Source organism: Euprymna scolopes, chromosome 14, assembly GCF_053919585.1.
Source record: "Euprymna scolopes isolate OS-2025 chromosome 14, ASM5391958v1, whole genome shotgun sequence".
In the NCBI taxonomy this organism is placed as follows: domain Eukaryota; kingdom Metazoa; phylum Mollusca; class Cephalopoda; order Sepiida; family Sepiolidae; genus Euprymna; species Euprymna scolopes.
In genome coordinates, this window is record NC_136495.1 from 17,282,013 (window position 1) to 17,351,839 (window position 69,827).

Consider the following 69,827-nt stretch of genomic DNA (forward strand, 5'->3'; position numbering starts at 1 on the left):
TTTTTATTATTTTTTTGTCCCACCTCCTCTATTGTTTTTTATTTTTTTTGTCCCACCTCCTTTATTTTTATTATTTTTATTTTTTGTCCACCTCCTCTATTTTTTCTGCAATTGCAGATACATTTTTTCTAAACAAAATTCATTGTAACAATTGTGAATCAAAGGTCATCCATAGAATAAATATTGTATTATGGTGAGATGTAAGTGATGGACAAATGGGGAATGAAATAAAACATTGGTTGCATGCGTTTTTGTTTCTTTACAGAGGAATCACCACTTATTAAGGTCCAGGGGCCACTCGAGGATAAGGGTTTAAGTGTGTACAGTGATCAAAAGGACAATATAATAGTAATCGTTAGAAGTGTAAATTTATGTAAATTGGATTACATGAAGGGAACAGCTCATCAAGAACTTGTTTACATTGGACTTGAAGACGGCCATATTGTAGTCAGCTGGAAAGCAGGTAAACGGAAGAGTTCCACAGGTGTGCAGTTCTAAGAAAGAAGCTTTGTTCATGGAATCTACGTTTAGGTTTAGGCATAGATAAAGAGCGGGGGAAATTATTGATAGTGTTTACAGCCAAACGAGTGTTTCTCGTGAATGTTTGATGAGGTGGGGGACCAAAGATTGGAGCTCAGACAAACACTTGCCATGAAAATAACGATAGAACAGCGACAGGCTTGCAATGTCTCTTCTGTGCGTTATGATTAGAAGATATGTGTTGGGACAATTAATTAGAATCAGGATCAGAAAAATCGGAACTTTTGGACATATCAGAATTGGTATTGGAATCAGAAAAATATACGCTGATTTTCCGATGCCAAAAATGATTTTTTTTTTAATAACCTTTTTCTATTTGATGATTTTGTTGAGAGCAATATCTTCCACTTCTTATAATAATGATAAAATAATCAATAGTTAATGATTTTCAACTACAAGTAATATTAAAATCTATAGATCATCCTCATAAATGTGTTTTTCTTTTATGTGTGAGAAAATATCTGCACAGTTAACATATGTTTTTTACGGTAATGGGAAAATTTACTAGTTTATAGTTATATATTTCGAAATCTATAAAAAATCAGAATCAGAATCAGTAATTGTATTGGAATTGGAATTTAGTACAGAATCGGTAATTGTATCGGAATCAGGAAAAATGTTGGAATCGTCCCATCATTAGTTATGACTGTGCCCAATTAAGTGTAGGATAGTCAGTGGAAGATCATGGTCACCCTCACACACACACACACACCTGGTCGCACACTTCAGATTGCCTTGTGCCTAATCTGTAAATATCACTTCTTTGCGAATAAATAATTCAAAGTGTATCCGATCTATGGTCATAGAAGGAGAAATCCTTTTTGACTTGGGCGATTTTTTATTTTTGCTCTATTATCCAGAGGGCCCTTTCTTCAGTTAGGGAGTGTGGCCTGGATTTTATCCACATTGAAAACTGTATCGACATGGGGTAGTAAGGCAAAATAAACAAGAACTTTCTCTGAATATTTTGGAATAATAGCAACCGTTGTATACTCAGTGTTATTCTTGTGTATACAACGACTACTTACATAATTGTCACTTAGTATTTATACTCACAAGGAGTTCTCACACAAGCCATCATCAGAGGTTCATCCTGTGGTGTTCCCTGGAGTTTGAGTCACAATAAATCTCTAGATTTTAAGTACTCTTTACCTTTGCGTTATCACAACAGCTGTTTACCATTGATTACTTGCTGGCAACGATCAGTTGTCTTCACTGGAATTTGGGTGGCAACAAGCGTCCTCAAGGTCCTCTTTGCACTAATTCATTGGATGGATGGTTAGTGCTTTCTCTCCTCGGTCTTTCCATCTTCCTTGACCTTTCACGATTATTTAGTGTGGCGCCTATCTCTGCCTACACCACAATTTCTTTTTTTTTTTTTTTTGGTGGAGGATTAGTTGATTTAAAATTTTACAGTTTCAGTTTCTTTGGTTTTATGTGGGATTCCTCAATCTTTTTGTTTTAATTCTATTGCAGTTTCTATATTATTATTATTATTATTATTATTATTATTATTGTTATTATTATTATTATTATTATTATTATTATTATTGTTATTGTTATTATTATTATCGTTATCATTATTATCATTATTATTATGCAGTGAAGTGAGAACAAGTGAGGATGGCAATGTAGAGGTATGGTGGGACAAAAGTGTCATAACGACCAAGCAATTGGAACATAATCGTCTGGATTTGGTCATCATTGACAAGGTCTCAAAAAACTGGCAGATTGTAGGCTTCTCAGTACCCTGGGACAGGAATGTGGGAGAGAAGGAGAATGAGAAGTGGAGCAATTATGCTCCATTGGCCTTGGAGATAAGGCGTATACACGGGGTTAAAACACAAATAATCCTGGTCGTAGTTGGTACACTAGGAGTAGTATCAAGTCGTCTGGAAAGACAATTGAAAAAACTATGAATTCCCAATGTTTTAGGCGGCCTTCAAACCTCTGCAATTATAGGTACCACCAACCCTTCATCTTTGAACCTCCTGGTTTGGAGCCGGGATTGAGGAAAATCGTCTCGAAATGAATCTCATCCCTTTCCAGGGAGACATTGATAAACGAAATCGAAATTATCATTATTATTATTGTTATTATTATTATTATTGTTATTATTATTATTATTATTATTATGATGATGATTATGATTATTACGATTATTATTATGATTATTATCATTATTATTATTATCATTATTATTATTATTATTGTTATTATTATTATTATTATTATTATTATGATTATGATTATTACGATTATTATTATGATTATTATCATTATTATCATTATTATTATTATTATTGTTATTATTATTATTATTATTGTTATTATGATTATTATCATTATTATTATTATCATTATTATTATTATTATTGTTATTATTATTATTATTATTATGATTATGATTATTACGATTATTATTATGATTATTATCATTATTATTATTATCATTATTATTATTATTATTGTTATTATTATTATTATTATGATTATGATTATTATCATTATTATTATCATCATCATCATTATTATTATTAGCATTAATATAATAATTATTATTATTATTATCAGCATTATTATTATCATTATTATTATTATTTTTATTATCATTATCATTAATATCATTATCGTTATCATTATTATTATTACTATTATTATTATTATTATTATTATTATTATTATTTTTATAATTATTATTATATTTATCATTATTCTTATAATTTATTTTATTATTATCATTATGATTATTATTGGCTCACAGGGAGCTTTCACACAGCTCATCAAAGATTTCTCCTTGAAAACAACCAGTGGTGTTCCTTGGAAGCTGAGTGATAACAAGTTTCCCGAGATTTCCAGTACTCTCTACCTCTTTTGATAACATTTGCAAATAAATTTATATTCCCGCAACAGCTGCTTACCACTGATTTCTTGCTGGCCTCGGCCATTGGTCTCTACTGGAATTTGAGTGGGAATAAGCCTCCCCAAAGCTAGCTCTGCATATTTGCTCTGTTTTACCTTTTCTTTGATATTCACCCTATGGTCAGCTGGGGCAGCAAAGTCTATAATTTGACAGACTTTTTCTTATTATTATTATTATTACTACTACTACTACTACTACTACTACTACTACTACTACTCACTAGGAGTTTTCACACAGGCCATCATAAAAGAATTCCTTTTGGGAACAAAATGTGGTTTTCCTTGAAGTTTGAGTGGCAACAAGTCTTCCCAGATTTCCAGTACTCATTACATTTTCCAATAAACTTTGTGAATTAGTTTGTGTTATCGTAATAGCTGTTTACCATTGATTTCTCATTGGTAGAAACCATTGGTTTTCACTGGAATTTGGGTGGCAATAAGCCTTCCTAAGATACCAGTCTTCTTCACACTCATTCAATGAAGATCTAGTTAGTGCTTTCTCCTATTTTTCCATCCTCTTTGACCTTCTCAATTATTTGGTGTGATGCCAGTTTATGCCAACACTACAATTTTATTGAAGTGGGGGCAATTTACACCACTCATTTTTTTAAACGGGGGGGGGGATGTACAATCATTTCTTTAAAACAGGGGGGGATTTAAAATCTTTGGTTTGAAGTGCAAGTAATTTACAATCATTTTTTAAGCGGGGGGGGGGGGTAATTTACAATCATTTTTTTGAAACTGGAGACGGAAGGGGTAATTTACAATAATTTTTTTGATGTGGGGATAATTTACAGTCATTTTTTTTAAGTGGGAGGTAATTTACAATCATTCTTTTGAACTGGGGGATAATTTAAAATCATTCTTTTGAAGTGGGGGCAATTTACAATCATTCTTTTGAACTGGGGGATAATTTACAATCATTCTTTTGAACTGGCGGTTATTTACAATCATTTTTTTGAAGTGGGGATAATTTACAGTCATTTTTTTGAAGTAGGGGTAATTTACAATCATTCTTTTGAACTGAGGGATAATTTACAATCATTCTTTTGAACTGGCGGGTAATTTACAATAATATTTTGGAAGTGGGGATAATTTAAAGTCATTTTTTTGAACTAGGGGATAATTTACAATCATTTTTTTGAAATGGGGATAATTTACGATCATTCTTTTGAAATGGGGATAATTTACAATCATTATTTGGAAGTGGGGGTAATTTACAATCAGTCTTTTGAAATAGGGGATAATTTACAACCATTCTTTTGAAAAGGGGGATAATTTACAATCATTCTTTTGAACTGGGGATAATTTACAATCATTCTTTTGAACTGGGGGGTAATTTACAATCATTATTTTTGAAGTGGGGATCATTTACAGTCATTTTTTTTAACTAGGGGATAATTTACAATCATTTTTTTTACATGGGGATAATTTACAATCATTTTTTTGAAATGGGGATAATTTACAATCATTCTTTTAAAATGGGGATAATTTACAATCATTCTTTTGAAATGGGGGTAATTTACAATCATTTTTTTGAACTGGGGGATAATTTACAATCATTTTTTTGAAATGGGGATAATTTACAACCATTCTTTTGAAATGGGGTAATTTACAATCATTCTTTAAAAATGGGGGTAATTTACAATCATTCTTTTGAAATGGGGATAATTTACCATCATTCTTTTGAAATGGGGGATAATTTACAATCATTCTTTTAAACTGGGGATAATTTACAATCATTTTTTTGAAGTGGGGATAATTTACAGTCATGTTTTTGAAGTGGGGATAATTTACAATCATTCTTTTGAAATGGGGGTAATTTACAATCACTTTTTGAAGTGGGGATAATTTACAATCATTTTTTGGAAGTGGGGGTAATTTACAATCATTCTTTTGAACTCGGGGATAATTTACATTAATTTTTTTAAGGGGGGTAATTTACAATCATTCTTTTGAACCGGGGTATAATTTACAATCATTCTTTTGAACTGGAGGGTAATTTACAATCATTTTTTTGAAGTGGGGATAATTTATAGTCATTTTTTTGAACTGGGGATAATTTACAATCATTTTTTTGAAGTGGGGATGATTTACAATCATTCTTTTGAAATGGGGTTAATTTACAATCATTCTTTTGAAATGGGGATAATTTACAATCATTCTTTTGAAATAGGGGATAATTTACAATCATTCTTTTGAACTAGGGGATAATTTACAATCATTTTTTTTTGAAATGGGGATAATTTACAATCATACTTTTGACATGGGGATAATTTACAATTATTCTTTTGACATGGAGATAATTTACAATCATTTTTTTGAAATGGGGGATAATTTACAATCATTCTTTTGAACTGGGGGATAATTTACAATCATTCTTTTGACATGGGGATAATTTACAATCATTCTTTTGACATGGGGATAATTTACAATCATTCTCTTGAACTGGGGGATAATTTACAATCATTTTTTTGACATGGGGATAATTTACAATCATTCCCTGTAAGTGGGGGAAATTTACAATCATTCTTTTGAACTGGGGGATAATTTACAATCATTCTTTTGAAGTGAGGGATAATTTACAATCATTCTTTTGAACTGGGGGATAATTTACAATCATTCTTTGAACTGGGGGATAATTTACAATCATTCTTTTGATATGGGCATAATTTACAATGATTCTTTTGAACTGGGGGATAATTTACAATCATTCTTTTGATATGGGCATAATTTACAATGATTCTTTTGAACTGGGGATAATTTACAATCATTTTTTTGAAGTGGGGGATAATTTACAATCATTTTTCTGAAGTGGGGATAATTTACAATCATTCTTTTGAACTGGGGGATAATTTACAATCATTCTTTGAACTGGGGGATAATTTACAATCATTCTTTTGATATGGGCATAATTTACAATGATTCTTTTGAACTGGGGGATAATTTACAATCATTCTTTTGACATGGGGAAAATTTACAATCATTCTTTTGAAGTGGGGGATAATTTACAGTCATTTTTTTGAAGTGGGGATAATTTACAATCATTATTTTGACATTGGGATAATTTACAATCATTCTTTGGAACATGTGGATAATATACAATCATTTTTTTGAACTAGGGGATAATTTACAGTCATTTTTTTTAAGTGGGGGTAATTTACAATCATTCTTTTGAACTGGGGGATAATTTAAAATAATTTCTTTGAAATGGGGGATAATTTACAATCATTCTTTTGACATGGGGATAATTTACAATCATTCTTTTGAACTGGGGGATAATTTACATTCTTTCTTTTGAACTGGGGATAATTTACAATCATTTTTTTGAAATGGGGATAATTTACAGTCATTCTTTTGAAGTGGGGGGTAATTTACAATCAGTCATTTGAACTGGGGGATAATTTACAATCATTCTTTTGAACTGGGTGATAATTTACAATGATTTTTTTTAAATGGGGGATAATTTACAATCATTTTTTTTTAATGGGGATAATTTACAATCATTCTTTTGAAATGAGGATAATTTACAATCATTCTTTTGAACTGGGTGATAATTTGCGATTATTCTTTTGAACTGGGGGTTAATTTACAATCATTTTCTTTAAATGGGGATAATTTACAATCATTCTTTTGAAATGGGTATAATTTACAATCATTCTTTTTAACTGGGGGATAATTTACAATCATTCTTTTGTACTGGGGGATCATTTACAATCATTCTTTTGAACTGGGGAATAATTTACAATCATTCGTTTGACATGGGGATAATTTACAATCATTCTTTTGAACTGGGGGATAATTTACAATCATTCTTTTGAAATGGGGATAATTTACAATCATTTTTTTTAAATGGGGATAATTTACAATCATTCTTTTGAAGTGTGGGGTAATTTACACTCATTCATTTGAACTGGAGGATAATTTACAATCATTCTTTTTACATGGGGATAATTTACAGTCATTTTTTTGAACTGGGGATAATTTACAATCATTTTTTTGAAGTGGGGATGATTTACAATCATTCTTTTGAAATGGGGTTAATTTACAATCATTCTTTTGAAATGGGGATAATTTACAATCATTCTTTTGAAATAGGGGATAATTTACAATCATTCTTTTGACATGGGGATAATTTACAATCATTTTTTTGAACTGGGGGATAATTTACAATCATTCTTTTGAACTGGGGGATAATTTACAATCATTCTTTTGACATGGGGATAATTTACAATCATTCTTTTGACATGGGGATAATTTACAATCATTCTCTTGAACTGGGGGATAATTTACAATCATTTTTTTGACATGGGGATAATTTACAATCATTCCCTTGAAGTGGGGGAAATTTACAATCATTCTTTTGAACTGGGGGATAATTTACAATCATTCTTTTGAAGTGAGGGATAATTTACAATCATTCTTTTGAACTGGGGGATAATTTACAATCATTTTTTTAACTGGGGGATAATTTACAATCATTCTTTTGAAATGGGGGATAATTTACAATCATTCTTCTGAACTGTGGGATAATTTACAATCATTCTTTTGAACTGGCGGATAATTTGCAATCATTTTTTTGAAGTGGGGGATAATTTACAATCATTTTTTTTTTTAAATGGGGATAATTTACAATCATTTTTTTGAAATGGGGATAATTTACAATCATTCTTTTAAATGGGGATAATTTACAATCATTTTGTTGAAATGGGGATAATTTACAATCATTTTTTATAAGTGGGGATAATTCACAATCATTTTTTTGAAGTGGGGATAATTTACAATCATTTTTTTAAGTGGGGATAATTTACAATCATCCTTTTGAAATGGAGATAATTTACAATCATTTTTTTGAACTGGGGATAAATTACAATCATTTTTTTGAAATGGGGGATAATTTACAATCATTTTTTTGAAGTGGGGATAATTTACAATAATTTTTTTGAAATGGGGATAATTTACAATCATTTTTCTGAAGTGGGGATAATGAACAATCATTTTTTTGAAATGGGGATAATTTACAATCATTTTTTTGAAATGGGGATCATTTACAATCATTTTTTTTTTAAATGGGGATAATTTACGATAATTCTTTTGAAATAGGGATAATTTATAATCGTTTCTTTGAAATGGGGATAATTTACAATCATTTTTTTGAATGGGGATAATTTAAAATCATTTTTTTTAAATAGGGATAATTTACAATCATTTTTTTGAAATGGAGATAATTTACAATCATTTTTTTGAAATGGGGATAATTTATAATCATTTTTTTGAAATGGGGATAATTTACAATCATTTTTTTGAAATGGGGATAATTTACAATCATTTTTTTGAAATGGGGATAATTTACAATCATTTTTTTGAAATGGGGATAATTTACAATCATTCTTCTGAACTGTGGGATAATTTACAATCATTCTTTTGAACTGGCGGATAATTTACAATCATTTTTTTGAAGTGGGGGATAATTTACAATCATTTTTCTGAAGTGGGGATAATTTACAATCATTTTTTTGAAATGGGGATAATTTACAATCATTTTTTGAAATGGGGATAATTTACAATCATTCTTTTAAATGGGGATAATTTACAATCATTTTTTGGAAATGGGGATAATTTACAATCATTTTTTTGAAATGGGGATAATTTACAATCATTTTTTATAAGTGGGGATAATTCACAATCATTTTTTTGAAGTGGGGATAATTTACAATCATTTTTTTAAGTGGGGATAATTTACAATCATTCTTTTGAACTGGGGATAATTTACAATCATTTTTTTGAACTGGAGGATAATTTACAATCATTTTTTTGAAATGGGGATAATTTACAATCATTTTTTTGAAATGGGGGATAATTTACAATCATTTTTTTGAAGTGGGGATAATTTACAATCATTTTTTTGAAATGGGGATAATTTACAATCATTTTTCTTAAGTGGGGATAATTTACAATCATTCTTTTGAAATGGGGATAATTTACAATCATTTTTTTGAAATGGGGATAATTTACAATCATTTTTTTGAAGTGGGGATAATTTACAATCATTTTTTTGAAATGGGGATAATTTACAATCATTTTTTTGAACTGGGGATAATTTACAATCATTTTTTTGAAGTGGGGATAATTTACAATCATTCTTTTGAAATGGGGTTAATTTACAATCATTCTTTTGAAATGGGGATAATTTACAATGATTCTTTTGAAATAGGGGATAATTTACAATCATTCTTTTGAACTAGGGGATAATTTACAATCATTTTTTTTTAAATGGGGATAATTTACAATCATTCTTTTGACATGGGGATAATTTACAATTATTCTTTTGACATGGGGATAATTTACAATCATTTTTTTGAACTGGAGGATAATTTACAATCATTCTTTTGAACTGGGGGATAATTTACAATCATTCTTTTGACATGGGGATAATTTACAATCATTCTTTTGACATGGGGATAATTTACAATCATTCTCTTGAACTGGGGGATAATTTACAATCATTTTTTTGACATGGGGATAATTTACAATCATTTTTTTGAAATGGGGATAATTTACAATCATTTTTTTGAAATAGGGATAATTTACAATCATTTTTTTTAAATAGGGATAATTTACAATCATTTTTTTGAAATGGGGATAATTTACAATCATTTTTTTAAACTGGGGATAATTTACAATCATTTTTTTGAAATGGGGACAATTTACAATCATTTTTTTGAAATGGAGATAATTTACAATCATTTTTTTGAAATGGGGATAATTTACAATCATTTTTTTGAAATGGGGATAATTTACAATCATTTTTCTGAAGTGGGGATAATTTAAAGTCATTTTTTTGAAATGGGGATAATTTACAATCATTTTTCTGAAGTGGGGATAATTTACAATCATTTTTTTTGAAATGGGGATAAGTTACAATCATTTTTTTGAAATGGGGATAATTTACAATCATTTTTTTGAAATGGGGATAATTTACAATCATTTTTTTGAAATGGGGAGAATTTACAATCATTTTTTTGAAATGGGGAGAATTTACAATCATTTTTTTGAAATGGGGATAATTTACAATCATTTTTTTGAAATGGGGATAATTTACAATCATTTTTTTGAAATGGGGATAATTTACAATCATTTTTTTGAAATGGGGATAATTTACAATCATTTTTTTGAAATGGGGAGAATTTACACTTATTTTTTTTTAAATGGGGATAATTTACAATCATTTTTTTGAAATGGGGATAATTTACAATCATTTTTTTAAAATGGGGACAATTTACAATCATTTTTTTGAAATGGGGATAATTTACAATCATTTTTTTGAAATGGGGATAATTTGCAATCATTATTTTGAAATGGGGATAATTTACAATCATTATTTTGAAATGGGGATAATTTACAATCATTTTTTTGAAATGGGGATAATTTACAATTCTACAGCTTTAGTTTTCATGATTTCATATGATGTTTCTTTGTGTCCTACATCTGTAGTAGTTTCTAAATGCCTTGCTTGCACTGGTACCTCATATATATTAATTTCCGCATTCAAAGATTTTACTTAATATTTCAGATGTTTTCATTATTGTTATCCGTTTTATCTTCTCAGCTGTTCCTCTGATTCCAATCTCTCCCATTTTGGAACAGCAAAATCTGCGATTTGGCAGGACTTGTCCTTCTTGCTAATTATTATGAAATCTGGTCGTTTTGCCTGGATGGGTTTATCTGTTTGTACGTCCATGCCCCATAGGATTTAGTTATTTTCGTAATTATTGCTGCCGGTTTGTGTTTGTACCATTTGTCTGTATGTTCAAAATGCGGTTGATTGTATAATTCCCAGTGTACTGCCTTTCCCACTTATCGTGTATGTGCTTATATTCTTTTGGGGCTAGTTTGTTATATTCACTTATTATGTGGTTTATCGTTTTGTCTCTTTGCCCACAGAGTCTGCATTTGTTCTTTTCTTGTGTTTTGTTGATCTCTGCTTTGATGTGGTTGGTTCTAATCACATTATCTTGTGTGGCTCTGTTTCGGTTTCCCTTTTGTAGCCATGTCCAAGTGTTTTTGTTAGTCTCATCTTTTGTTATTCTCATGAATCGTCCGTGTAGGCGTTTCTCTTCACATTTTTCTTTCCTCATCTTATCCCTTGTCTTTTTGTTTTCTGTTTTGTTTCATTGTGTCTTTTGCTGCAGTAATTATCCTTTCATGTATTTTTCTAATTTTTTTTTTTTTTTTTTTTAATCTCATTCACATGGTCTTCTATACAAACCAGTCCTCTTCCTCCGTCTTTCCTTTTCACATCATCTTTTGGATTTAATGCATTGTACATAGTTATGAGTTTCCTAGTCTTCTGGTTAAGATGCCTCAGTTTTTCTATAAACACTCTAAAGTATTTTACTAAGGATACTGCCTATGTGTTTATACAAGTGATGGGACGATTCCGATATAATTACCAATTCCGATTCTTTACAAATCTCTAATTATTTAACTATAAGATTGTTATTTCCCCGATTTTCGTAAAAAACATGTTAAATATGCAGATATTTTCCTAAAAGTCAAAATTACACTTGTGGAGGATGATCTATCGATTTTAGCTTTACTTGTATTTTAAAATCAATAAATATTTATTATTTTATCATTATTACCAGCAATGGAAGATTTTGCTTTAAACAAAATCAAGTAAAAAAGGACAATTAAAAGAATCGTTTTGGCATCGGAATATAAGCACCAATTTTTCCGATTACGATACCCCCAAATTTTCCGATCTTTCCGGTTCCTGATTCAGATTAATCATCCCAACACTAGTTTATACCTGTTATTAGTTTTCTACTATGTAGTTTAGTTTCTTGGAGGTTTCATCTTCTTCTTAGATATTCCTTTCCAATGTTCTGTTTCATTTCTGTTGTTTTGATGGTGTCTGCTTCCAGAACTTCCAAATATTTGTAGCTATCATGTTCACCTCGTGCCCTCACCTCATGCCCTCACCTCTGCTTGATTGGGTAGTTCCATACCTTCCGTTGTCTTCAGTTCTTCACTAGTAATAACTAGCAATGTGCACTTTTCAATACCAAATTCCAATCGAATATCCTGACTGAAGATTCTGGTCATATTTATTAGCATCTCTAGTTCCTTTTTGGTTCTAGCAAAAAGTTTCAGGTCGTCCATGTACATTAGGTGGTTCATTTTTTTCATCTGTATTAGTGTACTTGTATCCAACTTGGCATTTCATTATTATATTGTGAAGGGACATCAATGACTATAATGAACAGTAATGGTGATAGGGAATCTTGTTGGAAGCTACTTCTTTGTATTTTAATCTCTATTATGTGTTGTCTATCAGCTGTCAGTTCAAGTCTCCATGTTTTCATTGCATTTTCAATCAAATTGATAATCTTGCCTGGTATTCTATATAGTTTCAGGCATTCTATTATCCATGCTTGAGGGATCCTGTCATACACTTTCTTGTAGTCGATCCATGCCACGGCTATAATTTTTTCTATATTTTACCTCTTTCAGAATCTTTTGGTTTATGTATAGTAAATCATGTGTTCCTCTTTTTTCTTTTTTGTTCTTTGAGAAGTAGTCTGCGATTATGAAGGGAATGGTAAATTTGTTCTCTTAGTTCTGCTGTTAGTATTTTCTACATTGTTGGGGCGGTTCCCTTTTCCGTGTCTTTTTGTATCGGTGTGGTTCTACCTTTGGTCATCTATTCTGGCACGTCTGCTTCGTGGATACATCTTTTCAGGTTTTAAATTAGCTTTTCATGTAGTATCGTAAATTTTTTGGACCAGTATACATGTATTCCGCCATGACCTAGTGTTCTCCGGTTTGCTGGTTTTTGTAGGGGTGTCTTGAGGATTTCCTTGCTGATTTCATTCTCTGTCCCTGCTTCGATTTGCCGTGACTCTGTTTTCATGTCTTTCTCTTATTCAACATTTCTATTGTGATCTTGTCGCTCTTCCCATATCGTATTTCAGTTGTTTCAGTTGGGTCCGGTTGTTCTGTTTTTATTTTTGCTCCCTTATTAATTATTATTTATTTTAATTTCCAAATAATTATTTCTCCCTTAGTTTTGATAGTTTAGTTTCTGCTGATTAATAATTGTTAGCTGATGACCTTCCAAGTTTTGGGGCAAATATTATGTCCATTTATTTTTGCACGCAAATATCTCCTGTTGAATTGTTTATTTTATTTGTATAATTTTTTTTTTCTATAGAATAATCACTTCCGTCTCCAAACCGTTTCTTTTGTCCACGTATCTTGGGCCTTTATAAAAGAGTGTGTTATTTAAAACCATAGCTCCAGACTTAGGGTTAGACTTAGGGTTAGACTTAGGGTTAGTGCTGGGATTGATGAAGGACGCGTACCTCTGCTGACGTCAAAATAATTTTCAGATCCGGGCATGCAAAAAAAAAAAAAAAGAAGAACGAACGAACGAACGAACAAACTATACCCCCCACACACATCTGATTGGAGACAGAGATGGTAGGTTAGACACGAGATCGGGTGTGATTTTTTGATAAGCCAGTGCACTAGGAGAAATGCACTCAGGTCTACAAAAATACCGGAGCAGCCCCGTTGGCATTCCCTGGCAGGAGCGCCTCAAGCGATTAACAATAAACTAACCTTTTCTCAAGGAGAAAATAAAGCCTGGGAAGGTGGACCGCCAGGGACCTCAACTTGACAACAACAAACCCACTCTCGGGCTGATTGTCAGAGACGTATCTTTGACTTGTATAAACAACACTGAACATCTCAAACCAGATTCGTGTTGAGTTGCGGGAGTAATTCGAAAAAAATTCCATGTTTTTTTTTGGGGGGGGGGCATTACGTGTAAATTTAAATTTAAACTAGGCTTCTTCAATGTACTGGACGCCGATTGTGGCCAACGAATTTTTGATGCAATGTTTTATTTATTTCTTTAATTATACAGATTGTTGCCCTCATATGTCAGTAAAAAAAAACAAAAAAAAAACAATAACAGAAGAAAAACAAAGCTGACCTGGAAATAAATATGTTTTAATAAATAAACAATATTGGGAAATCATTTTTCGATGGCTGTGAAGCTGCTGCTACTTCATATCACAGGTCGACGAATTATTAAAAGACAAAAATAGTTTTAATAATTTTTTTAACGTTATTTGGATGTAGTGTGTGTGTGTGTGTGTGTGTGTGTGTGTGTGTGTGTGTGTGTTTAATAAAGCTTCTAGCAGAGCAAACCCGGTCCTCTTCGCTCTATTATGGGCCGAGACGGACATACCAGTGCTTGTGTTTTTTGTTTTGTTTGTTTTTTTTTTTGTTTTTTTTTTGATAAATTTTTTTTTCTTATATTTGTTTCATGAAGTCAGGCTAGTGCGAGGTGGACGCGAACGACGACAACGACGGAGAGGGTCGTCCGCTGCTCGGTTTTTTTCGTCCCCCCTCCCCCACACGCAGACGGTTTCTCTCCCGACTCTTCATGTGCGTGCGAAAGAGAGAAAGAAAACGAATAACAAGCGACATTGCCAATGGACGAAAGTTATCGTTCCTTTTCTTTCTCTCTCTCTCTCTCTTTTCCTTTTCCCACCAGTTGGTGGTGGCCATTGCTATTTATGATCTTACTACTGCTCCAGCTATAAAAACCTGGGGTTGGCGACCGAAGAGGAAATGTGGTCGGGGAGGGGTCCTAACGGAACGTATTAAAAAATATCATCCCCCACCCACAAAAAAAAATAATAAAACCTAAATCGCTCTAGTTTCTTATTCGTTGTATCATTTCCTTCTTTTCTTCACCCCCTTCTCTTTTTCTCTCTTTCTTCCTAACTCTCTCTTTTTCTCTCCTCCCTCTTCATCTTATTCTCTCTCTTCCTCGCCCTTCCTTCCTCTCTCCCCTCCGTCCCGTGTGGATGACGGCGGCTACTGGTCCGTTTCTTTACTGCTTCAACTTGATGCCTGGCCTTCTTCCTTTTCTTTCTTTTCCCAAGTTTCAACTGATGATGTGTATTCAAATGTGTACGTACCACTGCTGCTCCATTGATTTCTTTCATATTTATTTACTCCTGTCATTAATATATATTTAATATTTAATAATATCTATTGATGACATTGTTATTATATTATTTCTTATTGTCTTTATTTTTACAAGTTTCAACGGATCATGAGTTGATTTAGTTTTGTGTATCTATTTATTCATACCATTGCTATTGCTCTACAGATTTATTTCGTATTTATGTACACTAGGTAATTTATATATATATATATATATATATATATATATATATATATATATATATATATATATATATAATATGACATTGTTGATCTTTCTCGCCAATAACATTTACTTCCTCGTATTATCTTCTTCCTTCCTAATTTTCTTTCCTCTTTCTTTCCTTCGAGACGTACACACCCAGTTCGTCTCGAAGCACTGTTTTTTTTTCTATCACTGTATAAATTTATTTTTTCTTTCTCTCCAACTAACGTCTATTTCCTCTTTTCCTCATGTACTATTCGATTTTTTTTTCTACTGTTTAGACTCTGGAACTAGCACACTCTTTTTATTTTCAGCATTTCTCTCTCTCTCTCTCTCTCTCTCTCTCTCTCTCTCTCTCTCTTTCTCATTTGCTTATCTCTTTCTTTTCTATTAACCCCTCTTTGGTATTTTAATTCCGTTTATAACCCTTCCCCCTTCTCTCTAAGCTATCTGCCTATCTTCATTTTCTGCTGACCCTTCCTTATAATCTTTTGATTCTGTATATACCCTGTCTCTCCCCTTCCTATCTCCCTCACTCCTCTTTGTCTGTCTGTTTCTCTCTCTCTCTCTCTCTCTTTCTCTCTCCCTTTCTAAACTATTCTACTACCCCTCCTTTTTAAATTATCAGCTTCTCTTTCTTCCCTCTCTCCATGTTATCCCTTTCTTTTCTTACCCTCTGTATACGTTGTAACCTCTCTCTCTTTCTCTCTCTCTCTCTCTCTCTCTCTCTCTCTCTCTCTCTCTCAAACACTCACTTCCTTCCTCATCAATCTCTGAAGAAGAACGCGTAACAGTCTAGCAATGTCTAGAGTTAAAATGAAGGTCTCCTCCTTCCGATATGCCTTCAGTAGTATCTCTGGTTATTAATGCCCCCCGCCCCTCTCCCTACCTTCCCCCTCTCTACCTTTCTACCACTCTACAACTTTTTTTGTTTTATCCCTCCAACTCTAACAGACCCTGACCCCCTCAGGGGAAAATCCAACACATATCTTCCCCCTCTCTCCCCCACCATACCTATCCACCTTAAAAAGTCCTTGTCGACCTTATGTGTATGCACCGTCTACAGTCACTGTAGACTACACACCATTGAGAAAGATTATCACAATGATAGTGTGTTGGGAGGAAAAGAAACGTGTTGATTTCTTATTTTTTTCCGTCGTCTCCCCCACTTCTTCACGTTTTTATTATTAATGTTATTTATTATTATTATTTTGATATTTGCTTCGTCCACTGACAACCTTTCTCTGAAGAGAGGTCCTGTTTTCTTGAAGCCTATTTCCTGCTTTCTACTGACGATCCCACGCCGTCTTCGGCTTCGGACTCTGTAGACTAACCGGCGTTTTAACCCCCTTTTATTGTTTCGACCCCCAACCAACACTTGTTTGGGGAGGGTTATTGTCCCATCTATGTATTTATTTTCTTCCTGTCGAAGAACGAAAATTCAGAAAACAAACCAAGCATCAGGTAGGTGAAATACATCATATATATATATATATGGAGAAACTGAAACCATGATAATTTTTTTAGGTAACAATTTATTTGAACCACATTAAACAGCTTCTTTGGGTTATTTAGTATAAACTACCTTGGTTTTCGAGGGTTTTTTGTTTTTGTTTTTTTTTTCATTATATATAATATATATATATATATATATATATATATATATATATATATATATATATATATATATATATATATTAGCTCTTGTATGATTTACGATCGAGCACTTTTATATTTTTTTTTCTAATACGGCACACATATACATAATTATTTCATATATACGAATAGAGTATTAAAGTGATATAATATATTGAGTATATTTTTACTATTTAAACTCAACAGTGCTCAAAACGTGAGTAGAGCTTAAAGTAGTACTATAAAAATACATTTATGGCAAGTAAGCTACATACAAACGTTCATGATTCATTCCTTAAGAAAATAATCAAGCCACACACACACACAGAGAAAAAAGTTATAAATGTTTATTTGTACAAAACAAACTTCTTTATTGTTTATTTATTTCTTTTTGCCCCCACCCCCACTTTAAAAACAAAAATTCTCAAAGATTATTGTTGTTGATACGCCCATTGGGTTTTCCTTCAAGTTGCAACCAACAATTTCTTATTGAATGAAGTGCAAAAAGAAAAGGGCTTTTTGTTTTTACAAATTCTTTATCAATGTCAACACTTTAAATCGTGTTGTCTCTATTTATTTGTATCCCCATGAGGGCAATGTTACACGATCCTTATTTTTAAGGAGTGGGGGGGCTTCCACTCCCCCAAGGGCACCCTGGATTTACGACAAAAAAATTGCACTCGGTCAAGAAAGATTTCTCCATCTTCTGAACTACGATTAGGATCAAAGTGTAGTATCTGTTCTGTCCTGGGTCGGTGAAGGAGAACTCTTTCCAGACTGAGACATTTTCTGTCCCAATCTAAAGTACCCTATTTGGAGGAGCTGTATTGTCCCCACATCAAACACTGACCTTATGTCTAACTCTGCCCTCGTGAGGAGATAAGTGAATAGATATTATAGTCTTTTTTTACTTATATTGTTTAGTGGCAATAACAAAGCATGTCATAGTCCGAAATAAATATTTTTTTTCATGTCTTCCCACTTTCTCAATGATCTTAATATAAAAAAAATATTTTAATAGTTTAACAAGTAAATATCTAAAAAAAAAAATGAACGTAGCTCATATATATATATATATATATATATATATATATATATATATATATATATATATATATATATATATTGACAGCTACGTTCATTTTTTTTTATATATATATATATATATTAATAAAGCTCTGGCGTGACTAAAATGGGTGCTAATGCAGAGAGTGATCCGATCCGCGCTATTTTTAAAATCGTATTTCCACGTTTAATTAAAGTTTTATGATGTTTTTCATTCAATTGTAAGGTTAAAGTACAGAATAGGTACAAAACACCCTCCCCTCCTCATGTTAAGAATGGCTTTTTAAATAATAACGTTATTTCAACACGGATCACTCTCTGCATGAGTACCCTAAACTGCATTTAATTCATAAACTAGAAAAATATATGTTGCAAAACTGCATTTAATGTTTTCATATCTATATAGTCGGTCTCCGAATGCGTTTTTACCTCATGATGTAAATTTTAAAACAATCAAAATAATCATAAATCTTAGGATATAAAAATAATTAACAACACTTGGTATAATTTTAATATTGTAAACATTTGAATGGAACCGAATAAAATACAGTAATTGTATTTTTATTTATTAACTCGCTGATAGAGTGGACAATGGACGCATTTTTTAAATAGGATTTTGAAAGTTAAATTTAATTATGTTCGTCATTAAATTATTAATTGAACCGAATTGTTTGTTAATGCTATATATGGTAGCTTCTCCTTCAGTCTTGACAGACTATGCCATGGATACTCACTGTTAAGGGTGCCTGCGCGTGGAATTTTTGTGACAAGAATTGCGCAATCTCCACCTATACCTCTTCTGAAGCGACGTTGTTAAATACCAGTGGCAAGTCGAAGTTCAAGACAGTAATATAATGCTATACCTTACTGACACTAGTGTTTCATGCTTAAGCAATCATCAGTGTAAAACTATTTTTTACTCAAACTTAAGTTTTAGGTTTACTCCGATAAGTCTGTTTATTTTGGTTCGTATTGTGTGTAGAAGCATTTACTTTTTATTAAATGCAATTAACTTCCAATATATGCTAAACGATTTTAAAGCAAAAAATAAGTTTCTATTCAACAGTTTAAATGCTTCCAAATTCCTTTCAACCCTCGAAGAATCACGAAGTAATTAATTTATTTTGCAACTAGTTACAAAATATTAAAATATCTGTTTAAGAACTCGAAATGCATTCTGATGGATTTAATTTCATAATTAAGCATTTTTAATAGGAATTAAATTCGTTAATATTAAACGCTCATCATATTTGTAATCAATGAATAAGATATTCAAAGAATTTCAGTACTTACAGAGTCAGTCGCAAGTATTGACAGAATATCCCAAATCAGTCCTGGAAATGATTGAAGCCGTTCACGATTTGAACATTAACTCCAGAACGGCTTTCGGAATAAACACCCCCAACCTCCCCATGTTAAGAACGGCTTTCGTTTTTTTTTGTTTTTTTTTTTTTCTCGGCGAATTATTATTGATTGAATACTAATATATGGGGGGGGGGGGTCCGCCGCTCATTTTTTCTTTTTTAAAGGAAGTTTTTTTTTTTTTTTTTTTTTTTTTTTTTTTTTTCAAATTTATTTGTTTTTGAGGGGGGGGATTTCGGAATTCTCCGTCGATACTCGAGGCTGACTATGTAAGTATTGAAATCCTCTGGATACCCATTCATTACAAGTACCAAGTTCCTTTTAGTAATTTAGATCATTGCAATTTTATTTTAATAAATAATCGATTACTAGTAGATAAATAAAATAATATGCAAGTCACGTAGACCCGGACACAATTTTATTCGTAGGAAAGAAAGAAATCTGTAATGTAAAAAAAAAAAAAAAATAGGAAGGAGAATAAAAATTACAACGGAAAATGGAACGGCCGATTTGTTGGTCTTTTAATAATGGTAAAAAATGATTTTGTTTAAAATAAATTTGACATCGATTATTTTTATTTTGTTTATTTCTTTGTGGATTTACCTTTTTAGATATTGATTTTTTTTATTTCTCCTTATCGAATAATCATCAATAAATATCTGTCTCACTACCTCGTATTTATTTGGTTAGAAATCGTCCGACATCATTGACCCTGTTTAGCTTTTTCCCCTTTTCTTTTTTGAAACACGCACTTGTAGATTCTTTGAAAGGTATTTTAAGCTAACACATTTCTTCTTTCATTCTTATCATTTTTTTTTCAAGTTGTAAATAAAATAATACTTACGAATTAATCTCAGAATATATTGTAAAAATATAAGTAAAAAAAAAAAATATATCTTTTATTTAATTTTCTATATATCTTTTTTTTTTATTCATGTAAAATAGTTATTTAAATAGTTTCATTTTGGGAGAAGAAAATAGTGGTTACAACAGAAATACATTTGTTTTAAGTTTTTAAATATTAATGTGAATTTTTTTTAATTTCTAATAAATTTCTTTTTTAAATTTTCTATTTGGAAATTAAAAAAAAAGACTTACGAATTAATATTAAAATGTTTTACAAAAAATATAATTTAAAAAATTATTTTCGATATTTTTTTTATTATTATTCAGATAAAAACTAGATTTATTTAAAATTTTCTTGCTAGATGAGAAAATGGTGGTTTTAATAGAAATAGATTAAAAAAAAAATAAAAGTAAAATATTAATGGCAATTGCTTTTCTTAATTTCCGTTTTGTCCGTCACTGGAATTGTTAACCTAAGTCGTCGTGACTGGCTATCGTTTCATTAAAAACAAATTTTTATTTTAAAAAACATTTTTTTTTTTTTTTCAATTCATTTAGGAATTATAACTTTTTCTTTTCGTTTTATTTCCACAAAACTATTAAAAACCCTCACCAGTCACCCACCCGCAAATACTTTTAGGGTTCCTTGGCGAAGGGGGTTTCAAGACCCTACCATTCCACCTGAACTAGAAAGCAGGGAGGAAGGGGTGACAAAAAGGCATGTGAATTGTGACTTTTCGAACTTCCTTCCTTATAAAAACCAAAATGGACCTTTCTTTCTCCCCCTCTTATCTTTCTCATCTCTCTCTTCCAGTTAAGAGTTTATAGTTCCTATTTACAATGCCTCCCCACGGGACAGAGTTAGACACCAGGGTCGTTTTTTAACGTGGAGAAAAGGAACAAAAATAAAAATTGTCTCAGTTGTGAAGGAGTTCTCCTCCACTGACAGAGAACAAGAAATTGAAGTGCTGCACTGCTGCACTGCTGCTTGTCCCGAAGGCCAAGTTGTTTATAGTTAATGAAAATTATTTATTTCTATTTCCCCGTCTCTCCAACTAAACACTTGTTTTGGTTGAACTTTTCCCATTTCTTACCCCACTTTCCTCTCGAACTTTTTTTTATTGATCTAAATTGGCGATTCCTTCTTTTCTCATTCAGTCTTACAAAATTAAAAATAATAATCTGAGTAAAAACTTATTTCTAAAATATATTTTAATCTTTTTGTAAAGAATTATTTTATTAATGTATTTTGGGGTATTTTTTATGACCTAACCCAGAGCGTTAGTCTAAACATCCCAACTTCTCCATGAACGGCTTCCGGAATAAACATCCCCAACCTCCCAATGTTAAGAACGGCTGTCGAGGTTGGGGGTGTTTTCCGAAAGCCGTTCTTAACATGGGGAAGTTGAGGGTGTCTATACTATGCTGGGGCAGGTCGTAAAAAAAATTTTTGTATAAAAAAAAATATTTTTAGGGTTTGTATTACTGTACACATAGATTCGAAAAAGTTGTCAAAAAACAAATATATAACAAATAAATATTATCAAAGGCAAGATAAGTTACTTTTTTACCAAACTGGATATAATTTTCGTGTTTTTATTCAATTTAACATGTTTATTTAGCTCGAAAAGCATACAGTGTTTACCGATGTATTGGAAAATTTAAAATGGCGGCCGACTCTCTCTTTAACACGGTAAGTTCGGAAAAAGATGTAATAAATAATAAACTAGACAGAATACTGTTAGAAATTTGCTCAATATATGTTACCGTAACATAACTTGACATATATTCGGTGTTTTTTTTAATAGTATTTTGTCTAGTTTATTATTTATAACACCTTTTCCCGAACTTACCGTGTTAAAGAGAGTCGGCCGCCATTTTTAATTTTCCAATACATCGGTAAACACTGTATGCTTTTCGAGCTAAATAAACATGTTAAATTGAATAAAAACACGAAAATTATATCCAGTTTGGTAGAAAAGTAATTTATCTTGCCTTTGATAACATTTATTTGTTATATATTTGTTTTTTGACAACTTTTTCGAATCTATGTGTACAGTAATACAAACCCAGTTATTTTTCTACCAAACTGGATATATTTTTCGTGTTTTTATTTAATGTAACATGTTTATTCAGCTCGAAAAGCATACAGTGTTCACCGATGTATTGGAAAATTCAAGATGGCGCCCGACTCTCTCTTTAACACGGTAAGTTCAGGAAAAGATGTTATAAATAATAAACTAGACAGAATACTGTTAGAAATTCGCTCAATATATGTTACCATGACATAAGTTGACATATATTCGGTGTTTTTTTTAATAGTATTTTGTCTAGTTTATTATTTATAACACCTTTTCCCAAACTTACCATGTTAAAGAGAGTGTCGGGCGCCATTTTGAATTTTCCAATACATCGGTAAACACTGCATGTTTTTCGAGCTGAATAAACATGTTGCATTGAACAAAAACACAAAAAATGTATCCTGTTTGGTAGAAAAGTAACTTATCTTGCCTTTGATAATATTTATTTGTTATATATTTGTTTTTTGACAACTTTTTCGAATCTGTGTACAGTAATACAAACCCAACTTTTTTAATGAATCTTCTTTTGTTTTATTTTTCAAAAAGTTAAAAATGCTTATTTAGGAGATTATTTCGACAAATTATTCGATTGAAAAATTGAAATGACGAAAAAAAATCAATAAATTGTACAAATAAAATGCGTCAATTTTTCTAAACTTTTTTCTCAGTCTTAAAAGTTTGATTAGGTGGGTGTGACCATCCATTGCTCATCTCGTTTGCTTGCGTTGCCAACAAAACAATACAATCGTGTTTTTATTAATTACAATAAGCTATAAAAATGTAATTTGTTTAAATAAAGTTTCCATCATTTTTTTTTTTTTTATTTTTTTTTAGATAATACATAATTTCCTTTCTATTCAAAATGGCCGAGGCCAAGTTGATGGAAGAAATTAAAAATATTATTTCGTGCGTTTGTAATTTCAAACTTTGGCTCTCAAAATTAAGCCTAACTTGTTTATTTTCATTGTTTATTTATTTTTTAAGCTTTGATAGCATTTTTTTTTAATTCCCGTTTATTTATTTAGTTGATAACTCATTGAAAAATGTTTATTGTAAAACTATTTTATACTGCGGACCCCATCGAGTTTTTCTGATGTCCGCTACCGCTACGTAAATATTCAGTATTTATTTCTAAATTTATAAACTTTAGTTGAATCTTATACTTTACGCGGTTTATGATTTAAAAAAAAAAAAAAAAAAAAAAAGTTAAAGATTGTTTTGCTGCCATCTTTTGTGAAGAAAACCGCTGTGGAAAACCAACACGCAAACATCTAAATGTAATGTGAACAAACATTTTATTGGGAAACTCCCCACTTAGACTGCTCCCTATAAATCTGGTCCTTCTCATCGGCCTTGTTTTAGGTGAATAAAAAATTTTTAATAAGTTGAATTAAAAACTGGGCGGATGGAGGCTGTTTATCGTATTTCGTTTTATTCCATGCCAAGGTGAATCGTAAAGGTGAAAAAGTTTTTTTAAAATAAATAAATAAAACAATCGAAGCTGAGCTGTGAAAACCTTTATTATTTAACTTTAGTAGCAGTGGAGCCAGTGGACATTTTTACAATCAGAAATAGCTTTTATATTCTGCATTAAAACAAAAGAAAAGTGATTTATGTTTTCCGGTCGAAATTTGTCTGAAGAAGTCGCATTCTGTTCACCTGATACGTTGCAAAATCAATCAAAATATGTTCACTGAGGAAGAAGGTGTCGTGATATTTGTTGATACTACTGTAGACTTTAGAGATACAACAGGCAAAAATAATTGATAAATGTCCTTCAATCTGGAGTTATGTCCCCTTATTAGAGTCGAAACCATACAGGAGGTTTTACAAATTACATTCTGATTTTTAAAATGGATGATTGGTAATTTAAATTATCCTAATTACTATTCTATTCTTGGTTTTAAAACGTTTCTACCGGTATAACTTCCGACCTTCTTCGAGTGCATCTTTTGTAAATTCGTAAACAAGCACCCTCTGCAAATGATCCCCCTCTGTAAAAAAAATAAAGATATTCTACTTTTTTTAGGCGATTACGTGTAAACACTCCGAAAAACTTCGAAAAAAATTTTTTTTTAATATTTTAGAATTTAGAGTAGGGAATCAGTTCCGTATATATATATATATATATATATATATAAAATGATCCATAACAGTAAGAAAAAATATTAGTTAACTGCCCTAAAACGCTAGAATGTCCCAAATATGAGAGATCAGTTTTGTTAAATTTATATGCCAAACTGATCCTTGATTTTAAATTTTAAAATGTTTATTTTTCTTTTCAATATATGTAATTTAAAAAAAAAAGAAAGGGAGAATATTATTTATTTATTTTTTTTGTTAGCTTTTTAGGAGAGTGGGGCTCAACTGAGATTGTTAGTTTACAATAATATCCCAACCTTTTAAATGAGAATTAATAATTTGAGTTATTCAGATTACCTTTTCCACCTTAGTTTTTATATTCACTGCATTTTGAACGATGTAACCTCTGACCTTCTTCAGGTGTATTTTTTTCAAGAAAAATAATATTTAAGATTTAGAAAATTCATTCTTTGCTGGTCAAATGATCATTTATATCATTTAATGTTATCAAGAATTAAACACGATTTTTAATGTTATCACATATTAATACAACCCATTAAATGAGTCAGCAGTTTTTCAAATTGAAAGATGCTTTTCTTTTCTTTTTCTTTTTTTTCTTTTTTTTTACATAGGCATCACCACTTATCAAGGCCAAGAGGTTAAGTAGAAATTGGACAATATAGTAACCGTTAGTAATGGACATTCAGTAAATTTGTTAACTTATATGGAACGGCTCATCAAAAACTTGTTTACATTAGACTTGCTAACTCCAGATTTAATTTATCACTTAACTATTCTTATTTCACTACAAAGAGGGGGGGGTGGACTTTGTTTTAGTAGCGCTCTGAAGACATCCTTAATTTTATTAGACGTTTTCAATAGCGCTCTAAAGGTCTCCTAAGTTTTACCTTTCATTTCTCACATGAAAAAAGAAGTTATTCTTCTAGAGAAGGGGAGAAACTTAACACTATTTAGCATCTTCTAATTTAGTTTTTTTTATAGACCTGGCCAACGTTAGGTAGCCCTGCTAATCTAATATTTAAAAGGCAGTTGCATGTATCCAACTAAATACTATAAAACAAACACACACAAAGTTAGTATATTGTTGATCAGCATTGCCCTGGATGAATAATATCTAAAAATTTAAAAAAAGTATTCATTCTTTGGGGATCAACTAAGCCAGGTTTTATCAGTGAGTTGATTTTTCAGTGTTATGTATTAATTTGGAAAGAAAATGCAGGTCCATTATGCGATGAATCTATTATATAAAGGAAAGCTGTGTGCATGTGTTCAGCTAGAGAAAGAATGTGTTGAGTGGAAGAGACGAAGGAGGTTGGAGGGGGTAAAGATTTAGAACTTATAATTGTACTGTTGGGATGATTAATCGAAATCGGGAATTGAAAAAAAATAGGAACTTTTTTTTGGGGGGGGGTATCGAGGTAGGTATTGGAATCAGAAAATATTGTGCCTATGTTCTGATGCCAAAAATGATTATTTTAATTGTCTTTTTTTTTTTTTTAATTTAATTTTGTTTAAAACAAAATCTTCCGCTGTTGCTAGTAATGTTAAAACAGTAAATACTTATTGCTTTTAAACTATCAGTAAAAATAAAATCCATAGATCACCCCCTCCCATGAGTGTCTTTTTATGTTTGAGAAAATATCGGCACATTAATGTGCGTTTTTATTATGGTAATTCGTTAAAATAACAACTCTATAGTTTAACCTTTAGAAATTTATTAAGAATCGAATCAGTAAATGTATCAGAATCAACAATTGTATGGAATCATCCTATCACTAAATAGTCGGATAGCCCTACCTGTCAGTGAAGGCCAAGAGCCACTTGAGAATAAAGATTAATGAGACAGTAATGACTATCATCCAAACAGTGAGGAACACTATGGGAGTACTAACACTGATTAATGTTATAAACTGTGTTCTCAAAGTTGGAAAGATTTACCTGAAGAAGTTAGGCTGTTACATTGGCCGAAACATTGTGAATGTCAGTCAAGATGAGAATAGTAGTGTGATTAATATAAATGGTATTCAATTCCTAAAAAAGAAAACAAAAAAAAACCCAAGGAATATCACAAAACAATTCTAGATTCTTAATCAAAAAGGGTGGGTTCTCTTTTTTTTTTTTTTTTTTTTTTTCTCACAAGAAAAACTTGGTTCTTTGATGTGACAAGTGTTTCATTACAAAATAAAAGGTTCTCCTTTAATTTTAAATGTATATAAAATAAAGGTGTCCTCCCTCTACCATGCTAGAAAATTGTTCACACCAGATATATCACCTATTTCTTTACAAAGGCACAATTCGTCCATGCATGGAATATTGATTCCACATCGGAACTGATGAATCTACCACTAGTCTCTCTCTTAGATTGGGTTCAAAAGAGAGTCTCAAATCTAATAGGTCCCGCACTATCGACCAAACTCCAACCTCTGTCGCTGCAATGTTGCATCCCTTTACCTGTTTAAAAAGTACTTTAATGGAATGAACTGATAGCACTTGTGCCCCCCTTGATGTAAATACTCCCAACTAACTTGAAAAGCAACAAAATCCCACTCCTTCACTGGAGAGGTCCCTAGATGCTGGAAAGCTTTCTACTCTTATAACTTCTGCCTAGATTAATTTCCCTTCTGTTTCCTGCTTCCTTGACTGTACAAACATACTGAAGTTTAAATGTAATGTGAACAAACACCTTGTTGTTCAACTCCTTACATAGTGCCCTTGTTAGACATGATCTCAAATAGTAGCCTCTTAGATCCAAGTGGCAATATGCCTTATATGCCTTGTTTGGGGTGTAAAAGTTTAAAAAAAAAAAAATAATTTCTTTTTTTGTAGTTTATATCAAAAATGACTTTATTATTCAATAGGTTAAAGGCTTAAAAATTACTTTCAAGTTTTGAAGTATCACAATAGTTAAACAAAATTCATATATTTTAATCTGTTATTAATATATTTTGTTAACACTTGTTGATTTTTAATTTGTTTAAAAGATTAAAAAAATCCAATTTTCATTACTTTTTTTTTTTTTTTTTTTTTCAGAAAAAAAGCAACATCTAATATCGGAATTTTTAATGAAATTAGAAAATAAAGGTAAGTAGTTTTTCATTGGATTATAAATTCATAGTACATATTTATTACATAAAACCCAGTTGAGTCAATAGTCTAAAAAATATTTAATTGCGATTCAGGAAATCATTTTCTTTTACTCTAGTTTTCCTGCATATTAATCGCTATCCGAAATTACAATTTAATTTTCATTAGATTTAAAAACTTTTAATGAAGGCATGCAGATATTTGCAAGACATAAACAATGGTACCAAATTTATTTTGGTAATTCAATTAGCCACCAAATTATGAATATTCAAAGATTGTTGCAAATTTGAAAATTTAGCATCTTGTGTGTTATTGGTCATGAAGCTTATTTTCATGGTGTGTAGTGAAAAAGGTTTCGCTTCTCGTCTAGAATCCCCCCCCCCCATATTATCAGACAAAAATAAAGGAAAATTTATGATGCATATATATGTGAAGAAATGATAACATATTCCAAAAATCAGGTAAATTGATCAAATAGTTTTATTATAAAGAAAATCATTTTTAATCGATTAATGGGAATTTGCAGGCATTGCAACATAAATTTCAATTTACATTATTTTTGGAATATGATATTTTCATTTTGTCACGAATATGTACATCATACATATTTTTCTTTATGTTCTTTGGTATAGAGAATTCTGGACAAGAACCAAGGCTTTAAATAAATGGAAAATTCTTAGATGTGTGTTATATATATATTTTTTTTTTGTTTTTGGAATCCTTTCAGATGAGGCTTTATAATTTGTGCATTCATTCTTTTGCGGGCTGTCATCCTAGTCTCTAGTTGTTGTTGTTTCACCACGTTTTGGCCAACTCATCCTCTGGCCTTCTTCAGGTGATTAACAGTGACAGGATAGGAATGCTGGGTCTTGTAACTGTGTTCCTAGTAATTACTGCCTTCCATAGTTGTTGTCTCACTACATTTTGGCAAACTAATCTTCTGGGGTGATTTGGATAGGACTGAAACCGCTATCTTCAGACAATGCTCACCTGGAACTCAATGCCTTTATCCATTGCACCACATGTTAAATGAAAATTAATCCTAATAATAATTAAATAATTATTTGATTTGGGCAATAATCGTACAATAATGTCACAGAAGCACAATTTCACTTCAGCTCAACAATTAAACATGGGTTGCATATTTTAGTGATGCATATGAATGGGAGACGTTGCAAATGATAGATGCTTGGCTGGAGTGTGGATGAGGGTAAGAGAAGTGAAAATATCTCTGGCTAAAGTCCAGCCACCCAAGAGATATTTTATTTGTATCTCATTGAGCAGGGAATCATAGTGGGATCAACCTATTTGAGAAAAGTGATGTCCAATATTATCTGCAGATAAACTACTTTGAATGGAGACAATCTAGCTGTTATCTTTAGTGGATATCTCAAGTAATCAACTTCTGGTTGGTCGAATGTTGACCACTAACAATAGGCAGAATCAGCCAGGAGTGAATAGATTCCATAAGATGGGAAGAGGAAGCTAGAATCAGCCCACTGGGCAGAACAAAGACAGCTAGAATTGGACGTTTGAGGCAGACTGGGGTATTGTGGTCAGTTGAGCTGATGTGTCTCTCCGGACAAGGTAAACCCTTGGAGCTCTCAGCTAAAGTACTATGTTAATGGGAGTAATGTGTTTTAGTTTGGTCAATCAAAAATCTCATTCTGGAAGTCTGCTATTCAACTTTCGTAAACAGATGCCATTGGCAACATCCAAAAAAATTTTTTTAAAATAAACATCTGTTATTTATTTATAAACTCGACATGTGGTTTAGCTTAAGAAGAGAATTCCTTTGATGCAGAACGACTGAGTCAAACAATAACCTTAGCACAGCACAGTGAGTAGAACGATCACAGCCGATAAAATGAAAGCACACGCGTATGTCCATACAACAAACATTAAATTCTCTTAATATGACTCTTAGTAGATTATCAAACTTAATTGTTCTTTCATTAGTAAATCAATACAAAGAAACTCAGATTAAACCACAAAAAAAATGACCAAAACACATTTTGATAATAGGACAAAAATTTCATCCACTAAAAGTTTCAATTTTGTGTGTGTGTGTGTGTGTGTGTGCGCGCATATATATCTAGGGCAACGCCGATTGAGGAAATATAAACTTTGTGGGGTTTTGTTAGTAGTTTTTGACTTTTAGCTGGATATACAAATATACAAACACAGATAACTGCTCTTTATATAATAGAAAGCTAAATTGTCAGATCTTTGTATCCTTTCATCTTGATTTTTTTCTTTGTTTTTTCTCTGGCTTTATCTTCCTTTCTTTTATTTTTCTTCCTCTTTCTCTGTCACATTTTGTCTTGCCTTGTTTCACCTTCCTTTCCCTCTCTTTCTGAAAATCTTAATTTTGTCATACTCCATTCATATGACTATGACACATGGAGTATGACTATGGCACATGAAAGACATATTTGATCAATGAATGTCTTCCTATCTCCATTAAAACATGTCAGTTATGAGTTTCAGTATGGAAAAAGTGTTGAATATTAACACCCTTTGCTAAATCCCCTATTTGTTTTTTCTTTGTTAATCGCCTCAAAAACCTAGAATGGTCACAAAACTGAATCATATTACATTAAATTTAATAAGTGTGAGCTATACTGCCCAACCCCATTGGAGAATTGCCGTTGATGTCAATGCTCTCGGGTTAAGAAATCATCTCTCTTTCAGATTTTTTGCCATTGTGGGAAGATATGACCCAAAGGTTGAAAGTGAGATTAAAGAACCAGCGACCTGAAGGGAGAGCACTTTAGCTTGCAAAATATGCCTGGGTAGCCACATCAGGATTCCACGGCAGGAGTGTCTCAAGCAACTAGCAATAAATTAATCCCTTATTGAAGGGATAAAAGAAAGTTTGAGAAAGTGGACCGGCTAGAATTGCATAGGACTAGCAATATACCGCAGTGAACAGAGGGGCAAAAACATTTAAAAAATGAACTAGACTTTGTTGCTTCGGTGCCAAGGAGAAAACATCTCTGGCTGAGTTCTTGTAAAGTGCATCTTGCTGAGATCCTAATTTGGTAGCATTAAAATAATCCTCTTCGTTACCATCACTTACTTGTTCACTGACTTGTCAGGGTCCCATATATGGGTTAATTCGAATTTGTTTCAAACATAACACCACTAAATTACCTCGGACACCCTTTTGCAAAGTATATGCTTCTACCACACAAAATCCATCTTTTCTCATCCATTCTACTTTCTTTTTTTTTCCTGCCTACTCTATTTCCCAACCCTATCAACTATACAAGTTTTCTCTGTCTCCCAACCCTTCTGGGTGTGACATAAAACTATATACAGTGGTGAGGGCCCCAGTTTATGAGCTTTGGAAAGTATAAAGTCAGCCATTAGTTAAGACGACACTTAATAAGTCCCAAGTCTGAAATATAGATAACACCTCTAATGAAAATCAATATGATTTTTATAAAGTACTTTCAAATGGCACCTATCAGAATCTGAGCCCAATTGATTTATTAGTTTACAAATTACAATTATTTAAATAAATTTACTGTTGCAATTTTCCAATAATGGAAAAATCTGAATTTTGTGTGTTGATAATGGAATTGCTTATTGATGAGAAAAAATAACGTTCAAGCAAAGCAGTGGCTTGATAAGTGTTATTTGGACTCTGCTCTGTCAGAAACCATGATTAAGAGGTGGTATGCTGATTTTAATTGCAGTTGTACAGACACAAATGAGGCTGAATACTAAGGCTGCCTAAATTCAGCAGCTGTCCTGGCAAACCTTTAAAATGTTCACAAACTCGTTTTGGTTGATTATAAATTGAAGTTGTGTGAGATTGAAGAGAGGCTGAATATATTAGAAAACAATGTAGTCAGCATTTTACATGAACATTTAGCAATGAGAAAAAAAAACTGTTTAAAATGGGTTCAGCATTTGCTCACAATTGATAAAAAACATCAACAATTCAGAGCAATTTTTATAACTTTCAACAAATCAAGGATTTTTTTTTTTTTTTTTTGCATTGGCAACGATGGATGAGATATGGATGCAGCTATTCATTCTAGACTCAAATCGAGAGTTGGCTAAGTGGATAGCAGCAGGTAAAAACGGTTTAAAACGGCCAAATACGCAACCGTTAGCAAGGATTTAGCCTTCATATTTTCAGATGTGCAAGGTTCATTGATTACACAAAGAAAGGAAGAATCATCAATAGCAAATAATATTGATGCATTATTCGTGTTTAAAGAAAGAAATCACAAAAAAAAAACTGCAACAAAAAAAGAAAAAGTGTGCTTTTACTAAAACAATGCACCATGTCATAAGTTAATTGCAATGATGGCAAAGGTACATTAATTGCACTGAATTGCTTCGCACTCACCCTATTTTCAGGGTATGATCCCCAACAGCTACTGACAGTTTGCAGACCTCAAATGAATGTTCCAGATAAAGAGATTTGGCTCTAATTGAGATGTATTTTAAAAGTAAGCACACAATGGTTTGAGAAGCATTGGAATTGGTATATTATCACCTTGGGAAATTTTGTTGTTTTTTTTTTTTTTTTTAGTTGAATCTGGAATTTATTGAGTGATGTTACCATTACTTCCAGGTCGACTCGGAGGTGTGGTAGTACTTGTTGGTGTCCAATCTACAGATTAAATAAAATGTGTGTGATGAATAATATGAAATTGCAGCTAGAGGTAGAACCTCAATTTGAGAGTTTGAAAGAGTGTGAAGTAGTGATGGGATAGTCCTAATATTTTTCGTGATTCTGATGTAGTTACCGATTCAATTACAGATTCTGGATTCTGGTACAATGATCGATTCTAATTTTAAAATCACTTGAAAAAAGTAGAATTTAATTGGGAGGAAAAAGTGTTTTAACGGAGAGTTCTCATTTACTCAATATAATTTCTTTTTTTTTAATTTGACAAACTTAATGTTTTCCATTCGTATCTTTTATCCAAGATTTTGATAAACTCATTGTGAGATTTTCATCTATATTTTTCACTTGTGCCAATTGTCTCCATTTGTCAACGTGCCATTTTTAAAGACCATTTTTACCTCAATCTGTTATGATGATCTGTCCGTTCTAGTTCTACCAGTTGTTTGGCATCAATAAATATTTGTCATTTTATCATTGGTATCAACAACGGAAAATTAAGTTTAAAACAACAACAAAATTAAAAGAATTGTTTTTGGAATCGGAAATTAGGCTTAAAAAAATTTTTTTTTTTAGTACTGATTCTAAAATGTTCCTCTTATTTTTTTTTTTTAGTATTGATTCTAAAATGTTCTTCTTTTTATATTTAAAAAATTTTTTTTAATTATACAAAATTAAAATAAAACTTCTTTTATTTTAATTTTATGTTTTAATTTTTTTGTTATTTTCTGTTATTATTTTTTATTTTATTTTATATAATTTTGATTATAATTAACCGTCCCAACACTAGTGTGAACTCCCTTAACTACCATTGTCCCAGATCTGTTCTGGTATGGAGTGGTAGTACGTATGAGCCCCCTCCCCACTCTATAATTTAAATGAATTCTATCATGCACAGATTATGTTTAAACCATAAACATCTGCAAACCAATCGTACACAAAACTGATATCTGAAGAAGGATATATTTGCTTGAAATAGCTGACTGGTCTTGGCTACAGTAGCCAATTAATACAATTTGGTAAATGGCCCTAATCAACAAGTGTTCGTAGTCATAGCTGGTAATATGCTTAAACCTTAGGCTTCTTTCTCCGAGGCTGCCATATCATCCATATTTATGGCTTATCCTGGATAATCATATTTTTGTGAGGGGGAACCCAGATATATTCATATTTATTATGTCAAAAACATACAAAAAGTCTTTGCATAAAATTTCCCAACAATGGTTGATGCACTATAAAATACAACAACCAAATAACATCTAAGAAATTTGATATTAAAATAAGCATACATGTTATTATTTTTCATCGTAAAATTGTAAATGTTTGAACTGCTTGTCATCCAAAGTTAAAAAGTTTTGAGTTGTTTTCTTTTTTTGTTTTTTGTTTTTTTACATGGAAGTCACCACTTATCAAGGCCCGGAAGCCACTTGGGAATAAGGATTATTGCATATACAGTAATCAATGGGATAGTATCGTAGTAATCATTAGTATTGGAGATTTGATAAAGTGTCTTACTTAAGGGGGCGGTTCATCAGGAATTTGTTTATGTTGGACTTGAAGACAGTTGTAGTCGGGTGGGAAACAGGCAGATGGAAGAGAGTTCCACTGATGTACACTTCTAAGAAAGAAACTTTGTTCATGGAATCTACGTTTTGGTTTTGGCGCAGTTAAAGAGTGGGGAAAATTTTTGACAGTGGTTTCAGCTAGACGGGTGTTTATCGTGAAAGATTGAAAGATTGGTGAGGGGGTTGGGGACCGGGGATTGGAGTTCAAACAAGCACTTGCCATGGAAGTAACGATAAAACAAAGACAGGCTCACAATGTCTCTTCTGTGTGAGAGAGGTTGCAGGGAAGAGAAAAGGGCATCCCCCACTAAGCCACGAAGTCTATTTTGTACTCTGTCAAGGTAGGATAGGCTGTTTTTAGCAGCTCCTGCCCAGATATGGCAGCAGTATTCCATCCTTGGACGCACTTGGCTTTTATATAGATAGAGAATTGCATCATTAGTGAAATATCTTCTGGAGCGGTAGAAGGATCCTACCATTTTTCCAGCGATCTTGGCAACAGACTTAATGTACATGTTCCATTTCAGGTCAGGAGTAAAGGTCAATCCCAGAAGCTTATCAAAACATGGAGCCTTCCCTAGACAAGAATCAGCCATTTCAATTGATGCCAGATGGGGATCAGAGCGTTGATGATGTAAAGATAGAAGCTTGGTTTTAGATGCATTAAAAGTAACCAACCACCTCTTCCCCCAGTGTACCATGTGCTCAAAATCAGAGGAGAGAGAATCCGAGAACTTTGTCATTTACAGCCTTAGATGTGTTGCCATAGATGGTCGTGTCATCAGCATAGATGTCAACGAATGATTTAAGTATGTGTTTTTTGAGATCATTGATGTAGATCAGGAAAAGAGTTACCTGCCATACCTAAGTTGTTCTGAGAGAGGTATGATCACATTTTAGTTGATTTTAAGATGATCTGTGATAACTATTAGCCCTTTTTTTTTTCAATTTTCACCCCAAACAAGGCACAGTGCCACTTTGAAGCAGGGGGCTACTATTAGGGACTTAATTAGCGGGGTATTATGAAGGGAGATGAGTAGAAAGATGTTTGTTAACATTACACTTGAACTTCTGCATATCATTGCAGTTGGGAAAGCAGAATCCCGGAAGGGAGTTCCAAAGACCCGCAGTTCTGGGGAAGAAACTATTGGAGTAAAAGGCTTTCTTGCACCTAGGGATCTCTACTGTAAAGGGATGAGACTTAGTAGCTTGTCAGGTTTATCGGGGGTAGTTATTAGGTACAAGTGTTTGCAGTTCGTCAGAGCATTCACCATTAAAGTATTTGTAGAACAGGCAGAGGGATGCAACATCTCGTCGATGGGACAGAGGCTGAAGCCTAGATGACAGTTCAGGACCTATCAGGTTGGCGACTCTCTTTTGAACCCTGTCCAGGAGCGAGAGACAAGCAGCAGATGCACCAGCCCAGATGTGACAACAGTACTCCATACATGGGTGAATGGTTGCCTTATAGAGGTATAGGATACTGTCAGGCATAAGTAGTTTTCTAGCACGGTAGAGGGAGCCAACCTTCCTTGCAGCGGCCTTAACAATGCTCTCAATGTATCTATTCCAGTTCATATTCCCTGTAAACGTTAGGCCGAGGAGTTTAAAAGAAGTACTTTCAGGCAATGTGTTCTTGGCCATTGCTATTGGTGGTAGAGAAGGTTTCTTGTAGTTATTGAAGGAAACAAGCTTAGTCTTAGCAGCATTGAATGTGACCAACCATTTTTGTCCCCATTCCACTACGGATTGGAGGTCATCCTCTAGAGTTTCTGCCATTTCCTTGGATATGTGTTCATTTGTTTTCCCCTCATATCTGTTATAGAGAGTGGTGTTATTGGCAAATATACCCATCTCCGAAACAATTTTATCAGGGAGGTCATTTATGAATATCAGGAATAAAAGAGGTCCAAGGATAGACCCCTGAGGTACTGCCGCATTTATGTCATATTGTTTGGATGTACGACCATCGAGGACAACTTTGATTTTTCTATTACTTAAGAAGGATTTAATTACGTTATGAATTCTTCCAGTGATTCCATATGATCTAATTTTCCTTAGAAGACCATCGTGCCATACCCTGTCAAAAGCCTTAGATATATCAAGGGCCACCGCTCTACCCTCCCCTGTTTTATCCAATGAACGGTATATACGTTCAGAAACTACAGTTAAGATATCTGCTGTTGAACGGGCTTGCCTGAATCCATATTGTTTATCAGTTAGGAGTTTAGCAGCTGTTAGGTGCTGGACTAGGGCTTGATTAACTAAGGACTCAAATATTTTGGCGAAAAGCAGGAGGAGGCTAATGGGGCAATAATTTAGTGGGTCAGTTCTTTCACCAGAATTCTTGAAGACTGGTACCACAGAGGCGGTTTTCCAGCAGTCGGGAAAACAAGATTCGTTAAGGCATTTATTGTAAAGTTTGGACAGAACTGGAGCAACCTCGGCAGAGCATTTTTTTAATAGCACAGCCGGGATGAGATCTGGTCCACATGCTTTTGAGGTGTCTAGGTTTTTTATAATAGCATGTACCTGAGAAGGAGTGATTTTCAAATCGTCTAATGTGGCGTCTGTTCGCAGAGGAAAATCAGGGAGTGAGTGGTGTACCGAGTTCAGTGTGGAGTTTGAGGCAAACCGACTGGCAAGCAGATTAGCCTTGTCAGTTGCCGTGCAAGCAACCTCATGATTGTTTGATAGTGGGGGAATAGTTGACTGTCCATTATTTACTACGCTGTTGTAGATTTTCCAAAAATCCTGGGTTCCTAATTTCTGTGCTTCGGTGCGTTTTCTGGTGGTTTCAGAGTAATCTGTCTTAGCTGTCTCTATCACTCTCTTACAATTATTTCTAGCTTCTATAAACTTCTGTTTATTTGAACTGGACTTATGTCGGTTGAATCTGCGGAACGCATGCTGCCTTTGACAAATGGCAGCTGCACAAGCAGAAGTAAACCATTGGGGAGAGTGGGGCTTGCTATAGAATTTCCGTGCAGGAACATGTGCTTCAATAGCAGTTTTGAACCATTCAGTGGTCTCATTTCCACACTGTTCCGCTGGAAGAGTAAAGATATTTTGCCATGGGGCATCTCTGATGAGCTCCCTGATGGCTTCCCAATCAGCCTTTTTGTAATACCTCGTTGTTTTGAGTAGTGGGTCTTCAGTTTTAGGGCGAGAATTTAGGCTGATTTCTACCATTATCACAGCGTGATCAGCATTCTCGAGTGGGATGTGGGCATTTGTTGTACAGTCATTGGGAACCGTTGTCAGAAAGAGATCTAGAAGTGAGGCATGTTGATCTTGCTGGTCTGGGAAACGTGTTGGAAATGTAACCAACTGAGATAGGGAATGGGATATAGAGAAGCTATGTGTTGCACTACCAGCTACGTCTGTGTGATTAGAGAATCCTAGCCAGTTACTGTGGTGGACATTGAAGTCACCAAATACATGTATTTGTGCGCTAGTATCGAGGGAGAGTGCTATATCTATGCTGTCTGAGACTTTGTTTATTAGGGTACAGTCTTGGTTTGAGGGAGAGCGGTAGAGAAAATACAAGTAGCTAATATTGTGTTGCATATTTAGTCTGAAGCACATAAAGGCCTGGTCCTCTGATTCTAGTTTTATTTCTCTAGTCAGGGGGAGGGTGTTACGAATATAGACTCCAAGTCCATGCATATGTCTGTCCGAGTCCTTACGGTAGAGTGGGAGATAACCAGGCATGTTAAAGTGGTTAGAGGGAATGGAGGAGTGAAGGTTAGTTTCACTTAATGCTAAGATATCCGGGGTGTTTACAAGGAGAAATGACTCAACATCATCTAAGTTAGTTCTAAGCCTGCGGATATTAGTAAATGCAAGCCTCAAGGGAGGAGGCAGGTTGGTTTTCTTTGAGTTTGGTCCTGGTTTAAACGTAACTTTTGTTTGAGCTGTCATTTCATTTTATTTTATTTAAAAGTTTCAGTTAGGGTGAGTGAGTGAGGGGGTGCTGGACAAGTAGTTGTGCAGAATACCAGACATACAATACAAGTAGACCATCAGCTGTCCTCACCCACAGCCCTTTTTCTTTGAGATGAAAATATCTTTATATGCATGGAGATATACAATGTCATGCACACCAAATTTGAGGTCCTGGGTATGACCTTAAAAGATTCAGTTGTGAGGCCCTATTTGGGAGCTGTGGAGAGTATGGAGTTATTCTAGTTACTATTGCTCCCAAGTCTACTTTTGCTCAAAGCACTAATACTTGTAATGGCATCTGTTTAAAGATACTTGTGTTTGGTTCGCTTATCACTGTAGATCAGTTGAGCCAGGTTCACCTGTTGAGTTGACTGCATCTCGAATTGAAACTGACCATGCCCGACAATCCAATCTGATGCTGCTGTAAGCATGAGTCCAAAGCATTTGCGGTTCCAGCAGCGAAGACTATATATAGGTAAGGGTCTAGAATCAGCTCAGCATCTTGTTTCACTGTCTTGATCTGGGTCTTCAGCTATCCGCATCAATGTTTCTTCCAGCTCTGCGGTGGGGTTGGATCAATGGCTTCATGTTGTTTTTTTCTTTCTCTTTACAAAATTCAATCATGTTCTGCGAAGTATAAAACAAAAATAGCAATTTTCTTTTACAAAACAAACTTAAATGAAACAATATTAAATATTTTAAGATAACCTGAAGCATAAAAACTTTTGCCGAAATGATTGAACCTGAAAAGGGTTGATCTGCCATCAAACAAAAAAAAATGAGTAAATATTTAAAAATATAAAAACCTTGAAGTACAAAAACTGGATTCGTCATTAAATAACCTGAAAAGGTTTGATATGCCATAAAACAACCAAACCACTCCACCTTACACGCACTTGATGTCTTTTTTTTATTTATTTTTTATTTTTTATTGCATTTTCACCTCAAACAGGGCACAGTCTTCCTGAAGGATTAAAAACAAGACCTTCCAAAGGACAAATGAACCCTTTTTGGGGGTCAACAGCCAATTAGCACAATGTGTGTTTGTGTATGTTGGAGTGGAGAGGGCTCCTGTAAGCCATGGTAAAGGCAACCTTTCTAGGAGAGGCAAATCTCTGATTTAAAAAAAAACATAAAATGGGAGACCAGTACCTGCATTAAGCTGGTCTGTAGTTTAACTTGTTGCTGGCTATCTTGCTCTTGCTTGTTGCTGAATCTCAACATTTTGAACCGAGAGAGAGAGACCTAGCTGTCGTACAAAGCTAAGACTCTATAACATCATCTGTGTACAGATACTCCCTCAGGCATTTGTCTATTAAAATGGTCTTGTGGCGATGGAAGTCATTTTTGGGCTCATGGACTTTAAGTGTCTGAGAGAGTGGCACTCGTCTGACAAGATGTTGCAATCATAATATTCAAGCATACATTATTAAATGCAACGGAGATACTTTGCTTCATGATTCTTTTTTTTATTTTTTCGATTTTCTGTATAATCTTTTTAATATCAAAATAAAAAATATTGATGAAGGTTCCATAATTGTTACTGTCAGGAGTGCTTTCGATTCGTCCACAAATCATCTTCAGGTGTTGAGGAAGAAAAAGTGAGAAGGAGCAAAAATGGAAATTAAAAAGTGAAAAGTAAAATATAAATTAAACCGCGTTAGGTGATGGTAAGTTAAAATATATAAAGTTGATGAGAGTTCGCTAAAAAAAAAGAAAAACATAAAGCAAAGTATCTCCATTGAATTTAATAATGTTTGCTTGAATGAAAAAATGCTGCCTAAATATACCAATATATATATATATATATGACGATGCTAGTTGGACATTTCCTCTCTTTGGGGATCTTCCTCTAGTTGAAACAGTATGTAAACTCATTCTGGACTCACAGTGGGACCTATTAGGTTAGAGATTCTTTTTTCAACCCTGTCTAAGAGGAAAAAACTAGTGCCAGATGCACTCATCCAGATGGGGTAATGTTGGGTAGACTTCCTAGTTTATTATGAATTTTTAAAAGTAGTTATACAAATGAGGTATTTGAATAGCTGTTTTCAGCTCTTGTCTGTAGTTTATATTTATATAAATATTTTTAAATTGTGCTAACAATACTCCATGCATGCATAATATTTTCTAGTTTGTTATATATGTATTGATTTTACAAAAAATAGTTTTTGCTTTTATATCTAATTGCAATTTAAAAGCTTGAATGTTATCAGAATCAACCACAGTCTTCCATTTTTTTTTTTTTTTTTTTTTTTTTAATTTTCCCACCTGCTTATCCATTTCTTATACGATCACTTTATTATTAAAACAAAAAATTTTTTAGGTTTGTGTTTCTGAATTTTTTAGATGAAAATTAATTATTTGGATTCTTTGGACTACTGTTCTCATCTTGAGTGTTTTTTTCACAATGTTTCAGACAATATAATCTCTCATCTTCTTTAGGTGTATCTTGTTGAACTCAAAAATCTGTGCAAAATTTCTAATGGAACGCTTTATTTAATCCACAAGGTAGCATGCTCTAATTCTGCCAGCTATGACTGGGCAGAAGTTCTAAGTAATTCACAATTGTATTTTGAATTTTTACCTAGTACCTTACTCACTATGTCATGGGTTTTTGTGGACTTCTATCCAGTCATTGCTCTGACAGAACAAGAGCATACTACCCCTGTTAATTAAATAAAAGGTTTCTTCAAAATTCTGTGCAGATTCTTGAGTTGAAGGTCAAAGGTTTAATCGACCGAAGCGTGAAAGTAACACTTAAGATGAGAATTGTAGTCAGAAGAATTTAAAATGATATGTATTTTCAGGTTTTTTAAAAAGGTTTTTAATGGTCATTTCATTTGATAAAGAATGTGTTCTTTTAAAAATAAAAGTCAACGCATAACATTCATTTTCCTTATGTAATTCTTATTTGTTTTTTTAATTTTCTGCAGATCATGCTGTTTGTGAAATGCCAAAATGATGCTGACCAAATTTCATTTGGATCTTTTCTTAGTGAATATGTGGCCAAAGTTTGTAAACAGTGCCAGTCGATTCTAGTAATTCTAGACACTAACTGAGCCTGACAAAAATCCGCACCAGGAGTCTACAGGAATAACCCCCCCCCCTTTTTTTTTAATCGGTCACATTCCAATGGATTAAGAAACATTTTTTATTATTAAATTTTTTTTTTATTTTACACATTCTAATATCTTTGTTGCTATCTCGTGTTTCCATTTCTTTCGCTTAAAAAAATGATGGGTCACAAAAGTGAACAGAAATACATTGTTAAAAAGAAAAACATTGACAGTATCGTGAACAAGATTGCGCAAAAGAAATTTGCTACATTAGACAAAGATCTCGGCAAGCAATCCAAAGAGACTGACTGGTCTTACCATACGTCCAATTATGAAGGCCGCAACGTCAAGAACGAACTCGGTATGACGGTGAAGGAGGAATTCTTTCCTAACAACAATAACAACAACAACAACAACAATAGCAACAACAATAACAACAACAACAACAACAACTCTGTCCATATCTTTGATTCCGGCTGCATCGACTTAAGTGGCGTAAACAAAGATGATATGCTGACTGAAGCAATTGACTTCTCTCTTAATAAGAATGTCGCAGCAGAGAAGAAAGTGACCAAATTGTCGAAGGCACGAGCGTCGGTAACAAATCTGTCACGGCAGGATGGCATAAAAAGCAAAACAAACAAAAGGAAGAGAAAACGGTTCAACTCGGTTCTGAGGCCGAAAGGAGAGAAAAAGAAGATCGTCAAAGAAAACGGGGATGATGATTTGACCGAGGATGACGATGAGACGGTGACACTCGACATAGCCGGCTCTGAAAGCTTTGGTGGCGCGTACAAATGTGACTATTGTTCTGCATCTTTTATGCACAGTTGTGACCTCGGCAAACACCTAAAGATGCATTCGATATCTGAGGAGCGCGCATATAAATGCGAAGTCTGTGGGAAGCTGTTTGCCCAATCGCGTCACCTTGCGAGGCATTCCCGTGTACACACTGGACAAAAACCATATGAGTGTGATCTCTGCGATAAATCATTCTCCCAGAAAGGTAATTTGAAGCGGCACACATTGATCCATGTGGGAACAAAGCCATTCAAGTGTGAGTACTGTGACAAGGCGTTCTTGGAGAACGGTAATTTACAACGCCATGTCAGAGTGCACACCGGTATTCGACCTTACAAATGCGGCTACTGCGGCCGAGGCTTCCTACAAACTAGCGACTTGACCGAGCATGAAACTGTCCACACAGGCCGTCGCACATATCAGTGTGAAAGTTGCGCTATGACCTTCAACAGCACTGACGAGTTAGATCTCCACCGTACCACTCACAGCGAAGAGCGCCCGTTCCGATGTGATCGATGTGGGAAGACATTCAGCCGAGAAGAGAACCTCACAGCCCACGTTGCCCTCCACTTATCCCCCGAGCCTTATTATTGTTCACAGTGTGGTCGTAAGTTCACCAACAAGGGCAACATGGCCAAACACACAAAGACTCATTGCGACCCGCACACATTTAAATGCGAGATTTGTGACAAGATTTTCCACAATCATAGCATCCTTAAGAAACACATGCGTATTCACAACGACGAACGGTCGTTCAAATGTCGGTATTGCGGCAAACGCTATTCTTGGAGCAGCGACTTGGTACGGCATGAGCGCATGCATAGCGGTGAACGTCCGTTCTCTTGCGAATTGTGCGGGAAGAAGTTCTCCTGGAGCAGCGTACTTGCCCGGCATCTCCGCATACACAACGGGGTCCGTCCTTTCCAATGTGAAATTTGTGGCAAAACCTTTACAGACAGCAGCAACCTCACAAGGCATGTTCGCTGTCACAAAGGAGAACGACCATATATTTGTGACACGTGCGGCAAGGGTTACCCAGACAAGAACGGACTGAAGCATCACTTAAAGGTCCATTTTAAAACCAGCAACCACCGAGGCAGGAAAGCGTCCAAATGATCTGCTACTCCAGAACCCACTTGATCATCGCCTGTGATATTTTCGTTAAGTTGACAGTTTTATTTTCATACATATAAATGAGGTGCAGGAAAAAAGATAAAAAGTTATGGAAGTTCCTACCAAACTGCAGTAAGTCCACTCCTATATATATGTGGAATAGTGGATAAGTATGTAACAAGCATAGAAATAAGAACACAAGCATGTTTATAAAGCAGAACAAATTAAGATTGTAGATAGAAAAACTTGGTTCCTGTTCAGAATTCTCCCTATATTAAAAAAAATAAATAAAAATCTGGATGTTATACGTATCCGTGACAAAATGAAAATATCATATTCCAAAAATCACATAAATTGGTCAAGGTATTTTTATTTTTATGTTAAAAAAAATCATATTTTATGAGCGGCCATTTTTGAAAGCAACCTTTTTTTTTAAAAAAAAAAAAAATGAACAAAGGGAGATAACTCAATACTTCAAACTTGCAAGATTCATTTGGTAATGCTTATGAATTCCCATTAATCAAATAAAAATATGATTTTTCTTTATAAAAATAAAACTGCTTGATGATTTTATGTAACTTTTAGAATATCATACCTTCATTTCGTCATCACACAAACTTCTTTTTTTAATATAGGGTGAATTCTGAAGAACCAGAAGCTTTATTTATTTAAGAAAAGTGAGACCTTATATACAGCAGAGCATAAAAGGTGATCTTGAGAGGAGTGGAGTGTAGTATTGTCCAAAGGAACGGGTAGATAAGGGAAGGGTGAAAGGAGAGGATGTGAGCCGAAAAAAAAGTGGGAGGAAGATAGGTTGGTGTTGGCATGTGAAATGTCTCCAGCTCTTTTTTTTTTCTTCTTCTTAATAAAGCATTTCTATACCAAAGAAATATCAATTCTGCTTTATAGATGTGCTTGTGTATTTGGATTATTCGGACTACTGTTCTCATCATGAGTATTATTTTCACCAATGTTTTGGTCAATGTAACCTTAGCATCAAATCAACCATAGATGGTTAATATGCCATAAAACAAATCAAACCAAAAATCAGCCAAAGGAAAGACAGAATATAGAAGTCGTTTAAATCTAACAATTTTTCTTTTTGTTTTGTTGTTATTCTTGTTGAAAAAGCACTTTATTCCTTTCGTACTGAAACCAGCCAATAATTTAAAGCCTAACCCTAACTTGTGTAAAGAAAGATGGATTGAATACAAGAATTGAAGTGAGCATTTAAACAAAATCATTGTAGGAGTAAAAAAAATTAGGAAAATGATTTTAACCCTTTACCGGCAGAATTTTTTAATGCAATAAATTTTTTAATCATGAATTAATGTTCTTCTTCACTAAATGGAAGTGGATAAACGGAAAAAAATCTCAAAAATGTTGAACCATGCATAGACCTGTACATTGAAGACCAGTTGGGTTGACAAGCCATAAGAGTAAGAAATATTTCCTATACAGGTGTTTTTTTTGAAAGGTGACTTGAAAGTACAATTTGGCGGTAAAGGGTTAATCTGGTAAATTGCAAAGAATGGACATTTAGTTCCAAAATGTAACAAAACGATGATTGTATAATTCGACTCTTGTCTTGCAAAAGAAAATAGTATAGATATTTTTAATGATTCTTTTTTTTTCAATTCTCTTCTAAAAACAACAAAATCTATCGAGGTGATCTCTTTGTACTCTTTTTTGACTTAACACCTAAAAGAACAATCAACTCGTTTGTTTGTGTATACAGTCTCGGATTGCAATTCTTTATGGCTGCAAGTTAAGATTTCAACTTAATTAAAAAATAAAAATAAAGAAAAGTCTTTGTGATGTACATACCCATCACAAAACGAAAATTCAATATTCCAAAAATCACATAAATTGATCAAATAGTTTTTTATTAACTACAAAAATCAAATTTTATGATAGAGTGAGAACAATCTGTCTTGATCTGTCATCTATATATCTATAAAAGTTATAATGTGTGTGTGTGTGTGTGTATACATTTCCCTACTAAATAACTCTGTCAATTTTCGGTCTAGAGACTCGAGATTTGACATAAGGAGTATTGAGATTTGGAAAATCTTTTTAATTGGTTTTCGGCCAGAAATTTGGCTGTCAAGGGATCAAAGTTCAACGATTTGACCTTTGAAAACTCTACTAAACTCCGCCACTAATTTTGGGTCAAAACACTTGAAATTTTAAATGTAGGTTACTTGAACATGGATCAAACTTTTTAATTTGATTTGAGCCAAAAAAAATAAATGTTAAGGGGTCAAAATTTTGGTCCAAGTTAAAAAAAAAAAAAATTGACCTCTGCAGTCTCTACAAAATTACTCAGTCAATTTCTGGTCTAAGCATTTGAAATTTTACATGAAGGGTATTCAGAGATGGGGCAAGCTTTTTAATCGGTTTGGGTAAAAAATTGAAGCTGCCAAGGGTCAAAGTTCAAAAGATTTGACCTTTGAGGTATCTAGCAAATTACTCAGCCAATTTTGGGTCTAAACATTTGAAATTTATACATAACGGGTATTCAGACATGCAGCAAGCATTTTAATTAGTTTTGGGGTAAAAAAATTTGGCTGCCAAAAGGTCAAAGTTGAAAGAGTTGATCTTTGCAAATTCTACCAAATTCCTCATCCAATTTTGGGTCTAAACACTTGAAATTTTAAATGTAGGTAACTTGGACATGGGTAAAACTTATTATTTTGATTTGAGACCAAAATAATAAATGTTAAGGGTTCAAAATTGGGGTCAAAGTTTAAAAAATTGACCTCTGCGGTCTCTACGAAATTACTCAGACAAATGTTTGTCTAAACAATTGAAATCTTACATAAAGTGTATTCACACGTAGGGCAAGTTATGAACAGTAGATAGGGCTCAATCAAAGCCGTGCTAAACTGCTAGCATTTAATAAAGGAAGACAACTCCATTCTAAATATCAAGATTTTAAAATCAGCTTTATAATGGATACACTATACTACCAATCGATAAAAATCGTAAAAAGTGATTTTCTATATAAAAAAATATTTTATTAGTTTATATGATTTTGGGAATATGATATTTTCAGTTTGTGTGTGTGTGTTTTTTATTTTATTTATTTTTATTTTTAATTCGGTTGAATTCTGGATAAGAACTCTTCCATGCAAGGTATTCTTTTTACAACTGAATTGATTACTTACTCCCTTAAACCCAATATTTGCTTTAAAAATCTTTTCCGGTTATAGAATTATCAAAATGGGTAATAAAGGATGTCCTAAAATTAACCATCTACTTTGATACTAATTTGTATTTGAAAATGGATGGTTACTTTTGGGTTGCATTCTCTCGAATTGCCAAATTTGCCTCTGATTTTAAATGAAATTGTTTGCTTAGATGATTTGTCAGATCTTTTATAACTGACTTCTAAGTTGTTGCTTAGGTATTTTTTTAAGCCGACTTTCCATGAGTTTAGTTTTAAATTTGATAAATTAAAGATATTAACAACTTTCAAATAGATTTGTTAAGCGTTTTCACCGTTAACACACACGCAAATTTGTACTATATATATATATATATATATATATATATATATATATATATATATATATATATATACTAGCGAGGGGTTCCCAGCGTTGCCCGGGTGTTTGGAGGTGTGTGTGTGGGGGGGGGGTTTAAAAAGAAAAAGTAAGTATGAGGATCGAACACGAACCGTTGAGGCAAAGTTGTAAATTAAAGTGTGAAAAAAAAAAAGTGCGACGTTAACCATTGCCCCACCGCGAGATGCTAACGGAAACACGTTTGAATTTATTTAATTACTTGGATTTAGCAGGTGCCCGTTTTAATGAGTTAATGAGGTCAAGTTTGACTGCGGGATAGTATTCATTTACTGCTGAATGCTTTTTTTTCCCCTTCCCCCAAGATGTTATAGGAAAACCCACATGTGGCGAGCGACAAATATTGAATATTTATCTTCCTGAAATCAAGCAAATTAAATAGATAGGCAAGCCTTGTTGTTAACTGAGATATTACAATTTATATGTGATATAAAAAGTTTTAAAAAGTTGTGAAACGAGCGACCGCTTCTCTGAAAAAAGCCTTTTGTTGACATGCAGAAAAAGCGAACACACATACATACAAACATACATACATACATACATTTTCGCTTTTATATATATAGATATGTATATGTGTCAAAAAAGACAAAAGGAAAACCAAATTAAACATAGGAGTAAATTATCAAAAACAAGAGCTTTGCCAGTTTCATTCAGCAGTGCAGCAACATTCACCTAAGGCGGGGTGACCCAACTTCCTCCGAAGGAAGAAGTATCATGGGAATATGAAATTCACAAGTGGTGTCCAATTGCATGTATATCCGTGTTAAGGGAGATAATAATGTTAGGGTTTTGCATTTCTTGCAAGAAGGTGTGATGTCCTCTTACATACAGCGCCTGGTATTTCCAAGTGATCACCCATTTGGTACTGACCAAGCTCAATGTTGCTTAACTTCAGTGATCTAATGAGAACTGATCTGCCAATGTGATTGTATATCTGATCAATGATTTTTTTCTTCGTCTGAGACGGATGCAAAAAAAAGACAAAAGGATAACAAATTAAATTTAACTAATGTTAATGATCCAAAATGGAAGGCACCACACTTCATAGCAGGTTTACATCATCAATTCATCTGATCCCCATCTGGCATCAATTGAAATGAATGTCTCTCGTCTAGGAGAAGCCCCATGTTTTGACAAACTTCTGGGTTTGTCCTTTACTCCTGATCTGAAATGGAACACGTACATCAAGTCTGTTGCCAAGGTCGCTGGAAAGATGGTGGGATCCTTCTACCGCTCCAGAAGATATCTCACTACTGATGCAATTCTCTATCTATATAAAAGCCAAGTACGTCCAAGGATGGAATACTGCTGCCATTTCTGGGCAGGAGCTGCTAAAAACAGCCTATTCTGCCTTGACAGAGTACAAAATAGACTTCGTGGCTTAGTGGGGGGTGCCCTTTTCTCTTCCCTGCAACCTCTCTCCCACAGAAGAGACGTTGCAAGCCTATCCTTGTTTTATCGTTATTTCCATGGCAAGTGCTCGTCTGAACTCCAATCTCTGGTCCCCCCCCCTCGCCAATCTTTCACGAAAAACACTCGTCTAACTGAATCCACTATCAAAATATTTCCCCACTCTTTATCTGTGCCTAAATCAAAACGTAGATTTCATGAACAAAGCTTCTTTCTTAGAACTGCACGCCTGTGGAACTCTGTTCAGTCTGCCTGCTTCCCACCTGACTACAACCTGGATGTCTTCAAGTCCAACGTAAACAAATTTCTAATGAACCGCCACCTCAAGTAAACACTTCAATAAATCTCCACACTAACATACTGTACTTGCAATAACCTTTATCCTTGAGTGGCTTCCGGGCCTTGATAAGTGGTGACCACCGTGTAAAAAAAAAAAAAAAAAGGTTGTACAATTCCCAAAATATAAGTGAAAATATTGTGCGAGTTTCTGAATTTTTTAGATAAGGATTGATAATTTGTATTACATTATTCGGACTATTTTTCTCATCTTAAGTGTTATTTTAATGTTTTGGCCAATGTAACATCCAACCTTCTTTACATATAGCTTGTTGAATTCGAAGGGGGGGGTCTTTCTTTTGAACGCAGGAATCTGCACACAGAATAATTTCGAATAGAATCCTTTATTTAATCCACGGGGTAGTACGATCTCGTTATATCAGCCATGATCAGTTAGAAGTTCTAAATAATCCACAATTGTATTCTTAGTATTGCCTGCACTGATGATTGAACCTTCAACCTCCAGGAAAGTGTCACTTACAACTGAATTTTTACTAAAAACTACTCCAGCAAATTGTCTTCATATATCGAGCGATTCTATTGATCATGGGTCAGTTACCCAGTGCTACTTGTCTGTTTACTTCAAAAGAAAACAGTTTATCTAAACATCTGACGGCTACAATAGTAATGTGTATTCAAAGCATTCCTAGCGAACCAATTCCTATTGATAATCTTTCAGCCATGTTATTTTAACTGAAAAAACATCAAAGTTCATATTAAGAATCAAGTAGCGAAAAATGATGAGAGATTCAAATTAAATTTACTTTTCTTTACCTCAAATAAGGCATATTGCAACTGAGATGCTAGGGGCTATTGTGATAGGGTGCAATTTGTGTGGGGAGTTGGGTAGCAAGATGTTTGTTTGTGTTACATATAAATTTCTGAATGTTGGTATAGTCAGGGGGGAATAAAAATTCCAAAGGCATGTAGTCCAAGGAAGGAATCTATCAATAGAAAAGCTTTCAGCTTTCTACGAAGAAAGGGTGGGATTTTGTTGCTAGTTAAGGAAGTAGGGGTAGTACAAAAGCAGTAAGTTCGTCAAAGCATATTCTGTGGAAATAAAACAAACACATGGATGCAACACTGATGTTGATAAGATGTGGTAACGATGCTCCATGCATGTGTAAATGGTGGTGTTATATAAATATAGGATACTGATTCGTGTGAGAAGTTGCTAGAAAAGTGCAAACGTTGGTTGGTTTTGTTAAAAAGAATTGATATGCTGTAAAACACGCACCGAACCAGCATTAATTCCCTTTTTGTCAAATAACGCATCAATGATATTGCGCCTCTTCTTAATATCTACATTTAGTAGTCGACCTTGCAAATCTACTCGAACAATAGTTCTTAAATATTTCATCTCAAAAACGTTGAACTTCCTCTCATGCTTTACTTACTCATTGCATATGCCAGAGAGCTTCGTCACATACTTGAGAACAAAATTCCATCACTTAGCACAATCTTGGGCCAGTGTTTCAACTGGCGGGAGCGACCTGCCAATCTCAACCTTTATCTGTTCGGACAATCTCGGTAGTGGATAACCTCTTGACCTTTTTTGAATGCAATATTCTTGATATGATTTCTTTAAATTTAGTTGAGTCTGGTAGTCGGGAAAACAATCCAAACCATATTAATTTTTTTAATAATGTTGATGATGGATCTGTCAATAAAAAGCTGCTTTCTGATATCCGTATTTCATAATCTTATCTCACAAAGTTTATCAATTCAACTTAATTACTAAAAGTATTTAAGTTTCTGGTAAACTCTCTCGAAAGCCCCAAAATATATTTCAACTATATATTTAAAACTATATTAGTAAAACGTTAATTAACCGGCAATGGTTCTTTTGCATTCTCATTAATTCCTCTGTCGGGATCCATGTCACCTTTTCTTCCTTAGGACTCGTGCCATAATTTTGCTGCCATTTCAACTCTTGTAATTAGCTTTCTTCCTCTCATATCGCTTCTAGTTAGAACCTTTATTGGCTCGTCATTGTGCATATAATTTCTTAAAGTTAGAACAAAAATAATTGAGAAAATACATAGTTTTGGTAATGGAGGTTTATTAAGAGAAAAGGTTAAATAATGAGTATAATTTACTATTAACTAAATATGAGAGAGACAGAATTCTAAGCTAAGGTAACTATTGGAGAGTCATACTGACATCAACACGCATGATCATGTATGAGACTAAAGTTATTTTGCCCTTAAAACATTGTTACCGCATAAATCACGTTGAGACACCAGTTTCCATTAGATCACCAAAATTAAGCAACATTGAGGCTGGTCAGTATTAAAATGAGTCACCATTCGAAAATTTCAGGTGTTGTATGTGCTCTCCACTTATCTTGGCATTATTGACATCTTGGTCATCTTGGACCTCTCCTTGCCACTGGAATCAAGCAGTATCGATTCAAGAGAGGTATGGTTAGAGATTAGGCAACTCTTGCCTCACAATTACATGTGCAGTTACCCTTACAGAGGGTATTCATTGTCTCCTAAAACTGAATGGAGGCATTGAAGGCATTATTCCAGCGACCAATCACATCAAACTTAAAAACCCAGCTCCTTCAAAATTCTACTGCTGTTTATTGCTTTGGATCCACAGATTCTTGCTCATTCTTGTACCCCCCCCCTCACTCTGATCTCACCTGTCAATTGTCTCTTGATGTGAGTTTATTCTCAAATAGTCTCTGCTAACTTTGTTTAAACAAATTGAAGCATTCTCTTTCTTAGCAAGACTGAGACAAAAGGAAGTTATCCATATCAGCATTTCGTAGTTGCATGTTTCTTCAAGCTAACGTCCTGTGCAACTTAGCATCCATTGTGTCTGTTCCATAAAGTAATACTTGTTGCTGTTTTGTGAGTGTCCAAGCCAAACTAGGGTTGTCGAAAACTACATTGGAGGATACATTGGCTATTTTGACAGTCTGTAAATATCCTTTTTCTGAGATTCTTCTGACGATCCTAGTTGATTGAAACTCTAGTGTTTGTTTTGTTAGGTTTATATGCGTGTTTATATTTTGTGTGTGTGAGAGAGAGTTGTTGAAACCCGGATTGCATAGTTGGACCTTTTGGTTGGAGTTGCAATCGTAAAAATATTAGGAATTGGTCAACATTTTTTAATCTCTGAAAAATCAACAATTTGAATATTGGAAAAATAAGAAGTCAGAATTTTTTAATCCTAGGAGTCGGCGTTGGAATTTATATTTCCTAACTTTGCAACCCTGGTTTAAACTAAAAGAAAATGTTAATTTCCTCTAGATTAATTTTTTATGCGTATTTGTTATTAACGTCATTATGTGACTTGTATAAAGAAAATGTTTTATGGATGATTTGATGGGATCAAATGTCTTCCTCTGCATTTTAAGTTTCATTCTCAAATCTTATGTGAAATAATCTTTGCATTTTGCATGATGAAAGGTGAAATTAAAGCAAATATTTTACTCTATATTTTGTTTTAACTTTTTTTTTTGTATTCAAATGTTTTCAAATCCCACAAAAAGTGATCTTGTTCAACAATTAGTTGATCTTTAGTGTTGATTACACGTTTTTCATAAATATTATGGGCAGATTATACATTTCACAAACCTTACGGGCACATTACACATTCTTGAATTTGAAACTGGATTCAAAATTATTAAAAAAAGTTTCTTACAAGTTTTGTATGGTTTTGAAAAAATGAATGTAATTTTTCGGACCCATATCTCCAATTATATTTGTTAATTTCTTTAAACTATTGAACAAATAAGATTCATTGTATGGTTGTCTTGCGCTGTTGCTGCTAACTGGAGATAATCCGGACCAAAGAAATGTCTAGAAAAAGATTGAATTTTGTTGAATTTGTTGATTTTGGGAACAAAAATGTCATTTGTTTTTCTTTGTAGATATATACAAATTGTTGCTTTTGCTATTTTATATTTTTGTTTAGAAAAATTATTTTACATGCATTTTTTTTTTTTAAGGAATTTGATCACATGATTAATTTTGCCATTCAAATTTAATACATTTTGTTATCGTTGTTATTATTAAATGCCAATTGGATGTTACTTGTTTGTTTTTACTGACAAGAAACATACTTTTTTATTTTTTATCCAAAATCAGCAGTGACCTGGTCCCTGTTAATTTTGCTGTAAGAGTTTAGTTCTGTGCAGTTCTAGGAGATCCACCCTCCCAAGCTTTGCCTTCTCTCTTTGAGAAGAGGTTAGTTTATTGCTAATCACCTTAAGCACCTTCACCAGGGAATACCGACGGGACTATCTAGGCACTTTTTGCAGGTCAAAGTGCCCCTCCTCTGGGGCGCTGACTTCTCAATCCCCATTTCCGACCCTGGCATCACAGTTCGTGCAGTGGGAGAGAACTAAATACCGTTATTATATAAGTTTTTTTTTTTTTTTTTTTTTTTTATTATAATAGAATGCTTTTTTTTTTCTTTTTTTTTTCTTTTTTTTTTTTTTCTTTTTTTTTCATATTATAAATTTACAAGCATTTTTGGTATATTGGTTTAAATGTTCACTAATGGGCCAAGAGACTGGGCTTTGATCCTCATTCAAGTTGCACAAGACTAAAAAACATGGTACTTGATGCCTCCTTGTTAAACACTTAGTATTATTAAGAAAGGATAAGTGGAGTAATCCAAAGAAAGAAGTGATGTCCTCTCCTACATCTCAATGCAGTAGCCAAAGGAGAGCATTTGGATCGCCTCAACTACAGGGGGTTCATATTAGAAAAATTACTCAAATTCTTTTTTTTTTCCCCCCACCATTGATGTAAAATTTTGTAATTTTTTAAGATCAGGTATGGTGGTTACTATAATCAAGATTGTCTGCTTTTTTTTGACTTCTGGTTTCTGCTTGCAAACAGGACGATGGTAACAAGCAAGATATAGTTCCTTCTGATTAATGATTATCTTCCTCTCAGATAACATGAAAGCCTCCTCTCCTTTCCCTATGTAAAGAATGGCTTTCTTGTCTGTTTGACCATATCCAGCCAAATGGACATCAGGAACCGAAGTCAAGAGACAATCTTGACTCTACCTCAGATTAGATTTGGTCAGTAATTTATTGAAACTATTTACATCTCTTAAGATGATCTTTTTTGATCCATTAATATTAAATAATTTGTTATTTTGAAGGAGTTTTCATCATATTTGGCATAATGGTTAGCGTGTTTGCTAATGTGCCAGGCAACCAGAGTTCAATCCTTGATCACATCATACCAAAGACTTAAAAATTGGTACTTGATATTCCCGTGCTAACCACACTGCATTATATGGTGAGGATCAGGAGTTGATAGAGTAATTCTGTGAAAGGAGTGGCGCCCTTCACTCTCTATACCTTAGTGTACTAGCTAATGAAAAGGAGCCTTTAGGTCGCCTTTGACTATAGTCAACCACTTTTTACTTTTTTGAAGAGGCATTTTCATTTGGGGAGAGGGGGAATTGTCTTTTTTTAGACCTGATGCCAAATTTAACCTTTTTATTTATTTATTTTTTTTTTTTTGTGATTTGTAAATATTACTTTTCGTGATTTAAAACCTGTTCCTCACTTGAGAGAGAAGTCAGTTTTAAACTGATTTATCTGCTAAGCTCTGACTCTTTCACATTCCAGTTTTCTCTCTCTCTCTCTCTCTCTCTCTCTCTCTCTCTCTCTCTTTCTCTCTCTCTCTCTCTTATGCCCTTAACAAGAAAAACAGTCCAATATATTCAAATGGAATAAACACTTTCATCCACAGGAAATACAAATTATTTCTAAATTTGAATTAGAAACCATAGATTGCAATAATTTTTTTTTTTAGTCTTAAATGTTTTGGTGATAGATGCCTTCATCAGAAAATAAGAGTTGTTTCAAATTTTTTAAATCCCTTTTTTTGGTTGTTGTTCTAAAGCCACAAGATGTTTTTTTGTTTTGTTTTGTTTTTGATTTTTTTTTGTTTTGTTTTTGATTTTTTTTTTTTTTGTATCAGAAGGACGGTTCTCAGTCAAGAACGGGTTGCATGTAGCTACACTAGTTAATAAATTGACTCGATGATCTTTTTTTTTTTTTTTTTTTCGTCAGTTCTTTGAATGGCTGTTGTGGTTGACTGGCAAATAAGTTTTGCAGGGAAAAGTTTTAACTGTTTTGCATCCAGATTTCAATTTTTTTTAACATTTTTTTTTGTGTGTGGAAGGGGTCTTGACTGGTCACTCACTTTGGCTGTGATTGTTTTCTTTGCATTTGGTTGTCCCTCTTTTCAAACAACAAAAATGATTCTTCCAAAGACATGGCAAAGTAACCTTTTAAAGAATTTTTTTGTTTCGTTCCAAAATTGTGATTGACAATTTTTGTCATTGGTTGATACCAACGAGAACCTTGTTGTTAAGTTTATTTTCTGTGAATGTTTGTCATCCTTTTGTTTTATTTGGTCTAAGAATATGATAGATGCTTTCAGTCTCTTTTTTTTTTTTTTTTTTACTTTAGGGTGGCAGGGAGATGATTTAGCTAGAATTCTTTTTAAGCAATTTTAACCAAAATTTTTTTTTTTTGTAAAACCCTGAAACAACAAAAGAATATTGTTCTCGAATACATTGAAGAATATGTAGAAATACTTTCCCCTTTTCTCGGCACCACCACATAAATTCAACCAATGGAAACATGTCCTGTCTGGTTCCTAAGAGTTTCCGAATTTTCTTTTTTAACTAGGCAATAAAAGAAGTTTCTATTTCAAGAGAAGTTTGTTTTTTAAATCTGTGTTTTTATAGATAAAATATTCTTTAAAGTAAATTGTTGAAATAAAATCTAAAAATAAGATGTTTTCCTTACTTTGTCACTCTAAACTAAAATAAGGTCCTATTTTCAATTTGGTGAAATTAAAAAAAAATGGAGAGATAATATTTTACTTCTATAAAAAATTGTTAAAAAAAAAAAATTTGTTTTTTAATGTTTATCTTGAGCAAGAAACCCCAACTTTGTTGGCTGTCCTTATTTTGTCAAACATGCTATTAGCAACCATTTTTATTTTCTTTCTAAACATGTTTTAATAGCCAAAAACTGCTGATACTTGAAACAATAAAATTGACTTTCTTTTTAAAACACTAATAAATGGCAAAAAGAGTGCTATGATTTTAAAATTTGATTAAATTTTTTTTTTCTTTTTCATTTTACCAATGAGTTAACAGCTGTCTAGGCCAAAGGCCACTCAAGGATGTTTAAAAATGAAAAACATTTTAGTATCCATGATTGAATGCTTTAATTTCATTGATACTTTTTCTGCCTGCTTGTTATATTTTTGTATTTTATTATTTTAAAAGAAAAAATTTTTCTTAATCATAGAAAAGGCCATAGAAAAGATTCTAAAAATGCTTTTGTATGAAAATGATTTTCTGTTATCATTTTTCACTTTTTGCATATCATCATCATCATCATCATCATCTCTGCCATAATGTTTTAGTAACCGCAACAACAGGTGTGGGAGAAATAGTCACATCATATCCGAAATAGAATTTATCAGAATGTAATCTTAGATTCCATACTCTTTTTAAAAAGTTTTGTTTTGTATTTAGTTTGTGTGGAACCCAAATTTTATATCTCCCTTTCGACAATTGTCTGTTTGTGTGTCCAACTAAAAGTTTGAAACTACAAAGGCACATCCACAAAGCTGTTATATTCTTTTTCAGCATTGCTTTGGATGGAATATAGACACTTTGGTGGGGAGGAGGTAGGAATCCCTTCTTAAGAAATTTTTTTTTTTTTTCTGACTAAATATTAGTCAAATCAAGAGATTGGGGATGGGACATTGAGCAATTTATTTTTTTCTTTCTTCCCAAATCTGTGTGAAAATCAAACTAAAAGACGCTGTCTTAACCTTCAGGATCAAACTGTAATGTTTTGGTTAGCAGGTTGAGAAGAAAATTTTCCTTGACTGGGGAAGGGAGAGTTTAAAAAAAAAAAAATGTTACACACACGGTTTTACTTTTCTATTTTGTTGTCCATATCTCTGGAGAATGCCAGATATCCATGCTAATCAGCATGTTAAGCAAAAAACACTCTGCCTGTTTAGAGAAGTTGTTTACATGCACAGATTAGATTGATATTAAAAAAAAAATAAGAGCTCTCTGTTTCCAACAAAATGTTGAATAGATACCCAAGTTGAAAATTTGATCTTTTAGTTTTTTATTTCAAGGAAAAAAACAAAAACAAAAAAATAATCCATTCTTGGATTTTTATTATGTTTAATCTGAGATTTTAATGCTAAAAATTTTATTTCAAAATGAAGCTCGACTGACAACAGACCAAAATACAATGGACCAAAGCCGCATAAGTATATAAAGATGCATCTACAATCTACCAATAAGGATCAAAGTATTTTTAAACGAATAGATTTGACCACATATGCTTCTCTAACCTCTTCCTATTCCTCTTTCCAAATATATTATCATTTTCTAATCTAAATTAAAAATCATTTAGATAGTGCACAATAGTATTTACTCCTCCCCCACCTATCCTCTTGTATACATACTCTTTATCAGGGTGTGTTGGTGGATTTAGAAACCATCCTACTTCTAAGAGTCAAATTTTTTAACCTGAAAAATCAACAGACTATCTGAATTGTAAAAAAACTTCAAATAAGCATTAATCCTACTAATGTCTTCATCTTGAATGTTATTTTCACAAAGTTTAAATTGATGTAACCTCTAATTTTTTTTCAGATATATTTTGTTGAACGCTGGAATTTTTCTGTCAAACTCTGGATATATATCGTTTACACTGAGGATTGATCCTTCGACCTCCAGAGGACAGATTGAAAAAAAAAAAAAAGTTTTAAGATAGAAATGTTGCAGTCATTTTTGTTTAACTTTTAGTTTTTCATGGCCCAAACAATGCTAGGTAAGCCTGCTAGTAATAAATCAACTTGAATATGATTGTTTTTATGTGTTAATTCAATCCTACAAACAACATTCAAAATACAATTGTAAATTACTTAAGGCTTCTACCCAATCATGGCTAATGTAACAAGAGCATATTATCCTCATGGATTAAATAAAGGGTTCCATTCAAAATTCTTTGTAGATTCCCGAGTTTGACAGACATATTCCCGATTTTGGCAAAATACACCTGAAGAAGGTAGGTTATATTTTGAAAATAACACTCAAGATGAGAACAGTAGTTCAAATACTAATTATCAATCCTCATCTAAAAAGATTCACAAACTTTAAATAAGGAGTCAGTCAGACCTTATACCTCCTAACTCTGCGACTCCGCTCTCGGTATTCCTACATATTCAAGCTGTCATTCTTAATACCTCATTTGTCAATTGTTCAAACACCTCATATACACTGATATAAAAAAAAAATTAAAAAAAAAAAAAAAAAAAAAACACACACAAAATTTGGTTCTAATTTTAAAATCATGTGAAAATCTTATCATATATGTTGACCTGTTTTGAATACAAATGCTATGAAGAGGATGCTGTAGTTTGCTTGAAGCATTGTAATATAAATAATTTGTAGAAGCCTATGACAATGTACAAATATGCTCGTTTCCAGTACACAAAAAATATATGTGCTAGTGATGGGATGATGTTTTCCATAGCAATTACTTCAAACAAGGCAGGAAGCCACTTGATGTAAAGGACTTTTAAAAAAACAAAAAAACATTAAGTTTAAAAACTAGTCAACAATAAATTTCGAACAATCAATAAAAATATTGAAAGATTATCTTATTTTGTCCTTTAGTCTCCACATTATATGATTGATGTTTTGGACAAAGGGGGAAGAATTGCTGGGGTTTTTTTTTTTGTTTTTTTTTTTTTTAATTTTATTGGAATCTGTGGATAGATTCCAATAAAATTAAAAAAAAACAAAAAAAAAAAAAAACAGCAATTCTTCCCCCTTTGTCTGAAACATCAATCATATAATGTGGAGACTAAAGGACAAAATAAGATAATCTTTCAATATTTTTATTGATTCTGTTCGAAATTCCTAATTACATTACTATTACCGATTCTGATTCTTTTTAAATCTCTAAATATTTAGCTATAGTGTTTTTTTTGTTTTCTTTTTTTTTTTTTTTTTTTCAAATTTTGGATCACCTCCAAGACCCATGTAATATATTCATATATTTTTACATCTGTAAAAAATATACTTAGGAAGAGGTGGTGATCTATAAAATTTAGTTTTACTGTTATTTTAAAATCAATAAATATTTATCATTAATACCAACATTGAAAGATTTTGTTTTAAACAAAAAAAGAATTAAAAGAATAGTTTTTGGTATTGAAAAATAAAGTTCTTTTCATTAATGAACTCAATATCCCAAAAAGTTCTGAGTCACGGTTTTGATAAATCGTCCCAACACTAATATGCATGAAGTGGAGCATAGGTTGGGATTTAAAAACAAAAAATAGAAACACTTGCGAAAGGGGTTACATCCCCAAAATATGATATTCTGGCATCACATACATGATTCTACTGAACGAGAAAAAAAAAAAATCAGGAAGCAAACGAGATGGTATAAAAATATATTAAAAAAAAAACACAAAATATCTTGTCATTCATTAAACATTTTTTCCTTAAAACTTAGTACATTTTCACATTGTTATAACGTTTCTATAAATTGTTCATCTCTTTATATAATGTTTTTGTTTTGTCCATGTGAATGTTTTATGGTGCAAAGAACCAACTCCAGTTGTTTTGTTTATTTTTCAAGTTAATGTGAAAACTAATATATCGCAGCAAATTTTAAGATTTTTTTTTTTCCAGTAAATAAAACATTTTGAAAGCTTACTAAAACTTAAAATATTCACAATAAAAACACATCATGTCCAAACAGATGCTAAAAGTGTTTGTTTTCAATGAACAGTGGGAAAAGTTGTCCAAAAAAATTTACAAATGAACGATTTTGGCTTTTTCAATGTCATTTGACCAAACTGACTTTTGATATTTCTGCTTCTAAGTTTTATTTGTTTGTTTGGAAGGGGAGGTAACTTCTTATCTCTACTGTTATATAAAAGTCACTTTGTGTGTGTGTGCGTGCGTGCGTGCGTGTGTGTGTGTGTGTGTGTGTGTGTGTGTGTGTGCTCCTTCCTCATATGCTCCAAAACGGCTGAGCATATCTTTTGCAAATTTCACACAAGGTTAATTTATGTCTGGCAGTGTTTTTTTGTTTTTTTTTAGATATTTTGTACAGAAATTCATCTGATAAGTATTGAAAATAAAAAAAAATCCAATCCTAAAAATAGTCTTTCTTCTCTTATAGATAAAAAGAATAATTTTTACAGGGGATTATTTTGCATTACACCGTCAAAGGAGATAATAAAATTTCAGCAAATCATTTCTTCTTGAAAAAAAAAAAAAAAAAGATTTGTTCTCATCTGGAGATATAGCTTAATGGTAGAGGATTCGACTACAGATCAAATGATCCCTTGTTGAAGCCTGAGTGTACCTCACCATTTTATTTCAATTGTTTCTTATTAATGAGTTCAATTTACAAGAAAAGGAGAGGTACCATTTAAAATTGCCACTTTGCATATTTTAAGACAAAACATTAATCAGAAGTGACTTTTCCAGGGCATTCATTGTCAAGCCCAAATATCAGCTGACGTGATATTGTAAACAAACAGACGGAATTTGATGACATTATTTTATTTTTTTTTTTTTGCAAATTAGTCCACCGGGCAAATTATTCCTCGTAATATATAATAATTAATAGAGGATGGATTCTATAATAATGCATACCAATCTGCATAAATTAAAATATCATATTTAAGTGTATTGTACGACCGGACAACGCCGGGCTGCCAGCTAGTATAATTATAATTGCTTTTGTGGGCATTTTTTGTAATTTACAAAACTCCAAATATTTTAAAATGAATCCTCGGTTCTTAACCAGAACTCTCATGTTTAAAAAAAAAAAAAAAAAGCCTGTATGATGTATTTACAAACATAAAATATCATATTCCAAAAATCACGTAATTTGATCAGGTAGTTTTGTCTTTATATAGAAAATCATTTTGAAACGATTAATGGGAATTTGTAGGCATTACAGAATGAAGTTTGAATTATTATTGAGTTGTCTCCCTTGTTTCTTTAGATTGTTTTCAAGATGGAGAAATATTACTCATACTCTTACTCATTTTTTTTTTTTATTTAGAAATAAAACTACGCAATCGATTTTCGTGATTTTGGGAATATGATATTTTCGCTCTGTTGCATATATATACAGGTTTTTCTTTATTTATCAAATGACGTCAGAATTTTTTAAATCGAGGTTAATAATTTTGATCTGGACTATTACTTTAATCTTGGTTGTTATTTTCACGTTTCAGCTGATATAGTTTCCAAGATGAAGTTGGAGGTTAAGTCAAACTTGTGAGCCTATACTACTACACAGCTAAAACAGGATTAAGTTTAAGGCCCTCAAAAAATTATAATAGAATTGGACACATAGTGCATTGGATAAAGGTGCTAATTAACAATCAGTTATAAATGACAGTCTTCTGGAGGTTAAAGGTTCAATCTTTGTGGGCAATAACTGAAAATATAATTAAGAATTAACGCTTTTATCTGGTCATGGCTGATAGAATAAAAACAATATACCCTCGTGGATTAAATAAAAGGTTCAATTCTAAATTCTGTATAGATTTTCAGAGTTCAGCAAAAGTTTCTAAGATCAAAAATATGCAACTGATGAGGTCAGAGGTTAAATTGGTTGTGAAAAAAACAAACAAGAGAATAGTCGTCCGATTAATGCAAACTATAGAAGTCCTCAGAGATTTGGCTTTTCATAAGAACAAGTGTTTTTTTTTGGGGGGGGGGGTATCTATTATGTAAAGAGCAGTTGTCTGTGTGTTTGTATGCCCAGCTAAAAATAAAATCTATAAAACGTCTTAAATAGTATTTTCTTGATTGGTGTTGCTCTAAATAATTAATGTCTAAAAGTTAAAAATAATTATTCATTCTTTGAGGCTCAACTGGGTCAGGTTTCATCAAGGGAGGTCAGTTTTTCAGCCATTTCCAATGTTATCTATTATATAAAGGATAAATGAATGACTTATATTATTTTCAAAACATTAAAACAAGAGGAATGGGCTGGGTGAAAGAGGTGCAGAGATGGGGAAAGCGAGAAAGACAGATTGAAGAAGAAAAAAAGCTTTAATACAAAATTTTACTCATTTTTTTTAACTTCAATTTTTTTTTTTTTTTTTTTTCTGGCCCAGGCAATGCTAGGTAACCATGCTGGTAATAAACTCGAATATGATTGTTTTTATGTGCTATCATGCTGATCTGCTTACTTTGGAATATGACAAGATTATTCTCTCTCACCTCTATAGCTGTAGCCAGATGGTTTAATAATACAACTGTCTTCGGAGCTAGTATGCCTGACAGACTAGGATAAAAGTATTCCACGATTTTGCATATGAGTGATATAATTAAAGGCTCCAAATTGAAAGAGAAAATGTAGTCCAGTTCTTGTTGAGCCGTCCTCATAAATAATAAAATTCTACCCAATTTACAGTATTAACGATTACTACACTACCATTTTACATTCATTAACTCTTATCCTCAAGTGGCCTTCAGGCCTTGATAAGTGGTAACTCCTAAGTAAAAACAAAGACTTAAAGATCAAAGAGATTTTCACAAAATCAACTGAACTAACAATTTACCAACAAAATATGAAAAAGACAATGATGAGGCGGCAAAAATGAAAACTATTAAAAGTATACTAACTGCAGATTTTTAAAAATGTCATATTTATCAGCCACAATGCTATTTATGTCCAACTTTTATAATGTGATCAGCATAAATTTATGTATTTGATTCATTTTCACAATCAAACTGTAAGGAAATTGTTGGGTGTTCATTATAAGAATAATCTTTAATCTGGTAATGAGTCTGCTATAATAATGGTCAAAATGTTCCGCTATGATGTTGCAAACAGTTTCTATTCAAGTACATCTTTTCACATGGATCAATCTGGAAATGAGTCTTTTATTGGTGATGAAAGTGTTTCAGGGATTTCAGGTTTTAGAGTGTGGAAGATATAATGATTGAAAAGGAAAAGATGAGAAAAAATAGATTTAAAGATCAGAGATCTCCACAAAGTAAAGGCTCGCTTTTTCAGTAGACAATGTATATATATATACTAGTCTACTCGGCCACGTGTTGCTGGGGATGAGTTTGTGTAAATGGAATGGGGGTGGGGGTCCACAGCAACATATGGCCAGCAACACCTAGTATATATATAAGACAAAAATCGTTTTGTTTTTTTTTTAGGAATTAGTGGGTTTTTTTTCCATTATAGGAAAATATCCGTAAGTTAATTGATACAGAAAATAGTTTACGTATTTATATATTTGCAGACTTATATTCATCTCGTACAGTTGTTGTTTCATAACAATCTGTGATTAAGTAAGTAAAGGCAGAATGAAAAGTAGATAGATGGATTTTTTTGCTTTTTGTGATAGCAATTTATCGTAGCGAGCCGCATGGTAAAACGAACACACTGACACAGAAACACGCAAGAGATAATAATCAGAATGAGAGAGAGAGAAGTAGAGTTGGGAATATATACAGGGAGAGAGAGAGGGAAAAAAAACTTGTAGATAGTGTTGACGCTGTAAAATGTTTGGGTTTTTTTTTTTCAGCATAAGAAATTAAGAAATGTATAAAGCAAGCAAAAAAAAGTGAGACAGGATATAAAAACTGGTGTAGATAACAATCAAAGCTGTAAAATGTTTTTTTTTGGGGGGGGGGCATAAAAAGAAATGTTGATGCTGTAAAATGTAAGAAAATGAACGCAGCAATTTACTCAGGGCAAAAGTAGGTAATACTGTGATGCCATATTTGAATGGTACATTAGCATTTATTTAGCATGCAAATACTGTTAATCCAGAATATAGGAATGGTCAGAGCTCAGCAAATCAGAATGAGTGGAATTAGTCTGGGGAGACTATTATTTTTAAATTGGAAAAGGAAAAGATTGTTATGTCTATGAGTTTATGATCCAATTACGAAGGGTGCAAGCACAATATATGTATAATGTGTATATTACCTCCTAGGGTTGACTGGGGACAGTAAGAGGACCTGATATTTCAAGAGAAAAATAGGGACTACTTCCTCTAAAGATGGTTGTGATTGTGATGGTGTTGCTCCTAGGATGAAATGTAGGATTTTATTATTACGATTAAATGTGTCTAAAATGATGTTCTAAAGTTACATAAGATAATGGCTAATCGTCTAGACATCGTAAATCTGTATGTGGCATCTATTGTTGCAAACTTACGGTACTTTGGTCTAGAGGGGAATTTCTGCAATCAAAATATATATCGATATATATAAATTGTCCACTGAAAAAAGCCAATCTTAACTTTGTGAGGATTTCTGATCTTTAAATCTGCTTTTCTCATCTTCATTTCCATATATATATGATTTCCACAATTAAACATTGTTGCAGCTTACACAAGCCATGAAAACCACAGACTGGAAATTCAAGACTCAGGTTTTGCTCTCATTTGCGCTCATCAGTTGAACATATTCAAACATGGGATTTGACATCGAAGTGCATGCAAGTATCATCCGGTATTCGCAATATGTGTAGAAATTGTTCGCAACAAGGCATGAAGCCACAATGTAAAAGGTTAAAAAATATTTCAAAGTCAAAACTAACCAATAATAAGTGTTAGATGGATTCCGACCCAGAAAGCAACAATTCTTGCCCCTTTGTCAGAAACATTGCTCATGAAATGTAACAACAAAAGCACGAAATCAGGAAAGTGAAAGTTTTGAAAATACCGAAAGTAAACCCAATGTTTGTAATTGAACAGAATTGTAATCCCAAGATTTTCTTGTTTTTTTTTTGTTTTTTTTTTCTTTTAGAGCGGGTTGAATCTAAGTGTAGAAATGTATCTAACCTGTAGAAAGATAGACAGCAACACCTTCCACAGATAAATTAATCACTATTTAAACTGTTTGCTTTGAAGCTATGGAAAGGGGGTAGAAGCCAGGAGCACTACCAATATGTTCCTCTTACCATAACTAAAAACCATCCTTCATTTCTCTATATCCGCTACCCCATGGTATAGTTTGACATCAATTGCATGATAATAAAATCTTGAAATAAAGACTTTAAAAAAATATAAATAAATAAAACATTCTGTTAGCATCTAGATCCTCTTGTCTGTTCTTCTCATTCAGTTGTACCATTTTTTTTTTTTTTAATCTGGAATTAAATTCTAGTAGTAAAAAAAAAAAATGGTAAACTTATTTGAATGCCTTTTGAAATCTCATAATTTTTTTTTTTTTTCCATTTTGGATGAAAAATGTCAGATTTCACTTTCTTTTTGTTTTTCTTTTTCATAGAAACATAAATAAAAACTAAATTCGTAAAATCGACTTTGTTTTCTGTGATTTTTTTTTCCTTATTTCTTTTTATTTTTTAAAAATGTAAATGTGTTCACTGAAAGTGTTCTAAGAAAACTATTTCATATTGCAGGCAACACCATGATTGTTTTTAAGTCTAATCTTAATAACTACCGAACGAGCTGTGCTCTCAACTCATCAAATTGTGTTCATTTCCTCCATCGTTTTCAATCCTTTTATAGTTTTATGTTGTACATTAACATTGGAGATATAAACCGTTATAAACCTTATGATCTTTTGTTGTAACTGTAAAAAGTTAATTCTTCGTCGCCATCTTGGTTACTGATCTGAACTACGCCGCCATCTTTGTTCAACACAAATGTCTCAAAACTTAACAGTAACAGTGTTGCAAATATACACATCTGATCCTGAAGTCACTGCTACTGTTGCTCAGGCCGCTCCTCAGCTGTTGATTAAAAAAAAACAAAAAAACATGGAAACGTTTTTTAAAACTCTTCTTTTTTTTTTTTACCACAAAAAAAGGGATATTGCCACTTGAAACACAAGGGGCAATTATTTGGGACTGTGGAAAATTGAGCAGTGAGATATCTGTTCACATATTTAACCCTTTATGACCTGAATTATGATATAGATGATTAAAAAAATATTTTTTAATTTTATGAACTGAATTATGATATAGATGATTAAAAAAATATTTTTTTAATTTTATGACCTGAATTATGATGTAGATGATTTAAAAAATATTCTTTTAATTTTATGACCTGAATCATGATGTAGATGATTAAAAAAAAATATTTTTTTAATTTTATGACTTGAATCATGATGTAGATGATTTAAAAAAAATATTTTTTAATTTTATGAACTGAATCATGATGTAGATGATTTAAAAAAATATTCTTTTAATTTTATGACCTGAATTATGATGTAAATGATTAGAAAAAACATTCTTTTAATTTTATGACCTGAATTATGATGTAGATGATCAAAAAAAAAATTTTTTTTAATTTTATAACTTGAATCATGATGTAGATGATTAAAAAAAATATCATTTTAATTTTATGAACTGAATTATGATGTAGATGATTAAAAAAATATTTTTTAATTTTATGACCTGAATTATGATGTAGATGATTTAAAAAAATATTTTTTAATTTTATGACCTGAATTATGATGTAGATGATTAAAAATATTTTTTAATTTTATGACCTGAGTCATGATGTAGATGATTTAAAAAAAATTCTTTTAATTTTATGACCTGAATTATGATGTAGATGATTAAAAAAAAATTCTTTTAATTTTATGACCTGAATTATGATGTAGATGATTAAAAAAAATATTGTTTTAATTTTATGACCTGAATCATGATGTAGATGATTTAAAAAAAAAAATTCTTTTAATTTTATGACCTGAATTATGATGTAGATGATTAAAAAAAAAAATTCTTTTAATTTTATGACCTGAGTCATGATGTAGATGATTTAAAAAAATATTTTTTAATTTTATGACCTGAATTATGATGTAGATGATTTAAAAAAATATTCTTTTAATTTTATGACCTGAATCATGATGTAGATGATTTAAAAAAATATTTTTTAATTTTATGACCTGAATTATGATGTAGATGATTTAAAAAAATATTCTTTTAATTTTATGACCTGAATCATGATGTAGATGATTTAAAAAAATATTTTTTAATTTTATGACCTGAATTATGATGTAGATGATTAAAAAAAAAATTCTTTTAATTTTATGACCTGAGTCATGATGTAGATGATTAAAAAAAATATTGTTAATTTTAGATGGCAGCATATTGAATGTAAGCAATGAACAGTTGCAATCTGGAGGTATCTGGCATCTACCCAGATACTAAGCTAATACGTACAAGATGTGTTTGAATCAATTCACACTTCATTTATTTACTACTGAAAGAATTAGTTCAACCAGGTCATAAAGGATTAAACTTTTGCAGTTTAGTACAGCCAGGGAAGCAGGAAACGGGGAGGGAATTCCAAAGTCGAAAAGTTGGGTCGAAGAAAATATTAAAGTAGAAGGCTTTTCGTCATCTAAGGATCTCAATAGTAAGGGGAGAGTTGTTGTGTGTCGGGTTAGGTGGGAGCATGTATGTCAAGGGGGCACAAGTGTTATGAGTTCATCAGAGCAAATTCCATTAAAGTACTTGTAAAACAAGCACAGGAATGCAATATTGTGGCGATGAGACAGAGGTTGGAGTTTGGTTGACAGTGCAGGGCATATTAGGTTGGCGACTTTATTTGGGCTCTGTCTAAGAGCAGGAGACAAGTGTAGATGCACCAACAGAGATGTGGCAACAGCATTCCATGCATGGAAGAATTGTGGCTTTGTACAGGTATAAGATACTCTCAGGTGTGAGTAATTTTCTAGCACAGTAGAGGGAGCCCACCTTCTTTGTAGCAGTCTTGGCAATGTTCTCAATGCATTTGTTCTAGTTCATGTTGCCTATGAATTTTAGGTTGAAGAGTTTGAAAGACGGGCTCTCAGGTAGGGCGTTATTTGTCATGGCAATCGTTGGTTAAGAAGGTTTTTCGTAGTTATTAAAGGAAAGAAGCCTCGTCTCAAAATTAAAAATAAACATTCATTTACGTCCCCATTCAAATACAGATTATCATTTTTTTTAGAGGTTTTTTTTTTTCTTTTACATAGGCATCACCACATACCAAGGCCAAGAGACCACTCGAGGATAAGAGTTAAAGAGTGTAGAGTAGAAAATGGACAATATAGTATAGTAACCGTTAGTAATGGAGATTCGGTAAATTTGTTAACTTATATGGAACGGCTCATCAAAAACTTGTTTACGTTAGACTTGAAGACAACCATATTGTAGTCAGCCAGAAAGCAGGAAAACGGAAGACAATTCCATAGGTGTGCAGTTCTAAGAAAGAAGCTTTGCTCATGGAATCTACGCTTAGGTTTAGGCATAGATAAAGAGTGGGTGGAAACTAGTGATAGTCTTTTCTGCTAGACGGGTGTTTCTTGTGAAAGTTTGGTGGGGGAGGACCATAGAATGGAGCTCAGCCGAGCACTTGCCATGTAAATAACAATAAAGTAGAGACAAACTCACAACATCTCTTCTGTGAGAAAGAGGTTGCAGGGAAGAGAAAAGGACATCCCCTATGAGGCTACGAAGTCTATTTTGAACTCTATCAAGGCAGGATAAGTCCTTTCTAGGAGCTCCTGCCCAGATGTGGCAACAGTATTCCATCCTTGAACGTACCTGGCTCTTATATAGATAGAGAATTGCATCAGCAGTGAGATATCTACTGGATCGATAGAAAGATCCCACCATTTTTCCAGCGACCTTGGCAATGGATTTAATGTATGTGTTCCATTTAAGATCAGGAGTAAAGGTCAAGCCTAGAAGCTTGTCAAAACATGAGGCCTCCCCAAGACGAGAGCCATTCATTTCAATTGATGCCAGATGGGGATCAGAGCGTTGATGATGTAAAGATAAAAGCTTGGTTTTAGATGCATTAAAAGTAACAAGCCACCTCTTTCCCCATTGTACCACTTGCTCAAAATCAGAGGAGAGAGGATCAGAGAGAACTTGGTCGTTTACGGTCTTAGATGTGCTACCATAGATAGTAGTGTCATCAGCATAAATGTCTACGAATGATGTAAGGATGTGATTTGGAAGATCATTAATATAGATCAGGAAGAGAGTTGGGCCCAGGATGGATCCCTGAGGGACTCCAGCATTAATGCTAAGAGCTTCTGATTTCTGCCCATCAACTACTACTCTTATGAACCTATCAGAAAGAAATGATTTAATAATTGAGAAGACATTTCCAGCTATACCTTTATGCCATACTCTATCAAAGGCCTTTGATATGTCAAGAGCAATTGCCCTAGAAAGGTAGCCTCCATCGAGAGATTTGCTAATCCTATGAGATATAACTGTAAGCACATCTGCTGTAGATCTAGCAGAACGGAAACATATTGCGTGTCACTAAGGTTATTTTTGCTAAGATGGTTGATTACTCTATTTAACACAGATTCCAGCAACTTACTCATGAAGCAACTTACTCATGAAGCAACTTACTCATGAAGCAACTTATGACGCGATCACCTGAATTCTTAAATACAGGGCATACTGATAAGATTTTCCAGGGTGACAGGAAGCAATTCTCCTTAAGACAACGTTTAAACAGTTTTGTAAGGATGGGCGCAAGTTCTGGTTGAAGTCTTTTGAGTACTATAATTGGAATACCGTCAGGGCCGGTTGCTTTACTGGAATCAAGGTTTTTAATTAGCTTGGCAACATCACGTACAGATATTTTTATATCACATAGCATGTTTTCTGATACAGGAGGAAATACTGGAGGTTGGCAGCCTTTGTCGCAAAGGTTAGAATTAGCTGCAAAGTTCTTGACAAAGAGTTTGGCTTTGTCTGATGCTGACGAGATTACCTCAGGTCCATTGATGAGAGTTGGGATAGAGCACACGCTCCTGTTCAGGATTCTGTTTGCTATTTACCAAAACTGGTGAGAACCAAGCTGCTGCTCAGCTACTTTGGACTTGACGGACTGAGCATACAACTCTCTTGCGTTCTTTATTACTTTTTTACAGTGGTTGCTGGCAGTTCTGAAAACGGCTTTAGTCTCAGTACATCTATTACATTGGAAGCAATGGAAAAAGTGATTTCTATGCGCAATGGCAGCAGTACATTCCGGAGAGAACCACGACTGTCTGTTAGGATTTTGCTGAAATTTTTTGGAGAGTATGAAACGGTCTATACCTACAATTAACCATTCTGTCAGGTCTGATACTATAGAGGACACATCCTTTTTACACATGGAACGCAGAGGTAGATCTGATATAAATGTGCGGAAGCTATCCTAGTCAGCCATAGAGTATCGATATACCGTACAATGGAGAGATACATCTGGGGACTTATTACATTTCATTTTTATCAACTGATACAACTGAGTGGTCGGAAGATCCAAGTGGAGACAGAACAGAAGTTGAACACAGTTCAGGGCAAGTTGTGAGAAAGAGGTCTAGGAGACTTGCATACTGGCCATCAGTATCGGGAACACGAGTGGGTTCGTGAACAATCTGAGTGAGGTCATAAGCAATGCAGAAATCATGACAGAGCCTC

The 69,827-nt window shown here is 33.0% G+C and overlaps 1 protein-coding gene across 2 annotated transcripts; it reads left to right on the forward strand.

Annotated features, from left to right (window-relative positions):
* Nucleotides 1-15,325: 15,325 nt before the first annotated feature.
* LOC145292878 (uncharacterized) lies at nucleotides 15,326-44,099 on the forward strand. 2 transcript variants are annotated; one of them, XM_080138996.1, is made up of 3 exons: nucleotides 15,326-15,453; nucleotides 27,817-27,867; nucleotides 40,968-44,099. In XM_080138996.1, the coding sequence occupies exon 3, from the start codon at nucleotides 41,268-41,270 to the stop codon at nucleotides 43,005-43,007; it is 1,740 nt and encodes a 579-aa protein (XP_079995122.1). In that variant the 5' UTR covers nucleotides 15,326-15,453; nucleotides 27,817-27,867; nucleotides 40,968-41,267; the 3' UTR covers nucleotides 43,008-44,099. The 2 variants fall into 2 exon arrangements, with proteins under 2 accessions (XP_079995122.1, XP_079995123.1); XM_080138997.1 differs by lacking the exon at nucleotides 15,326-15,453 and adding an exon at nucleotides 16,448-17,158.
* The last annotated feature ends 25,728 nt before the right edge of the window (nucleotides 44,100-69,827 follow it).

Excerpts from the sequence above, each read along its gene's own strand:
- LOC145292878 (XM_080138996.1), top strand. The coding sequence starts at position 41,268 with ATGATGGGTCACAAAAGTGAACAGAAATACATTGTTAAAAAGAAAAAC.